The 72,089-nt window shown below is 38.0% G+C and overlaps 4 protein-coding genes across 4 annotated transcripts; 2 read left to right on the top strand and 2 right to left on the bottom strand.

Moving 5' to 3' along the window:
• The first annotated feature begins 31,908 nt into the window (after positions 1–31,908).
• LOC113330026 (protein PHYTOCHROME KINASE SUBSTRATE 4-like) lies at positions 31,909–33,974 on the top strand. Its single transcript, XM_026576879.1, has one exon. The coding sequence runs from the start codon at positions 32,012–32,014 to the stop codon at positions 33,797–33,799; it is 1,788 nt and encodes a 595-aa protein (XP_026432664.1). The 5' UTR covers positions 31,909–32,011; the 3' UTR covers positions 33,800–33,974.
• A 137-nt stretch (positions 33,975–34,111) lies between these two features.
• On the bottom strand, positions 34,112–37,125 carry LOC113330025. Its single transcript, XM_026576878.1, has one exon. It carries the CDS (start codon positions 36,295–36,297, stop codon positions 34,261–34,263), a length of 2,037 nt encoding a protein of 678 aa, XP_026432663.1. The 5' UTR covers positions 36,298–37,125; the 3' UTR covers positions 34,112–34,260.
• A 161-nt stretch (positions 37,126–37,286) lies between these two features.
• On the bottom strand, positions 37,287–41,424 carry LOC113330027 (cationic amino acid transporter 9, chloroplastic-like). The gene is made up of 8 exons (XM_026576880.1): positions 41,158–41,424; positions 40,070–40,482; positions 39,685–39,861; positions 39,323–39,547; positions 39,062–39,238; positions 38,625–38,861; positions 37,754–37,843; positions 37,287–37,597 (listed from the first exon to the last, which is right to left on the bottom strand). The coding sequence occupies exons 1-8, from the start codon at positions 41,399–41,401 to the stop codon at positions 37,457–37,459; spliced, it is 1,704 nt and encodes a 567-aa protein (XP_026432665.1). The 5' UTR covers positions 41,402–41,424; the 3' UTR covers positions 37,287–37,456.
• A 3,605-nt stretch (positions 41,425–45,029) lies between these two features.
• LOC113329646 (zinc finger CCCH domain-containing protein 13-like) lies at positions 45,030–58,343 on the top strand. Its single transcript, XM_026576499.1, has 2 exons — positions 45,030–45,284; positions 57,852–58,343. Exons 1-2 carry the CDS (start codon positions 45,030–45,032, stop codon positions 58,341–58,343), a joined length of 747 nt encoding a protein of 248 aa, XP_026432284.1.
• The last annotated feature ends 13,746 nt before the right edge of the window (positions 58,344–72,089 follow it).

Below are 72,089 nucleotides of genomic sequence, written 5' to 3'. Positions count from 1 at the left end.
CATAAAAGATGGAAGAGTAACTTCAATCATGCTCTACACTGTGCTGCATATTATTTAAATCCTTCCATATTCTACAAGATCACTGCTCATTTAATTGATAATGATCCAAAGTACATAGAAATCAAAAGGGGACTTCAGACAGCAATGCAAAGGCTTATTCCCAATGAAGATTAACTTGAAAAAGCTACAATTGAATTGAGAGTCTATAGTGATGCTTACGGGCTTTTGGGAACTCCGACTTGCAAAAAAATAAGAGATAAAGATCAACCTCGTAAGTTTGTTTGTTATGTAAGTTGAAGGTTTGATTACGTTTGTGTTAACTTTTCATTTGTATAACTATTTTGTCCGTGTTTATGACAGATGATTGGTGGATTACATATGGAGGAATCCATGCCCCAAACCTACAAAAATTTGCAATCAGGGTATTGAGTCTTACTTGTTCTGCTTCCCTGTTTGAGCGAAACTGGAGCACATTTCAGAATGTAATTATTCTAATCTTGTTGAGTCTTACTTGCACTGATTAGTAATATTTTTGTTGAACAAGGAACATGAGATGCCTGTAAACCTCTGTTTTCTTATCACAACAAGAAGCAAAGCATGAAACAGTTAGTTTACCTATTTATCTTTCGTGATTCATTGCATATTTACCTATTATTCTTTCGTCTTTCAGTTGCACTCGAAGAAGTGAAATCGCATAAAACAACAGAAATTGAATGATAGTGTCTTTATCCAATATAACAAGAAATTGGAGCATCGATACAAAGAAATCAGTGAATATAATGATGATCCGAAAGCTCGTGATCCTATTTTTCTGGATGAGCGTGATGACGATGATGAATGGTTGGCTTTAAAGAATTTGGATGACTTGGCTATAGAAGGCGATAATGTTATTTTGGATAATTTTCAGGATATTGTTGGTGAAGAAAGTAAGCCAATTGTTAGTAAAGGTGCTTGTACCTCTCGACGCGAATCTACTTATCCAACTGATTCTGAATATGATGGATATAATACCGATGACTTGATGTGCGACTTTAATTATGGACTACTTGGTGGAGATGATGGAGCTACTGAAGATTGTGATATCTATGATGGATCAAATGATTTTGATTAAAATTGTAATGTCCCTGTTTAATTATCATTCTAGATAGTGAACTTTAAAGTCGTCAAGTTGCTCCCCTTTTTCCAATTTGAACTTCATATGGCGGATCTTATGTTTTGAATGAACTTGTTTTGTTTTTCTAACATTGATGCATTTTTATCTTGTCTAATTTTGTGTGAAAAACTATAAATTATTAGAACCGATATTGCACCGATATTTGAAACCGAAATCTCCCCGATACAATGTTGTACCAGTGTACCTGTCCTCGGCTGAGACAAACCGGTATCCGATATTAACTACATTGAACCGAAATGATGTTCGGTTAGGAATTATTTTTGCAAAATAGCCAAACTGTTCTTCATGTTCATCATTTCCATTAGGTTCGGTTAGTTCGAAAAAGTTTTTCACATAATTCCTAGCCGAACTGCTCTCTGCAACTTCCATTTTCAACTCATTTTGATGGTTAATACTCATTTTTCAATCGAACGAGGAACATCAAGGAAAGAGAGAATAATTTATTTTTTTTCAAAACTAAAAAATTTCGATTCCCCCTTGTTTTTGTTTTTGTTTTTGATTTTGGTTAATAGATTCATTTGAATTAGATATATATGATTAGATTTATATAGTTATTAGGTTAGTTTTAATTTAAATTAAAGGAAAAGGTAAATGTGTATTTACCTAACTTTAGGACACCTCTTATAAATATAGGGAGGTTGGCCTAATAAGACCATAGTCCCCAAAAAAACCATGGTACTTAAAAAATGGTTCCTTCTTTTTGAGACTTCAAATTTTATTGAATAGTAGACTGTGTTTTATCTTAATGGGTTGTTTTGAAACTAGATGGAGTGGAACGTATCTTCTATTGGTTTGTTATGTACGTAAAGATAGTATTGTGGTTCTAGCTTCTGCACAGCAGCTATCATGCCAATGTCTAGATATTGCATCTACTGATACACCACAAGTTTTGGTGACATGAAAAATTGACCAATATCGAGTTAAATCTCCACAGAAAATGCCTATTTGGTTTAGAGTGTTCTTGAGGATCCCATAAGTTGATTTGAGGTACTTCCATATATTCCTTGGTGGGATTACGGTGAGCAAAGCTCATTCGAATCGCTGGGAGAGTGAACTATTGCAATTATCAGTAACCGATCACCAAAGAATATAAGGAAATAGCCAAATCATAATTCTTCTTCACCAATATTTTTCCGCTGCTGCCTCTTTTTTCTTCTTTTTCTGCAATCAGTAATGATACACACACAGAAGGTATGTACCAAAAATATCCAAGAATCGTTAGGGCAGTCCTAGGAGAGATTTGAAGGAGTGGGACCAAAAATAGGGTCCACCACCAAATATCCTCTCACACCAAAATCTCGATGCATACCACGGTGTAAGCTTTCGGTACACCAAATATTTCCGCTATACAAAAGCTCCCGTAAATCTACCTCAATCTTATCCTATTTATAGGGTGCAGGCTACTGAGATTAGGGTTCCGTGGATGTGATTTTCTTTTTACTTTTTTTGTTAGTTTTATTCTTTTTCCAAAAATAAATGAAAAGAGAAAAGGTTTGCGGTCCTGAATTTTCTGATACGTTTGAGTGGCGTTTCCAATAGATGCTCCTTGTCTTCCACGAACAACTACTAGAGAAAGAGTCAAAACTCAAAAGCTAAACCGGTACAGGTTGTTTGGACGATTGCTTGCCTCTTGTTTAAACAATTAGGCCCGGTTTTGGTTCGTTTGGCACATCTGGAGCGCTGGTCCAGATTTTTGGATCACAATACTAGTGAGCTGAGGATTGTACATATTTGGGTTAAAAAAAATTATTTTAATTTACAGAGTAAATTTTTTATCTAATAATATAATAACATTATAAAAAAATTACAGAATAAACTTCGGATCAAAGTACAGTTTTAAAATCAGAATATATATTATCAAGAAGATTTTCAACGAGACAATTGTTAGTATAGTTACATTTGGGGCAAGTGTGGAAGATTTTGAGTTGCGAACTTGCGACACGAACTTTTTGAACCCTAAAACTAGGGGTGTGGAGAATAACCGAAACCGCTGTTTTCACACGCAACCGCCCGTAAAATTGCGGGTGAAACCAATCCGCAAGAGTTTATGGATCGGACGTGGTTGAGTTTTCAAATCCGCAAGGTTTAGCGGTTTGGTTGCGATTGGACTTTGAAATCCGCGGATTCACCCGCACCCGCAAAAATTGAGTTTTAAATTTTAGATTAGATTAGATATCTCTAATTTAATTTACTAGGATTAAGAAGTTCGTCCTCTTCAGAGAACATTTCAAGATCTGCATAATCTTCTTGAAGAAACTGAAGGTTTTGAAGCTTCTCGATGCTTGCATGTGATCCACTCCGTGCGTTGTGAGATCTACTGGAAAAAGAAGTTGTGCCCTCCTCTTGATACTGAATATAAACACAAAACAAGGTAGCAGTTAATTATCCGTCAAAGGTGGTCTAATGTAGACAAGAATCCTGCTAAAGCACTAATCCAGGAAATTTATCCCGCTGTTTGTCAATTCATAAAGGAAATTAAATTCGTTTTCAAAATCAAGGTGCTACATCAAATGATTAAAGATCACTACACTTATCAGTTGCAGTGTTAATTAAGATTACTACCTAATAAGTATATATTGTACTCATAATGTTGTGCACCAAAATTTTGGCATTTTCTTCATTGTTATTAATTTATTATCATGGGAGTGAGACAATGAGTTAACATAAATACAGAGATCAATTACCCATACGAAGGGATTTTCACAGATAGACAGACTTTTTTTTTTTAAATTCTAAATCCGCGGTTAATCCGCATCCGGTCCGCATCACCCGCTAATCCGTGGATGTCAAATCCACGGGTGATTGGACCGATTACGATTCAATTTTCCAAATCCGTAACTTTGACGGTTTGGTTGCGAATGACACGTAATCCGCAACCGTCCGTCCGTTGCACACCCCTACCCAAAGCTCACTTTGGACTTGAGGCCCATTTTAGGTTAATAAGCAAATTTTGGTTGACATGACCATGTCCAACTACAATCGATATCTGAATCAGTTGATGTAATTTATTTAAGGGTGAGCAAAACATCCAAATCCGCGAATTCCCCAATTAAATTTGTGTTTTGGCGGGTGGATACCCAATATGCTTCTTCGTAAATTGAACGCAGGTAAATTTTAAAACCTGTTGTTTTTATGGATTGAACATGGGTGGAACATCACCTATCTGTTGGACATCCGACCTCAAAACAATGTCAGTACAATACATATATGAAGGTTATTATAGAAAATTGGTAGATAATATATATATAGTTAACTATGGAAAAGAATTGAAGATCCTTTGTAATATTCCAAAAGTATCAACTTTGGATTGATTCAAGTCTTCGTATCAATAAATACTATAATTTTGGTTGCTGGAAAAGAATTGTGTTACTTTTGTTATGTTAATTATAGTAAAAACTCCATATATTGATAATCCCGGGACTTCATAAAATTATTAATATATAGAATAGAGTTTATTAATATAGGGAGGTATATCAAAAATCGAATATTTTTTTTACTAATTCGAAGTATGTAAATGACATTGGATAATGTATGTACATATTTGTAATTCCAATACACAACTACATGTATCTTTTTATGAACTTAAAATACCATTAATAACCTTTTAATGTTTTTATATCCAATTCAATGTAGGTAAAGGATATTGGATAATGCAGACACATATTTATTGTTACAATGCAAAAATACTTGCATCGAAGACAAGTATTTTATTTCATCTTAATTTTTGATGTAACAAGATCCATAAATTTTTGATAGTGTCAATTATATTAATATATGGAGGTAAATTCCTTATGGCGGACTAGAAAAATCTATTAATATTAAAATATGGAGGTTATCACTATTTATAACTGGCCCATGTTGGGACTGTGATTTTTTATTAGTATATAGAGTTTATTAATATATGGAGTATCAATATATTTTTACTGTACTTATACCTTAGTTACTCCCTCCATCCCAAATTAATTGAGCTAATTGGTTTTACATTTTGTCTCATAAATAATTGAGTTATCTCACTAATCCAGAGGGTATTTCTGATACGACCCTTTTAATTGTTTATTATTACTATAAGAAATACATATAATTTGATAGTCATGTTTATATTCATTAAGTAGCTGTTTTACAATGCTTTTCAACGGTATAAAGTTTATGAAAAACCGTGGTACAGTTTAAGAAATAAATCATTTCTAATTTTTACTAGTTTTTGTCCATAAGGATGTAATTGTAAAAAATACTTAAACATATAATCCCCTTTTCTCCTTACCTTAATTATTGTGCAAACTACAAATAGCTCAATTAATTTGGGACGAAGGGAGTATTCAAGTTTTAAAACTAAGTAATATTACTCATGTTCAACATTTATCCATTTACGTTTATAATTCTTTTAGATCTGCAAATCCATCCGCTCATCCGCGCACCCCGCGGATGACACTTCCGACGTGACATGGATTAGCTGTGGGTAAAAATTTCAAATCCACCAGTTGAATGAATTGGACGCGGGTGATACCAAATCTGCATCCCCCATCTGTTCCTCACCCTTACAATTGATATACTTTATATGTTGAAGTAAATATTCCTTCACAAGATCCATTTCAATCATGTGACAAGATTTATGCCTCGGAAGTATCTTAAATAGTAAGATTATTTTTACATCGACAGGAAAATAACACTACGAGGCAAATCGGGTCTCAAATATGGACAAAAGTTCACATGTTGGGCCTCGCCCAGATTCAACCTCAACGTAGAAGATTTTGAAACCTGTTTTGAGGCATACTCAATTTTTTGGAGGCATACTCATTCATTATACCATCTAGGGTGGGTTTATAAGGGGTGTCTAATGGTAGTGCAATTACCTATATATCCTTAAACAATTTAAATTACTAGAGTGCCCTTATCCTCAAAAACCTAAAATCAAAAATCAAAATAAACTTTAAACTTAAACATCTTGGACTCCAATTCAATCAAGAAATTGATCAAGAAAAGCAAACACGAATTGAAGTGAGCGATCTTGGAATGCGAAATCCAAATCTCAATTGCTCTTAGATGTATTTTAGAATGTATGTGTAACAAACCAATCTTGTTTTTGATTGATTTTGTTTTGTTTGATCGATAGAATATGATTTCAAAAATGTAATTAGGGTTTTCAGAAGATCAGTTCGGCAGATCTTGGAGTATCAATTTTGTGCTGAACCTAGTGTATGATTTAGAGAAACACTATGTTCGGCTAATGCGACTTTGCTAGATTTTGTTCAAATTAGCCGAACCTAAATTCTTCAGTTACAGAGTGAAGTTCGGCTGATAACTTGTCAACCGAACCTAGGTAAATTTTCAAAAAACTAAGGTTTGGCTGAAAAGTTATCATCCGAACTGTTCATCTGGTCAGTAGATCTGGGTTTTAAAACTTCAATTTTTTGACAGATTCAACTTATAAAACGAAATTAAACCTCGTATAGAAGTCTACCTCTGATTTTAATCACACATTTTGGTCACTTCTAATCACTAAAACCTCAAAATTCAAAATCCAAGTTTTTTTTCACTTCTTCTTCTTCTTCCTCTCAAAAATCCCAACTCTCTCACATAAATTTGATTTTCTACTAATTCACCACTAATAATTTAATTTTTAATTAATCCTTAAAATTTCTAGCTAATCAAATCTAATCATAATCATTAAAACTAATTATGTAAGGATAGTTATGCCATTATCAAAAAGAATGGATAAGGGGTGATGTTGTTTTTTATTTAGTGACCCTATTTTGGCATTATTTAGTATGCCTCAAAATAGGTTTCAAGATTTTGGTTCACGAAGAAAATATTGGATCGTAACCACGACACGTATTTCAATTCATAAGGTAGGTTTTGTGATGTATTCACCCTTGATTGATGTTGGGCTACGAGGCCCATTTTAAGTGGACAAGGCCCATACTAGGTCATCAGAGCATAAGTTGGGATATCAAGCAATTTTGGGATGTCAATAGCAAAGTTTTGGTTGCGATGCTTATTTGGGGTCGTGATAAGCCCTTCAACCGAATATTTGATATACGTCAGAGTCTGTTGTGAATATTTAGGATATTATACGAAGCTTTGGATAACTGATATCGGATATAGATATTTTATCGAATATACATACTCTAATGAAACGGATACGGAAAATGCATTATCATTCATACTCTAACGAAACGGATACGGAAAAGACATTATCATTCATACACTAACGAAATGGTTATGGAAAAGACTTATCCTATATGATAATATCTGATATCCGTTAAGATTGCATATGCAAAAATAATATATTTTGGTTTTTAACTTGGTGGTCTATGAAGACGCTGAAATAAAAATATAACCAGTTTTTGTTGCTTGTGAGAAGGCTAAGAATTTTTCAATTCTGGTAAGAAAGATTTGGGTTTTCTTTAAAAATTAATGTAATAATTTATAAAGTAAACTTTTCGCATCTGATCAAGTTATTTGGTTTTATTTAGTTGAATTTTTTTCGTATTTCTTTATTTGTTTCTAATTTATGAAATGTACGAGAAAAGAAAACTTTAAAGAAATATTATCAAATATTATAGGGTATTACCGGGTATTATCGGATATCCGGAATTATTATTGGGATGTATACGCAAACAATTTTTTAATACGGAAAATGGATCATTTGTCCAAATATATTTAAAACATGGTTCAAATGGAAGAGTAAAAATTATTATGGGTGAAATGGACACAAAAAAATAGCAAGGATGAAACTGGATTCATCCTGACTTAAACTTAAAAAATAGTAAGGATGAAACTGGATGCATCCTGATGTAAATTAAAAATAACAAAATGTATTTAAAAATGGGTAGGATGAAACTGTTTACATCCTGGCTATTTTTACATTTTTGTCCATTTAAACAGTATTAACATCTAAATGTCCTTTTCACCCAGAAATTATTGATTTTGATCGTTTTAACCAATTTTATGTTTTTAATATCCGTTGGATAGTACCAAATAACGAATACTCGATAATTCTTATCGAATTCAGATAAGGTAGAGGTCATATCCATTTCAATTAATTTTGTTCACATGTCTCATGCGACATATACTGTGTGGTGCAGATATACGGCCAGTGCGATGATTTTAGGTCATCAAGAGCATAATTTTTTATTCTAGTGGCATATTTGAGATTTTTAGGTCATGCATAGTGTAGTTAATATCGTGTATTTAACTCATCGTTTGCACCCTAATATTTTGCACAAAAAATGGGATTACTGGGTCCTATGAGCACCGCATATACTGGCCCAAGTACGGAGACCTACACAAAATAGCAAAGCATGACTATCAAAAGCATTCCGCCACGTCAGCATGCCATGTCAGCAGAAGTGGCCACCACGTCAACAAGTTAGTCCAATCAGTAGGTGACGTGGCGACATATGTTGTTATTGGGGAAGAATAATCCGTTACAGTTATAACGTCGCCAGCATATTCGCTACACCATCTATATATTCTGTTCCCGTCATAACGCCGTCAGCATACTTTGTTTCTGTTATAACGTCGTCAGCATATTCCTGAAGTCGTCATCAAACTGCACGAAAGGTCGTTTCTGCTAGCAATCCTCGGCACTCAGGTATTGAACAGGATGAGGTCAAGTCAGGACCCGCAGTGCCTATTGGAAATAGACGAGATCGAGATAATTTTCGTGACAGAACCCCAGATCCATAGAGTCGGATAAGAAGAAAACTACCGTTGATTGAAAATGAAGAAATGGTTGTTGATTCCATAACTGATGGAGAAAATCCGCCAGTTCGAGTAAACAGATAACTGGTATTCTCCATCCCACCAAGGAGGAATGATAATTGACATGAACTGCGAGAGGGACAAACCGCGACTCCCAGTACGGAGGTGGTAGGCTTCTAAAAGGTCCTAAAAATGATCCCCGGCCAAAAACTTGGTGGGCCCGGAGATATGTATAAAATTAAGCGCAATAAAAACGGGGGCCTACAGTAATACCGCAAGTGCACGGTCGTCAGTTGTAGCTCGTGCAAGTACGGGTCGATCCACAGAGATCGGGAGTGTTTTGAGTTTTCTAGCTAATTGGGTTCTAAATTTGCTTTGGGCTTAGTGGGTTTGATAACAATAGGCTTTTGATTAAGCCTTTGCTTTCAAAGTAAAAGTAAGATGGGCTTGACCTTTGGCCTTTGGAATGAACTGAGCCTTGTGCTCAGTTGGTCTTAAAATGAATTGAACTGGGCCTTAATAATGAATTTGGGCTTGGAGCCTTAATGAACTGGGCTTTGATTAAGCCCACAGTTGACTGAATTGGGCTTCAGTTTGAAGTGAGCTTTGGGCTCAGTTGGCTTTTGGATTTGGTTCAAACCTGGGCTTGGTCTTGAACTGAGAACTGAGCTTGGGTTTTTTGGATTGCTGTGAGCTTTGGAGCAGCACCAGAAGGGTTGCAGCAGCAGCTGCAGCAGAAGCAACACAGAGAAGGCACCAGCAGCAACACAAGCAATGAATGCAGCAACAGCAGGGAAGCAACAGCAGGGCAAAACAAGGCAAGAGGAAGAAAACAGAGAAGCAACAGAGTTGCAGGGCAGTGGAAGCAAAGATGGCAGTGAAGCAAAGACAATGCAATAAGAAGCAAAGACAATGAAGAAAATTTAACAAGACAATGACTCAACAAGCAAAACAAGGCAATATAGCAAAGGGAAAGAACACAGCAACTACAAGCAGAAAACAGTGCAAGATGAACCAAGGCCTAAGCCAAGGGCAGGGATGATAGTGAAACTGAAATGGAGCAAAACTAAGGCATTCTTCTAGAGTGGGAAGAGAACTAGCTTGCTCATTGTCACTAGTGAGCACTAGTTTCTCCCCACTACTCAATCAGCTCAATGCAACCTAAGCATACACAAATAGAATGGCAAGATAATCAGCTTGCTATGAGCACTGATTTCTTCCATTGCACAATCAGTTCAATGCTTCAAAGGTATCTAGCCTAGCATTCCATCAAACTAACAGCAGTGAACTAAACATTAACATTACACAAACATCAACAGGAACATAACAAATTAACAGGATATGAAACCAAGCACATTAACAGTGAACAACATTAACCTAACATGATAAACTAACACTAACAGGGACTCACAAAACAGAATGTAACATAAAATTGAAAATGAAATTAACATGAAATTAAAACTAACATAAACCTAGAATTGGACTATAACAGCATGGATTAATCAAAACAACAAACATTAAACATGACATGAAATTAAAGAAAACAGCAAATTTAAACATTAACATTAACTTTAAACTGAATGAGAAATTAGAACATCAAATTATAAGAAACCCTAAAATTAAACAGTTGAAATTGAAATTAAAATTAAACCTAAACTAACCCAATTTTGGGGGAATCTCGGCTAGCCCAAGAACACCCTTCACACGTTCTACACCATGAGCTATTTATACTACAAAAGCCCCAATAATTTCCAAACCCTAAAATTAAAATTAGGTATTTAAATTCCGAAATTGCTCACCAAATCCGCTGAATTGGTGGTGACCCATGCCTCTTTTCTTCTCTCTCGGTCCTTCTCTGCCTCCAATTGCGTCAATTTCTCCCTAATTCGAGATGTTTTATCAACCCTCACCTAGGTCAGTTGGTGAGAGGAGTTAAAGCAACTCGGCTAGGGGGATGGTGTGGTGTCGGGTGATGATGGTGAAGAAGTGATGGCGCTGCAGAGGTGAGGTGGTAGAGATGGTGGAGCAGGTGGTACGGTGGAGCAGTTGTGGAGTTGGTGGTGGAGCAGTTGCAGAGGAGAAGGAAGGAAGAAGTCGATGGAAAGAAGGAGGGGAGTGTTTGGCGATGGGTATAGGGTTAGGTTGCTCGGGTGTGAGGCGGGTTCAGCGATTTTTGATGTTTAGCGAGACTAAGCCGTGAGATGTGGAGCTGGTAGGTAGATCGGACGGTGATGCGGAGGCAAGCGAGGAGAGACCGTCGGATGAATGGATACAACGAAACGAACGGTACTTGATGGAGTTAGGTACTGTAGTGTAAGGCGGAGATATCAAACTTCGATGAACAGCAAGGGAGCACCGTTGGATTCAACTACCATCTAATCTGAAGGCTTGGAATTTCAGCGCTGTGGTGCTTGGCAGAGACTTCAGATTTTGATGCTCTATGAAGGAGCGACCGTCGGATGCTTCTGAGAACTGATCTGATGGCTGAGAACGGAGGCGCTTTTGTGTGTAGAAAATGAGGTTGTGCGCACCATTCTTCGCGGCTTCCTTGCGTGATTTCTCCCGGCTTTTCACTACTTTTCTGCTCTTTTCGCTCCGCGACTCATCCGAACTTTATTTATTACCTAAAAATGCAAAATTAATTAATAAAAATATTTATTCTTGAAAACAATGAAAATACAGAATATGGGATAAAATGTAGAATTAATGCATAAAAGATGAGTTAAATGCCAACAAAAAGGGATAAATATATACAATATTTGGCACTCATCAAATACCCCCAAACCTGAATTTTACTTGTCCTCAAGTAAAACAAAACTAAGGAAATCCTAACTATACCACTGTCGCTGGTCTCTCGAATGCATTTAGCGTATGCACTAAGCCTTTTAAACCACTAAGTGTCCCTAGTGGACGAGTTGAAGTCTCGTGAAGGTTTGCTTAGAACGTACCTACAAAGTTCTAGGTCAAAATATAAGCTCAGATTCCATCAAATGTGACATGTGCAAAACAGTTTAAGCTCACAGCAAAATGGAGATGTCAATCTAGCTATCGAAGGCACAATCCTAGCACTGATAACAAAAAGACATGTGATAAGAGTGTAAAGTGTATCTACACATGTGTAAAGAAAGATCTGAAGTCATGACTACTAATCACCAAGAGATAGTTTCTCAGGCTAAGAACTGAGGTCGAAATCTAGCTAGCTGTCCGGACTTTACGAGAATTGTGAATGAGTTGGAGGTATTTCACAATTACTCGCGTTGTACATCAATGGCATACACCCTCCTTGCTTATTACAAAACAACAAAATGACTATTTACATGACTCTTATTTACATTGACTACTCTCTTTTATTTTTGGAACAAGAGATGATGGAATTGATAAATACTTGATTTTTTGTTTTTCTGATATTTTTTTTTTTTTTTTTTTTTTTTTTTTTTTTTTTTTTTTTTTTTTTGAAGGAAACACTTTTGATACATACAAAAGGAAACAAAAGATTACATGACACTTTGCAAGAGGTAGCCCTTTTTGATGCACCCAGTTAAATTCGATGGTTGTCTTTCTTAATGTAACCTCCACCTTCTATCCCAACCAACCAAAGAACAAGCTAGTCAAGTTTCGTTCAGTATTCTAAAGTGATTGGCAATCGTAACTTCCTATCAAACACCTTGAAGATCGAGGCCAACATGTATTGGTAGATCGTGCGCGTGCAAATTTCTTATCACTATGTGAATTGTGCTAGAATCAGGGTGCCTAAATATCTAGACTAAGACTCCTAATAATTACATATTTGCACAAGAGTCAACATTTCAAGGTAAATGAGCTCCATTTTTATGTTATTTTTTATTTTTTTTAATTTTTGATTTTTAATTTTTTTTTTTCAATTTTTTCAAAGAAGGAGTTCGTTTTCAATTATGGCAAATTATCATGGTCTACTCTATACCCCCAAACCTAAACTAAACATTGTCCTCAATGTTTCAAAATGGAAAGAATTATAAAACAATATATGAAGAGGAACATGCTGAGTAGAGTAAAAGGAGAGAGAATACCCGATTGTACGGTGGAGCTCGATTAAAACTCCGTTATTCAAGGCAAAAATCCATCATATTAGCAGTCACAATGGATGAGCACAAAATATACACAAAAGGAAATTTAACTAACACATTATCTACAAGAAAATTTTGGTTTTTAATGGGATTGGACTTTTTGGAAAAAATTTGGTTTTGTTGGGAAATTTGGTTTTGATGGGAAAACGAAAAATTTTGGTTTTTAGGGAAATTTGGAAAACTTTTTGGTTATTTAGGGAAAGAGTGGACCAGTTTAGTCCACATAGACTGGGTCCTCCAGGTTGGTTGTTTCAATGTCGGGTGGAAATGGCTCAAGGAATGGCTTTAATCTCTGCCCGTTGACTTTGAAAACGTTCTTGTTGGAGACATCCTCCAGCTCTACAGCTCCATGAGGAAAAACTGTGCGTACTAGGTACGGACCCTTCCATCTGGAACGCAGTTTTCCCGGAAAAAGATGTAATCGGGAGTCATACAGCAAGACTTTCTGACCAGGAGTGAAGGATTTGCGCAGAATACGCTTGTCATGAAACATCTTCATCTTCTGCTTGTACAGCTTGGCACTGTCATAAGCCTCATTTCTCAATTCTTCCAACTCGTTGAGTTGAAGTTTCCGTTGAATTCCAGCTTCGTCCAGAGAGAAGTTCAGCTCTTTGATTGCCCAGTAGGCACGATGTTCCAATTCCACAGGTAGATGGCACGGCTTTCCATACACTAGACGATAGGGGGACATGCCAATTGGTGTCTTATAACCTGTTCTATAGGCCCACAAAGCATCATTCAATCTCAATGACCAATCTTTCCTGGACGGGTTGACCGTCTTCTCCAGAATGTGCTTAATTTCCCTATTAGACACTTCCACTTGTCCACTAGTCTGAGGGTGGTACGGAGTAGCAACCTTGTGAGTTATGCCATACTTGCGTACTAAAGACTCAAAGTACTTGTTACGAAAATGTGAACCGCCGTCACTGATGATAGCTCTAGGGGTACCAAAACGTGAAAATATGTTCTCCTTTAGAAATGAAAGTACCACCTTGTGGTCATTTGTTCTGGTTGCTATGGCTTCTACCCACTTAGAAACGTAATCAACTGCAACTAGGATGTATAACTTGCTGTCAGACATGGGAAATGGACCCATGAAGTCTATCCCCCAAACATCAAAAATCTCCACAATCAAAATGGGGTTCAATGGCATCATGTTTCTCCTCGAAATGCTTCCTAGCTTTTGACAGCGTTCACACGCAACACAATAATCATGGCAATCCTTGAACAATGATGGCCAATAGAATCCACACTGCAAGATCTTTGCAGCAGTTTTCTTGGCACTGAAATGGCCTCCACATGCTTGGTCATGACAGAAAGATATCACATCTTTCTGTTCAGTGTTGGGGACACATCTCCTAATGATTTGGTCTGGACAATACTTAAACAAATATGGGTCATCCCAAAGGAAATGTTTGACTTCAGCCAGGAATTTAGAGCGGTCTTGTCTCGACCAACGTGAGGGCATCCTACCTGTAGCGAGGTAGTTAACAATATCAGCAAACCAAGGAAGGTCTGAGATAGACATCAGCTGTTCATCTGGGAATGATTCTCTAATCAGCTCAGATTCATCAATAGACTCTAAAGTTAATCTAGACAAATGATCAGCAACCACATTCTCACAACCTTTCTTATCACGGATTTCGAGATCGAATTCCTGTAATAAGAGTATCCATCGAATAAGGCGAGCTTTAGCATCCTTCTTGGAAAGAAGATACTTCAAAGCCGCATGGTCTGTGTATATGATGATCTTAGACCCTATCAGATAAGATCTAAACTTGTCTAATGCGAAAACGACGGCAAGCAATTCCTTCTCGGTAGTTGAATAATTGAGTTAGGCATCATTAAGGGTTTTGCTAGCATAGTATATCACATATGGTAGTCTATCAACTCGCTGTCCTAAAACAGCACCAACAGCATAATCAGAGGCATCACACATCAGTTCGAACGGAAGCTTCCAATCGGGTGGTCGGACTATAGGATCCCCGGCCAAAAACTTGGTAGGCTTCTAAAAGGTCCTAAAAATGATCCCCGGCCAAAAACTTGGTGGGCCCGGAGATATGTATAAAATTAAGCGCAATAAAAACGGGGGCCTACAGTAATACCGCAAGTGCACGGTCGTCAGTTGTAGCTCGTGCAAGTACGGGTCGATCCACAGAGATCGGGAGTGTTTTGAGTTTTCTAGCTAATTGGGTTCTAAATTTGCTTTGGGCTTAGTGGGTTTGATAACAATAGGCTTTTGATTAAGCCTTTGCTTTCAAAGTAAAAGTAAGATGGGCTTGACCTTTGGCCTTTGGAATGAACTGAGCCTTGTGCTCAGTTGGTCTTAAAATGAATTGAACTGGGCCTTAATAATGAATTTGGGCTTGGAGCCTTAATGAACTGGGCTTTGATTAAGCCCACAGTTGACTGAATTGGGCTTCAGTTTGAAGTGAGCTTTGGGCTCAGTTGGATTTTGGATTTGGTTCAAACCTGGGCTTGGTCTTGAACTGAGAACTGAGCTTGGGTTTTTTGGATTGCTGTGAGCTTTGGAGCAGCACCAGAAGGGTTGCAGCAGCAGCTGCAGCAGAAGCAACACAGAGAAGGCACCAGCAGCAACACAAGCAATGAATGCAGCAACAGCAGGGAAGCAACAGCAGGGCAAAACAAGGCAAGAGGAAGAAAACAGAGAAGCAACAGAGTTGCAGGGCAGTGGAAGCAAAGATGGCAGTGAAGCAAAGACAATGCAATAAGAAGCAAAGACAATGAAGAAAATTTAACAAGACAATGACTCAACAAGCAAAACAAGGCAATATAGCAAAGGGAAAGAACACAGCAACTACAAGCAGAAAACAGTGCAAGATGAACCAAGGCCTAAGCCAAGGGCAGGGATGATAGTGAAACTGAAATGGAGCAAAACTAAGGCATTCTTCTAGAGTGGGAAGAGAACTAGCTTGCTCATTGTCACTAGTGAGCACTAGTTTCTCCCCACTACTCAATCAAATCAGTGCAACCTAAGCATACAAAAGGAATGGCAAGATAATCAGCTTGCTATGAGCACTGATTTCTTCCATTGCACAATCAGTTCAATGCTTCAAAGGTAACTAGCTTAGCATTCCATCAAACTAACAGCAGTGAACTAAACATTAACATTACACAAACATCAACAGGAACATAACAAATTAACAGGATATGAAACCAAGCACATTAACAGTGAACAACATTAACCTAACATGATAAACTAACACTAACAGGGACTCACAAAACAGAATGTAACATAAAATTGAAAATGAAATTAACATGAAATTAAAACTAACATAAACCTAGAATTGGACTATAACAGCATGGATTAATCAAAACAACAAACATTAAACATGACATGAAATTAAAGAAAACAGCAAATTTAAACATTAACATTAACTTTAAACTGAATGAGAAATTAGAACATCAAATTATAAGAAACCCTAAAATTAAACAGTTGAAATTGAAATTAAAATTAAACCTAAACTAACCCAATTTTGGGGGAATCTCGGCTAGCCCAAGAACACCCTTCACACGTTCTACACCATGAGCTATTTATACTACAAAAGCCCCAATAATTTCCAAACCCTAAAATTAAAATTAGGTGTTTAAATTCCGAAATTGCTCACCAAATCCGCTGAATTGGTGGTGACCCATGCCTCTTTTCTTCTCTCTCGGTCCTTCTCTGCCTCCAATTGCGTCAATTTCTCCCTAATTCGAGATGTTTTATCAACCCTCACCTAGGTCAGTTGGTGAGAGGAGTTAAAGCAACTCGGCTAGGGGGATGGTGTGGTGTCGGGTGATGATGGTGAAGAAGTGATGGCGCTGCAGAGGTGAGGTGGTAGAGATGGTGGAGCAGGTGGTACGGTGGAGCAGTTGTGGAGTTGGTGGTGGAGCAGTTGCAGAGGAGAAGGAAGGAAGAAGTCGATGGAAAGAAGGAGGGGAGTGTTTGGCGATGGGTATAGGGTTAGGTTGCTCGGGTGTGAGGCGGGTTCAGCGATTTTTGATGTTTAGCGAGACAAAGCCGTGAGATGTGGAGCTGGTAGGTAGATCGGACGGTGATGCGGAGGCAAGCGAGGAGAGACCGTCGGATGAATTGATACAACGAAACGAACGATACTTGATGGAGTTAGGTACTGTAGTGTAAGGCGGAGATATCAAACTTCGATGAACAGCAAGGGAGCAACCGTTGGATTCAACTACCATCTAATCTGAAGGCTTGGAATTTCAGCGCTGTGGTGCTTGGCAGAGACTTCAGATTTTGATGCTCTATGAAGGAGCGACCGTCGGATGCTTCTGAGAACTGATCTGATGGCTGAGAACGGAGGCGTTTTTGTGTGTAGAAAATGAGGTTGTGCGCACCATTCTTCGCGGCTTCCTTGCGTGATTTCTCCCGGCTTTTCACTACTTTTCTGCTCTTTTCGCTCCGCGACTCATCCGAACTTTATTTATTACCTAAAAATGCAAAATTAATTAATAAAAATATTTATTCTTGAAAACAATGAAAATACAGAATATGGGATAAAATGTAGAATTAATGCATAAAAGATGAGTTAAATGCCAACAAAAAGGGATAAATATATACAATATTTGGCACTCATCAGGAGGCACAACTATTGCGCCCTCAGCTGAATGAGATGGAAAAAGAGAACGCTCTCCTAAGATTAGAACGTGAGAACCAGTCGCGATCAAGGATTGTAAATATGAAAGGCCAAGATTGATCGACGAAATGTTGATGGGAACCAGAGGGTCGGTCTGTGTGGGAGCACCTTGGAAGTCGAGTTAACCCGAAGGGTGCTAACCAACCCAACGAAGTGACCGATATGGATGGACCAGACAAAACTCTGTTAGGACACGATCAGGTGTTTATTGAAGATCTACCTAGGAAAAGGGGTATACGGGCCCGACAAGAAGGCGCCCGAGCACGACCAGCTGCAACTCGATAGAGTACGTCTAGAACCTCCATCGGCTCAAAACGCTACAGGAATGAAGAAGACGTGGTTCGAGATCGCTATGATGAGAGAGAATTTTCGCATGAATATCACGCTCTTTCAGAGAAAAGAAGAATCAAAATCAAATCTACATATCCCCAAAGAAAAATAATAAGAGTTAAAGTTGATACTCCAGAGGATCGGAAGTACGAGTAGGAAGATAGTTCCTCTGACAGTGACGTTAAGGCGATAAATGATGCTCGTCTTCACAAGATGATCAATAAAGTAATATCGAAGAAGCACTCCAAGGATGACAAGATAGACATACTTCATCGAGCTGTAGGAGCCCCCTTCAAATTGAATATCAGAGAATTGTGACCACCAATGAATTTTCAAGTCCCCAAGCTGCCGAAATTCGATGAGACAGATAATCCACATCAGTATGTTTCACATTATGAAGCTTCCATGACTCGGTGGCAATACAACAATGAGTTGATGTGAAAAATGTTTCCGAAGTCACTGACTGGCGGAGCAATTACGTGGTTCAATCAGCTTCGAGCACAGTCGATCGGGACATACCGTAATTTGGTTGAAAAATTATGTTCTCACTATAAATACAATAAACATGATCGGAAGAGATGCCATTCGTTATTCCTTTTGAATATTATCAAAGGGGAAAGCATCATATAGTTTACTCGACGCTTCACGCAAGAGTTGGCTGACGTGGATGGAGCTAACGATCAAGTCATTATCGAGGATTACAAACAAGCATACCAGTATGATAAAAAGGGTATATAAAGCTCCCTAGTCAAGAGACCACCAGAGACTATGGAAGAACTTTATGATTGAGCAGAAGAGTATGCTCGGTTCGAGGATGATTCAAAATCTCGAGAAACTAGAGAAGTTAACAGATCATCCAATTATCTGAATGATGGTAAGCAAGATAAATCAAAGAACCTTTCAAGTGGGAAACACAATGATCGAGGTGACGTACGAGAGAAAACTCATGTAGGATGAATGAAAACCGGGTATCATAAATATCACGATATGAAGATGACACAATTGAACATACGACTAACAGAGATGTATGAAAGAATAAACAAGGACTTGAGTCGTCCTTGACCTTTGCAAGCAGAGACACGTGATAAACATTAAAAAAACAAATTCCAAGATTTTCATATAGACATTGGTCACAAGACCTAGAATTGTTGATATGTGCAGATCGAAGTCCAGTGAATGATATATGCTGGAACGCTGCAAGAGTACGTAAAGAAATATTTTGGGAAAGGATATGGACAACTAGGCACAATACATGTGATTAACTTCAGTCATGCCAGGATCCATTCTATGACCAGGCGGACATCTGAAGATGAGACCAGGAGAAAGCTCAGAAAATTAAATGAGTGGTACGTGACAAATCTCATCGATTTCGCCAGTGGAAAAAGAGCGAAAATTATGGAGATTGGAAGAACAAATATTGAGTTCACGGAAGCTGACATGATATTTTTTACTCTTCCCACAATGATGTTATCGTTATAACATCTTGGATTAGAATGTCTCGAGTACACCGTGTTCTAGTAGATACCGGAAGCTCTGTGAGCGTGCTACTTTCAAGAGCTTATTCAGCTATGAATCTCTCACGCGACTTGATCGAAGAGGACGGAAATCCAATTATTTTCTTCAGTGGAGAAGTAACAAAGGCGATTGGAAAAGTAAATATGCTTATAAAAGTAGCTAACAAGTTTGTTATGGGGAATTTCTTATTACCGTATTGTCGAGATTCCTATAATGCGATCGTAGGACTAGACTGGCTGCATGCGTCCGGTGTAGTCACATCCTCGTATCACCAATACCTGAAGTTCATTACATCTGACGGGTTCGTGAAAGTGAGAAGCGACCAGAAGTGTCACGAGAATGCTAAGGATGAATACCAAAAATCAGAAGTTAGTGGAAACCATATCTGGCGAGCCGATCAGAAATAGAAATTACATAATCATCTCCCACTAGAATTATACGTGGGAGGGGATGAGGTAGGTTCTCCAAAAGTTGAGAAACTTGTTGAGGTCCAGATCTGGAACAAGAAGCACCAAACCACGTTCGTATAAGCAGATCAACCTGCGAATGAACTAGATGGTTTAATTACGCTGTTAAGGGAAAACGTTGATGTTTTCGCATGGATTTTTGCTAAAATGCCAGGAATAGATCCGAGAAGTTCAATCCAGTTCGTCAAAAGTTTCGAAATATGGCACAAATCAAAAAAAGATGGAGTGGTTGCGGAAGTCGAGAAGCTGTTGGAGGCAGACTTTATTTGACCGATCCAGTATCCTCGCTGGTTGTCTAATGTCGTGCATATTCCAAAGAAGAATGACAAAATTCGTGTCAGTATCAATTTTAATGATTTATATAAAGCGTGCCCGAGTGATCCGTACCCACTTATGTGGATAAGAAATTTGGTGGATGCAACCTCGGGGTACGGGACACTGTCATTCATGGACTATTTTTCAGTGTATAACCAAATACCTTTGTTCGAAGAGGATCAAGAGCATACTGTTTATGTGACTGAGAGGGGAGTTTACTGCTATACTGTGATGTCGTTCGGGCTGAAGAATGCAGGAGCAACCTATCAACATTTTTTTATAGACTTGATCGGAAATACAATTGAGGTGTATATAGACGATATGGTAGTTAAATCTGAGCAAAAGGAATCTTATTTGCTCGACCTACAGAAGACATTCGATATTTTGAGGAAATATTGGATGAAGCTCAATCGAGCAAAGTGTTCATTTGGGATATCCTCGGGCAAGTTCCTTGGGTACTTGATGACCCGTAGAGGGATCGAGGAGAATATAGAACAAATCAGAGCCATCAGAGATATGTCTTCGCCGAGAATGAAGAAGGAGGTCTATAAACTGGCAGAGCGATTAGCAGCTTTGAACCGTTTCTTCTCATGCTCGTTGGATCAATTCAAACCCTTCTTTGATGTCTTGAAAAAAAATGGTAAATTTTGGGTGGACGAATGAGTGCTAAGAATATTTCAACGAAATCAAGCAATATTTATTTACTCCCCCCAGTACTGGTGAGTCCAAAAAATGGACAACCCATTGGAGTTTATCTAGATGCGACAGAATGCACAATTTTATTCATTACTGAGCCGCATGAGAAACCTATTTACTTCATCAGTAAATCTCTGACGGCCATTAAACAGAATTTTAGAACGTGCTGATTATTCGAGTTGATTGGCCATTTGGTCAAATTTTCTGGGGACTTATGAGATCAAGTACAAAACCAGAACTAATGAAGCCCTAGATGCACTGTTAGCATATTTTCTTGTGGATGACATAAAAACAATTATCGAAGAAGACAGGATGTTGAACAGACCTACGGAGTAACCCATTAATCATACTGGGGGCGAATTCGCAATGGAGGTTAATGCGCCTAAGCCACTGTGGATGGCATTTACTGACGGGTATCAAATTTTTGTGGATTTGGTGTTGGGTATGTCATCCTTACTCCTGAAGGTTCAAATATTGATAAGACAACGATTTTGGGCTTTCACGCGTCAAATAATGAAGCTGGGTATAAAGCATCAATTGTCGGGTTAAAAGTTGTCCAACTGTTAGAGGCAAAGAACGTCAAACTGATTACTGATTCCATGCTAGTATAATCAGTTTCTGGGCACCTACAGAGCCAAGGTAGTGAGGATGACCTTATATTTATATTGTATCAGACATATGGTAAACGGGTTCGAGCAATTCTCTATTGTGCAGCGACTACGGTTGTCACATCTATCTTCCGCAGTCGATACTGACACCACTCTTTTCGTTGTAGTAGATTTCCAAGAGTTACCTAGCATCTCCGATAGACACATTGTTCTCGCTCTCAAACACGCTAGTGGAGGCCAGAGGGTAATTACAACAACATAGGAAGATATCGGCAACATTGACAACAATATGGATGTTGATAGTCCAGTGATAGATGATTCAGGCGATCCTGCTGAAAACACTTCAGACTGGCGTCAACCTTATATTCGGTATTTGACAACTAGTGTACTCCCAGAAAGATACTAAAGAATACGCGCAGAAGTGTGTGGCTTTCCAAGAGAATGCTCTAATTCCTAAAAGACCCACCAATGAGTTATATCCACTTTTAAGTCCCTGGCCGTTCGTTAAGTTGGGATTAGATGTCGTCGGACCACTTCCCCGAACTCCTGGAGGGGTGAAATATGTAGTGGCTGCTACTGACTATTTTACCAAATGGGTCGAGGAAGTGGCGTTAGTAAATGTTGACAGATGCGATGTAAAAAGGTTCATATGGGAGAACATCATCTGTAGATTTGGAATCCTACACAAGTTGGAGTCAGAAAATGGAAATAAGTTCGATTCCGCAGTGATCAAAGAATTTTTCCAGAACCTGAGCATTCGCCACAACTTCTCTGTCCCGTATTATGCACAAAGCAATGGTAAGGAAAAATTAACCAACCGTGTTATTATGGACAACTTTAAGATTATACCAGAGAAGGTTAAGGGAAAGTGAACAGAGGAGTTCCTAGGAATCTTATGGTCTTATCGAACGACTCTAAAAAAGATCCACTGGATTCTCCCCATTTACATTGGATTACAGAAAAGACGCAGTCAACTCACTAAGGTAGATCTTAACACTACCAAGACTCGTACTGTCGAATCCAGAAACGATGAAATCATACTGGATTTAGATAAACAGATGCTGGAAGAACAAAGATAAAAATCCTTGCAGCAGTTGGTTCGATATCAGCAGGCAATCAATATGAGCTATGATCGAAAGGTCAAGGAACGAGCATTTAAACCAGTGGAGTACGTGTTGAAGAAAACTCGAGTAGCCATAATGGAACCCAATTGCGGAAAGCTCGGAGCAAAATGGAAAGGTCCACACATAGTAGACAGACCCGCATCTGGCGACTCCTACTACTTAAAGAACCTCGATGATACTCAAGATTCAAAATCATGGAAGCCATGGAATTCATTCCACCCGAAGAAGTTCTATCATTAGCTAGATTTGCATAGAATTAGTTTCATTCAGACCCTACTGCGCTGCACTCTTTCCCACTGTAGTAGATCTTGGCCATCTCGGCCGAGATTCCCCCGATATTCTCATTTTCGTATTATGAAGAGACGTTATGATAAATCTCGCCGACACGAGATTTTGTCAAAAATCTCGGTTGTCTCGGCCAAAAAAAACTAAATTCCGAAAAATCGGTCGTCACGCTGTCATTTTTAAAAGAAATATTACGGCATAAATGAGCAAATTAAATCAATGACAACAACAATCTTTCAGAATTAAGGAATTCAGGCTTTGAATCGTTTCCATTTCAAGACATTGGGTTAAAAAATAAACTAGAAAACTTGATTAAAGAACAAAACAGACTCTCGCATCGAATTCGGTAAGAATTCAGAACTTTCAGAAGCATTAGGTTAAATACATGATCTTTTAACAAAACCCTCAAAAATTGCAACATACTGAATCAACCTCCAAGTTCGTATCAGATCTCCCATCAACATGCATATAATTCCGGTTTGCTGTTGTTGGTATTAATAATAAGTAGGTGTCGTTCCGTATGGGAGACGATGAGTATCAATAGATAGTAGTAGCAAAGAAAGACGATGGAGATGTGGTGGCCATGTAGTACAAAAAGAATGACTAACGAGGTGGAGGAGATGTCAAGTTAGATTTTAGTACTTTATTTTGGGGTTTAACATCTGTTCGGTTTGGGTAGGGACAGGTGGTTGGAGATAAACAAAGTATATCAATTAGCTAATTATAGATAAACAATGTATATTAATTAGCTAATTATAAAAGTTTCAAGTAGTGCTTAGTTTCTAATTTTTTAAGATTTTAACCCCTCCCAATGGTATAGAATAAATGGGCAATGTGTGGAAAATGTTTGATATATATTTTTTTTAATTGTAAAATTTGAAAATAAAGTTTGGAGAGCACTCTCAAGATTTCACTGAAAATCTCGTCGAGATAAAATTGTACTAGTGTACCAGTCCTGATCGAGACAAATCGAAAAATCGAGATTGATTACATTAATCTTAACATATGTAAAAAATTATATGTATAAAAATTAGAACCGAAGTTACACCGATATTTGGAAACGAAATCTCCCCGAGACAACATTGTATCAATGTCTTGTTCGGGAACGAGACAAACCGAGTTCCGAAATCAACTACATTGCTCTTTTCCCATTATGATGGTTTTATCCCGCTGAATTTTCCACATAAAGGTTTTAACGAGGCAGCTGTTTTCGGGAAGTAGGTATATATCTTGTTATTCCTATTCAGATATTTAATTCAACATTATTTTGGTACTCTATACTCCGTTAGATATGTTCGTATTTAGTTTTAATCTATTACGGAGGTTTCGAATCCACTGTCAGTCAAAAATGGCAATCCAGTACAAAGTCTCCAACCCATAGAAGATAGGGTAAATGCACAGTTCGAGCATTTTACCATATTCCAAGCGTTTCCCCATCATATAGGACAATAAAAAATGTAACGAACATTTACACCCATCCAGGCATGGGAAAATGTACACATCTCGACTCTACGCGTATCTTGAATGGTAGGATTACCCCCTGCGCGAATTCAAGATAGCACAAAACTCAAATTCTCATTCCATGTGCGAGCGAAATGCAGCAAGGAAGTGCACCCTTGCACGAGCATTGAGCAGCATGAAACAACTACATACTGGGATCGAGTTACGTATCACCTCAATTACGACGAAAGTCACTTGCGGGCGAGAAACATAACACCTCAGCACAAACACACTATTTGCTGAGGGTGATCTGCATAACACTCTAATAACAGGCTTGGGGCGAGTTATGTAGCACTCCAAAATGCAAAGTTCAGTCGTGAACGGATTTAGGGAACCTGAACTACTTAACTGATAACAAGTTATAAATTAAGAGGGGGCGATGTTTGTACCTTAATATTTTGCACCAAAAATGGTCTTACTGGGCCCTTACGAGCACTGCATATACTGGCCCAACTACGGGACCTACAGACAATAGCGAAGCATGACGGGCTGCAAGATTATCCAACGCGTTCCGCCACGTCATCATGACACATCAGCAAAGAGGTCCAATCAACAGGTGACATGTCAGCATATTCTGTTACCGCAGAAAAAGAATATTATACTACAGTTATAACGTTGTCAGCATATTCCACACATTGTCAGCGTATTCTGTTTCCGTTATAACGCGTCAGCATATTCCTTACACCGTCAGCATATTCTGTTTCTGTTAAAATGGCGTATGCATATTCCTTACGCCGTCAGCATGAAATAAGCACTGTGTCATCAACTGCTGGTCATCTCCTCCAACACCAGGCACAGTCTCCAACGTCAATTATCGACGGCCATGTCCAGCGACCAAGTTCGGCGGCTGGACTAGATTCCTTCGGGCAGCAGTGGTTGATGTTCCAGTACTTCGCGACATAACTTATTTCCATGGTCCGTGGATTTTTCCGCCCTGTTGCTTTGTACTGCTGGATATTTGCGACCCAGATGAGCCACCAGGCAGAGCCAGCCACCACGCCAAGCCGGGAAGCCAAGCGAAGCTATGAGCCGGTTCTGTTTCCACCTCGATCTCGTTTGGCTATGGATGTTTCAGCCCCTCTATATGGGCTTGATTACACTGTTCTTTATGGGCTTGGTATTTTGCACTATTTGCTTGGGCTCAACCCTATGCACCCTTTTGCTCGACTAATTCCGTAACCGTAGAGGAATGTTCTGGAAGAGTCTGGAATACTTGGTGGCCAAGTCTAAGAGAAGAAGATATGGAACTTTCTAGAAGACTTGCAGGACAAGTTAGTAGAAGTCATGCTTATCTCGAAATTAGGGTTAAACCCTAATTTCAAATATATAAATACGTGGGTTCACAATACTAAAAGGTACACAAGCTTCTCAATGCGATTTCTTATGAAAAACTCTAGCTAATTTAAGTATCAGAGACTTTTTTTACAGGTACTCCTCACTACTGCTCACGTGGAAAGAAAGGTTGTAGCTCGATCAACAATTAAATTATCATCAAATTTGTGTTTGAGGTAAAAATATTTTACTGTACAAACACTCGTACGGTAATTCGTCACTAACCTAGTAACCTTATAATTCAAGGATTTACGGGCATTCATCACTACATATGTAAAGAGGGATATTCCGGGGTACATTATCCTCTTCCAAAGTCCATCCCGGGGCTGGGATATCAGCTGAAAAACGTGAATTTCACCAAATTGTACTCTAATAATTCATTTTCTCATGCAAATCTGAAAAAATTTAATTTTTAATTTCCAAATTATTCTATTCATGTCAATGGAGCCGTCGACTTTATTACAAATTATTATTATCATAAATTTCATTTAAATCGCAACATTGATTGATTTGGTGTGGGTGGGAAGAATGTAGAGATCAGTACAAATAATAAATAATGTCAATTGTTGTTGCATTTGCCCTCACCACAAATCCTTCATCCTCTCAATCTTTCTCTGATCTGTACGGATCATTCAAAATCGCAGTTATGTATATAGTATATAGTGTCACCACATGTTATGTCGGTAAACATGCATCGTTCATTCCTTTGAGCCCTAAACTTGTTGGCTGTGAGGAGAGTTACTGATCAAGTCATTTGATTTTGTATTGCATACATAACTGCATGACATTTATTGTTGCTCTCCAGTCTTTATTTGCGGATGTTTTTGTTCAGGCACCAAGTCGGCAACTTACCCCAGAAAGAGCCACTTGACTGTTAGCTCAATCAAATAAGCCATATGTACCTCATTTATTGATTTATTTTGGTGATTTTTTTCCTGGGAAAATTACTTGTCACTACTTAGATTGCCGACCAATATTTCTTTTTATGGCCACATAGTACATTACCATAACTACATTTTGTAAATCATTGCAATAGTGGTTAAAGCACAGACAAGAGTCTTCTCAATGATTTGTACTGTTAGCCTTTTAGTGGATAACAAATATGTAGGTGGAAAGCAAACCCAAGAATGCTTATCTTGCAAAATAAGTTCGATAATATAATTCTTTGTCAAAAGAGAGAAAGTAATCTTGTGGCAAGTCTCGCTGTCGTTTTGATAATCTGGGATCTTGTAATTTACGACATTCACAGTTTAGATCATGCTACGTTTTCAAAAAGATTCCAATGGAGAAATTTCATTTTTTTTTTTAAGGCAGGTGCAAAACTATTCAAATAAGCATTGCTTTATGCGTATGGACAGTATGGAAATCCTAGTGTTATTTGCTCAAACTCTTCTGACCATGCAGGAAATTGCAAACGGCCTGCCATTGCAACCAAATTACACTGCAAACATAATGGATAGAAGAAGAGATAAAAGCAGCCTTCCCGTGAGTGATTTGTAGCACAGTGGATTTTGCTAAGGGAACCAAAACAAGAAAGAATGACAAAAAAGAATCCAATGCAAGTAGTAATAACATTGCAAAGAACAGAAAATGAGAAAGCTTTGACTGTTTGAGCACGTGTATTTGTGGGCTAAGCCAGCAGTCAGCACTAGTAACCACCCTAGTCCCTAGCTAGCTATAAGTGAATGAAGTGATCATATGATAAGAAATGAGTGACTACTGACAAGACAACACTGTCAAAACGCATGAGAAAGGTTTGCAATAGACAAAGCAAGTATCATGGCATATTAGGCTCTTTGATCTATCTTCTTTTAGTTCTTGTTGAAACAGCTGTTTGTTATTGTTTGGTTTCTCAAAAGTAATCTATTATGAATTCTATATGCATACGATAATACAGGATTTTGGATGGAAAATGTCTAGCTAAGTTTGAATAATTCGTAGACATAAAGAGCTGCATTATGAACATCAAGATCAAGATCACATCAGGATCCCACACTGATTACTTATATGTGGCTGCTATTCAGTCAGATTATATATATAGTTCTCATTCGAGTATTCTATTTTGTTTTTGCAAGGGTTGTGGCTTTTTACATTCAATGCCCTTATCTTCTCAAATAAAACACTCTGCATTATTCTATTGTGTCGGATGCATGATGCTTCCCCATTTTTATTCTTTTCTTTACCTTTGATTATACGAAGATCATATTTGTGTTGTATCCAAAAAAAATCACTACAAAATTCTATATCAAATCCAAATGCAATAGAACTAATATTAAAGAATATATGGAAAATATAACTGGCCATGCAATCACGCACGCCTGTTGACGTGACTAGTGTTTAATCTTTAGTTTGGCATGCATCCATCCAATCTTGAGAATTAGGGGATCTTGAGAATAAGGGAATTTAGATATTGGTGTCATCCCATGCCCCGATCTATATGGGCAAGCAAGCAAGCCTTGCGCAAGTGATAGCAAAAAAGTAATTTTCAAAACCTACAAGCATGCAAAAGTTTTTTTGTTTCGGAGAAACATGTTTTACTTTTAGGAGTTGTTCTGAAATTTGGTTATGAGACAATAAAATTTCGAGGTTCGTAGAAGTATAATACTACCCGTTTTTTGGAAAGATGTAATATTACTTTTTCATGTTACTCTCTAAATGTTGCTGTCGTCCAGACAAATGATGGTAAAATGATGAATTGTCTGTTTACACCAAAATAAATAAGCGAACTCTATATTTAAAAAAAAAACAGTTCAAATTCAAAATATTAGGTGGCAAGTCATGTGACTTAAAAGATTTGTCCTTAGATTTTCCAAAGATATAGATAGATTTCGTTTGTATAGTGTGGTACAAGATGGTAATCATGTATAAGATCAAGATCAAAATACTTAATGTGCTGTTAAATATCTATCATTGAAAAGATAATGTTTTTGATTGAGGGGACAAGAAGATTGTCACAAGTTACAAAAGTCTAAAATGAATTCAAGAGTATGGTCCGTATGGACATGATACAGAAGGTTGGTCATGAATTGTTTTGATCAGAGAGGTTGGTTTGTCATAAATGACATCAATTTTCATTGGATCTAGAATATGCACCTAGATGTCTGGAACAACTACACTTGTCTATTTTTCTATTATTTTATTTTTCGAAAAAGAGGTGAACCTCATTCAATATATTCATAACACCCATTTTGCGGATCCGAAACATTACAATAGTGACCTTTCAAGTTCATCATACATTCATCACTTTCATCATATCTCATCCAATTCTTGAACAATTCTAACCCTACAAATATAACTACCATTTCAGATTTCCAAGAGGACACGGCCTCAACAAAGGGTCAAATTGATTTTGCTACAAAACCAATTTATGTGACTGCGTTAAGCAGTGACCGGATTAAAACCAACCCAAAGTTCTCAAGATCATGTACAATCAAGCAAACATGATATGTTTTCAAAGTAATAGTATCTCCCCAAGTCTAAGTAACAGTAATTCCCTATGTCTAAGTAACAATAACAGTGTCTAATGTAACAGAGGTCATCTAAATCGGTCTTTAGCGGTCTGAATCGGATCGAATCATATTGAATCGGCTTGAGAGTCTTGGTAACAGTGGTTGTAGTTGATGAAAAATTGATGTCCTTGATCTTTTTTTTTTGTTGTCTTTGTTTCCATAAATTTTTTTGAAGATGATGAGTTTGTTGGTGCTGTATGTAACACTCCATAGAAAAACTTGAACTTACTGAACAGGTCTTCAACCGAATAAAACATATCAAAGCTCAGTAAAAATGTCAGATCTAGTCTATTAGAGACGAAATAGACCCTAACACTTAGAACTTGTTTGTTTGCAGCTGACTCGGCGTCTGAATCTGAGTCAACCCCTGACTCGGACCGAGTCAGCAGTCAGACCGTTTGTTTTCTATTTTGAGTCAGATCTGACTCGACCTCTGACTCAGACATGACCCCTGACTCGGACTCATTTGAGTCAGGTAACAAAATATCCCTGATTCATGGGACCAAACCACTGACTCACTTATTTTCGAGTCAGATGAGTCAGATCTAACTCAAAACAAACATATCGACTCAGATCCAGATGAGTCAGGTGATTTCACTCAGATCCAGATGATTCAGATCCAGACGACTCAGATGAGTCAGGAGTAAACAAACATGGGCTTAGGCAGAAACCAGGAGGAGTTACAGATGGAAGCACCATACACATCTTTAAGCCTAAATCAGCTAATGCAAAATTGAAAAGATAAACAGTAATGGAAATTGATCGACCCGGAGATGTCGGAGCTGCGGTTGTTGTTGTGACTTTGCTGAAACTCATAATTGTAAGTGAAAGAAAGACTTGATCTCCTCTCATCAAAGATGAAGAAACAAATCTGCACAAAACAGCCAAAGAAACTCCTAAAAACCAAATTTGAAAAAGCAACAGAGCAGGCCGATTTTCTCCGATTAACAAACTAAAACTATAGAAAAATTACAGGGATAGATGATAGAAGAAGCAAAGAGGAAACAGTGTGATTTGTTCTGCTCAGGTAATCAAAGAGATTCTCTTCCATTCAGGTAATCAAAGAGATTTTTGCAGTCGCCTTCTACTGAGAAATTTTCCAGTCCTTCTTCAACTGCCCATTGCGCTCCTTGAAGTAATCCTAAGGTTTCCGCTTTTTCAGAGGTAGAGGCTGTGAATGGTCCTGCTCTGCCAATCTTGAAGTCTCCTGCATCATTCCTTACAATTAAAGAGAAACCTGCAGACAAGTTCAAGGAAATCCAAACTGCATCTATATTAATTTTAAGTAGAGCTTTCCTAGGGGGGAGCCAACTTTGTTTCTTAGTTTTATTTAGGGTAGAGAGACTTGTTGAGATATCATCCTTGTGCCAGTAGTCCAGGTATCTTTGTATTTCTAAGCCTATTTGGACACTAGTCTGTTGTTTTTGTTCGAATATTCTATTACATCTTTCCATCCAAATAAACCAAACTTTTGTCAAGATGATTTCTATAGGAAAATTAGGATCTTTTTTTTCCTATCCAAACCTTACAGATGTCTAGGAAGGATGTAGGACTGTATATTAAGACTCACAGGTGATGGTTCTGCAGCCCAAAAAAAATTGGCATAAGGACAAAATATGGACAAATGTTCAATAGATTCTACCGAATTGCAACCAAAAGAGCAATTAGGATGAATATCTTCCATAAAGGAAGATAGTTTCAAATTTGTAGAGAGAGCATCCTGAAGACATTTCCATATCAATATTTTAATTCTTTCTGAAACTCTAAGATCTCATAAGCTTTTCCAAAAGGAATCCGGCTGGCCTAGGTTGTAGTGATTCACTGTTCTTTCAATGAGCTTATTGTACATGGATTTCACTGTAAAAAATCCAGATTTTGTAAGCAACCATCTAAGAGTGTCAGGTTTGTCAATGACTATTCTAATACTTATAATTTTCCTAGCAATATATCAAAGATTAAGGTTAAGTTCCATTTCTTAGTGAGAGGATCCATTAGGTCCTTCACAAGTGTTAAATATGAGTTACTAGAAGTTCTATAGCTACTTAGATTGTGATCTAAATTCATTATCCATTTATCAGTCCAAATATTAGTACTGAGTCCATCTCCAATTTTCCAAATGTTGTATTGTTCAGTAAGGTGTATGCCCTTGATAATACATTTCCAGATCCAAGAGCTTGAAGAAGTAAGTTTGGCTTTGAAAATAGAGGTATTTATACTGCTATATATAAAGCAATATTTTACAGACAAATAGTATGCACATTGCGTGTAGCTTCAATCTGGTTGCAGATAAAGATTATGACAGTTATGTGTTATTTGTTCTGATAGATAAGTCTAAGTGAAGTTACAACTGTCTTGGCGATTCACTTTTTTTTGGTTTTCTGTTCTTGAATTATTTCAGTTAAGTTGTCTCATGATTTATTCAGTTTGGTAGTAGAAGACAAATTGCACACATCTATTACTTATACCCCATTCTTTCTTTTCCTAACTATTTTTAGGTTCCCTTTTCAGTCATTGGTTTCCCATAAAAAAAACTCCATCTCTTTCAACAAGTCTACTGCATATCCATATATTATACCCCGTTATAGACGAGTTTCGATCCCAGGTCGTTAACGTACAAATCTGCACATACATACTATATATATATATACATACATACACAAAAAATCTATAAAAAGCCTAGTGAAAGAAATGGAAAGGTACTCAATAGATGCAATAACCTCAAATGGCAACATGTCTCAAAGAGCCATGTTAAACTCATCAGTAGCTGTCGCAGGCAATAACAAGAATCCTTCGCGGCCGAATTACCCTAGTCCGTATCCGTTGAAACCACAATCAAGAGTTGCATCGTTCTCTACATATCTACCTCCGAAAGATCAAAAACAAGAAAGTAATGTTGCTGATTCCGAACTCAACATATTTGAAGCCGAGAGATACTTCAATGATGTTCAAGATCAGAAAGAACTAAACAGCAATGTTTCGCCAAAGGGTGCGAGTCTTGGTAGAGTTTGTGTCTATAGAAATGATGATACTTCAATGGCGAATCCTAGACTATCTGCAGTTTCTTCTGTTGACGGTTCTTCGACTAACTACGCGAGGAACTTTAGAAGTGGGTCTTTCCATGCAACACCAACAGCTTCATCTGAAGCTAGCTGGAACAGTCAGACAGGTCTACTCTCAAATCCTCCGGGCTCTATTGCTGTTTCTATGAAAAATCTCCGGTTAGACGATAAGAGGAAAATGAACAGGGCTTTGTCAAATTCTTCCTCTTCATCATCTAAATGGTTTTTCGGCCGAAAGTGCCCGTGCACCGGAAGTAAATCACTGCAAGTCCAAGAAGATATCTCTGAACACAACAAAAGTAGTCAAGTGGTGCAACTTAGCAATACTAGTACTGGTACTAGTTTTAAGAAACAAAGCTTTTCTAGTTCCGCCGAGGAAGATGTTTATATAAAAGCTACAATGGAGTTTGAAAAAGAGAGATCACATAATAACCGGGTGAAAATACAAGAAGTAGTTCCTGCCAAGGATTCCGATGATTTCCTACCGGAAAAACGTTGGAACAGATCATTCAGTAATGATACTGGTGGAGGTGGTGTTGGTGGTGCCGGTGCCTTTTCATTTCCTATCTTAAACGCTCCTATTTCAGCCACTAAAGCAAATTTCAATGGTGGAAAGCCTGTATTGATGATCCAGCAGCTCGAGGATCCGCCCCGAGAATCATTAGAAGTTTTTCAGCCGACAGAAGAGCCAATTAGTCTACGCAAGTCTACAGATCTTCAACGCCGAGTACATGACCGCCGGAGTTTCAATTATCCGGGAAGTCCAAAAACCCGACCACATGACGATGATGTAATGAGTGATGCAAGCTCCGACTTGTTTGAGATTGAGAGCTTCTCGACACAATCAACAATGTTCCCGATGTATCGCCGAAGGGACTCCCTGGACGAGACCTCGAGTTACGACGGTAGGCGGTACGACGGAATTGGTGCACATTTTCGACGTAGTCTTGATGAGACGACACCGTCGATAGCACCAACAGAGTGTTACGAACCAAGCGAAGTGAGCATCGACTGGAGCGTGACTACCGCTGAAGGATTTGACAGAGGGTCTGTGTCAAATTTCTCAGTTGCCGCCCCATCAGATTACGAGGATGCTAGGTTCATGAATAACATTGACACGAAAATGAGCACCCAAAGCACAAGCAATCGGAAGGGAACCGGACTATTTAGTTGCCGGTATGAAAAGGCGGTAAATGTAGGACCACATCCAGTGAAGCGCGTTTCGCTGGAGCAACACAATCAAGTTGGTGGGGGCGGGAAGTATGGGATTGAATCCGGTCGGATTAACCCGGCAATGTCGAGGACAATGGACAGGAATTCACTGCAGAAGGGAAATGGTAATAAATTAGGAGTACCATTTGCAAGGTCTCTATCAGCTAGAATGTCTTACAATCAAGCCTTAACGACACGTTCATGAGTACAGAGCTGTGGGTAGTGCCGTTCTTCCGTTTTTTTCTTTGTTATTTTGTGATTTGAACCGATTGTTTGGCTGGTAATTACCTGAGTAAATAATTTGTATGCACATTCCATATTTTTTTTTCATTGATAAACATTGTTGACTTAAAAGATCAATAAACATGTTTTCACCGTAATTTCATTGATTGAACTGAAATTGTTTCCGATGAAAGTGCTGGTAAAATGGAATGGACATCTGCAGCAGTGGGTGCGGCAAGACCTGCATTCTGCTCAGTTGAAAAATCAGAACAAGCGCCGAACAAAGAAACAGCAGTTCATATAAAGACACTTTCATTTCCATATAGATATAATCTGTATTAACACTACGCTGTAAATGAAAAACTTAAGACATCTCCCAAAGTCAGAAACAACATAAGAAAAAGAACATTCGAGTTACATGTAAAAGAAGAAGAAACTTCGATGTTACCGTGTTGAGGTTCTCATAACACTCTTCTTCCCACTGGTTCTCTTAATCGAGTCTATTCTCTGAAGTCTAATCTGCTCTCTAAACTTGGCTATGAATTCATCTGCCTTCTTATCAACCTCATTGGGATTGGGAGGACTAGCTTCACTCACAGAATTGTGCATGATGGATTCTTCAGCGTCAGAGTTCCCTTGACTTGCATTCGTTTCGAAATCAGTTCCTTCTTCGTCAGAGTCTGCGAGTACATGCTCAAAAATCTGTTTCTTCTTTTCTTCCTTTGGATACTTAGAAAATATTGGTGGCTTTGGAGGACTAACTTCTCTTCGAGTTTTTTCATCGTAGAAGGAATTCCTTTCAAATACTTCTGCCTTGCTGCCTCCTCCGTGCACTGGTTCAACATCTCTTGTTCGTTCGTATTCATGTATCTGGTCATTCGATCTAACAGTTCGAACGGATTTTCCCAGCAATGAAGATGACCCGTCGAAACTGTTGTGTCTGGATTTTGCTTCAGGTTTCGCAGAATCCCTCACCGAAGAACTCACATTCATTCGACTTGGTGGTAAACCCTCCCTCTTGCTCCTGCTAAAATCTTTCAATTCATTTTGGAAACTTCTGGCAGAATTATAACCCTCCTCACCAAATGTCATAGTTGATGTAGTCTGATCAGCATTTGACCTATAACTTGGCACCATTGGCGGAGATTTGTGAAGCATTGGCGGAGGAGGCGGTGGAGGTGGAGGAGGAGAAGATTTGTAATAACCCCTCCTCTTGCCCGAATCTTCGGAATTCTTAGCTTGAACCTCTGACGAAAAAGACGGTGCAGGAGAAAGCTTCCTTGGCGAGGGAGATGTTGAATTAGGCCGAGATGACCATGGTATTGTGGACGGACGAACAAAGGAATTAACTCTGTCAACTTCAGATTCTCCAACCGATGGAGGAAGAACAGTATATGAAGGTGGAGTACCGCCACCACCACCGCTGCTGCCGCCGCCTCCACCACCACCCACATCGTCCTTCAACTCGAATCGACCGGACCTTGATCTCCATGGAATCGGAGACGGAAGCACTACATTTTCTTTCAATTTCTCCTCCAAAACAGAAGGATCTAAACCTCCCATTTTCTCACCACTTCTAGTTCTACCAAGACTATTTTGAGAAGGAATTTTTACACCTGAACCCGACCTACTAAGCGACCCGGACGACAATCCACTGGATTGGCGAACTGGTTTAGTTTCATCTACCTTGGGAACTTGAGATCTCAAGCTCCTTACAGGCAATAGCAAAGGTTTATGACTACTTTTTTCATTACTGCTAAAATTACTACTACTAATGGTTCTATTATGTTCATCAAGAAGAGAACCGGTTTCTGCCACTACAACAGTTGAATTACCACGACAATACTGAGAATTCCATGTCTGGATCTTGTTTTCATCAGAGCCAGAAGAAGATGGGTTATCTATTTCATCATCAAAAACAGACGAAACTTGAAGAATTCTAGACATATAAGATTGAGTACTATCGAATTTTGAATTATTTTCTTTCTCATTTTCTACGTTTCTTCGACTAAATAAACCGTAAGACACGGCTATACCAACAAAAAGCAGATGTACAAGCTCCCAACTTCTAGTTAATATGGTCTGGTTTACAAATTCAGGGGCTTGAGATGGAAAAAGTGGTAGTAAAACAAGTAAAATTCCAACTAGAACAGATTTAGATAGAAAATATGAGAAGAACTTACTCGGCGGGTTTGGCTTAGTTTGTGGTTTTGCAGTATCTACATCTGAAACCAACCTCTGATGAGGATGAGGATGGGCATACGGAGATTCTGCATGATCTGCCATTGGAGTTGCAAAAACAAATAGCTGTTTTTTGCAAATTCTACTTGTGCTAGAGAAACGAAAAGCTATATGGAATGAAATGGAAATGGGAAATGAAGAAGAAGAGGAATGAGGGAGACAATGTGAAGACTTGAACACGAAGGAAAATCTAAAAGAAAGTAAAGAAGAGAAAGTTTGTGAAGAAGGGTGAGAGCACATTTCAAGCTTTCTTTTGGTTCTTTCTTTTCCACTTTATTTTTTTTCTGTTAAAATGACTACACTCTCCTTATCTTTTCGTAATATACCTACGATGTTTATTACTTTCAGTTGCACAATCCTTGGCCTAGACTAAAATGGCATAAGCGACACATCTTGATCTACGTGGCGTTTTCTGATCAAACTAAATTCTAGGTGCAAAAATTTAATGATGTTAGGTATCTGTAGTTGTTACAGCTAAGTTTCTGCTTCTTCTGTTTAGTTGTTCATTCATCGGTCGTTAACAAAGTCTGTCACAGGCTGTTAGCTATTAATTTCTAAATGCTTTTCTACAATGCACATTGCCTAAATCAACAAAATATGTGCAACATCAAAAAAAAAAAAAAACTTTTCCGAAAGTAGGACAGAATGGGTATTATGCTGAAAGAAAAGGACAGGAAACCAAATTGGTATAAAGCAAAGAAAATGAAGAGATTCTTCTTTTGTTTATCATCTTGTTTTGTGCAAATTCTGCTTGGAATGAACGCTTTTCTTTTTTTCTAAGGTTTTTGGTTGATTCTTTCAGCAGATGATGTGCTTGAGACCCACGCAGTACCTATGTGGATGGAATTGGACCAGAAAGATCGGATAGAAGAAAGAGAAGCAAAATCTAGACATCCTGTAGTGATGTGTGATTGTGCAGTGACTCAAACTAAGTGGGAGACAAATATATTGTGGGTCCCAGGGACGGCGCACGTCCGCCTGAAAAGCTTACCACTTTCTGCAACTTGACTGCTACATTGTTACATTTTAAGGTTTTATTCTTCATTGTTCAAATTTAACTTGAGCTGGAAGCAGAATTCAATCAGAAGACATCTGGAAAGAAAAAAGAATGACGTAGGACCGAAAGTGTGAAACTGTTTATAGTAGTATGAAAGACTGAAAGGGGGAGTACTGAGTCTAGCTATGATCTTCCTACTGAGAATAAAATCGTTAAAGTGAATTCAAAGTCAGTTTCAAAAAGAATTTTACATTACGGAAATCATACATTTCTGATACAACAACAATTATGATTTATATCCATTTCAGGAAACAATGAAGGGTACGTGTTTATGAGTTTGATGGTACAGTAATGTTACACACATAAATGTTCTATGAAAGAATCGGGAACTATTTCACTGTTTTAAGATTCTTCTGTAGCTGTTCTATGGTAAACTATTGTTTGATTCGAAGTTGGGTCAGCGTGAAATTGTCCATAAAATGCATAAACAAGAACTGCAATGATGCTTATCACAACAAATCTCACCCATGCTTCTTCGTGTAGCTGCAAAAATAACGATTACGGGTTTTAAGTCTGACGAATATTTTCTACTTTTTTCTATTTTAAGTTTGAAGCGTTATTTAGATTCTTTGTTTTTGTCGGATCAAAAGTAAATTGATTGCAATTAGAATTTATTGAGGGGATTGTTGAGAAGCAAACCTGAGCAAACAAGAAAATGTTTACGAAAATACTAGCGGCTGGTAAAATTGGAACTGCAGGGCAAGAAAATCCTGATGGTTCTGTGTACACCTGAAAAAGTTTATATCAATAGATGTGATTAGATTAAAAGCATAAGAAAAGTTAGATGTGGACCGTACTTTCGAAGCAAAAGAGGAGAACCAAATTATATTAAAACGGTTTTGTTATATCCATTCATAAATCAGACTCACTTCGACGTAGACCATACTTTCAAAGCAAAAAGGAGAACGAAATTATATTATAACGGTTTTTTTATCCATTCCTAGGTCAGACTCAAGAGATGACAAATCATGATAGTAAAAGACATAGCTTGTATGCAAAATTGATTCCCAACCGTCTATGTGGGAATCTTTTTTTTACAACGGCGCATTAGTCATAGTGGGTTGGTATTCTTCTTTATGCTTTTAATTTTAGTGGTCAGAAATGCAAATTACAAACAAATCGCCCCACATTCAATGAATTACTATTTAAAAGAGAATCATGGACTTTAAGGCGGGTCCGAACAGACTTATCTCCCTTCTACCAACCCCTCGCTTTCTTTTTGATCTTAGTTTATCTCGTAACCTCTCATTTCTTGCTCACCCCAGCCCGATACCTATCAGTTGGATGGTCAAAAAGGTGAAGATACTGTTTCGTTTTGATTTTTAGGATGCCTGATGTGTATGTAAAGTTAAGGAGCATCTCACATCTTCCTAGATATAGTGCTAAATGATAGAGGCCTAACTTGTGTCATATAAGGTATCCAGATATGTTTATTCTTTATTGTAACTAACAATATGCACTGGGCTTTTATTTATTTAAAGAGGTACAGAGTCAGAAGAGATATACTTACTTGACGAAAATGAAGAGCACAGGCAGAGATTACAGCAACTACTGCAGCTACAATCATGAAAATAAATGATGCATTGAAACGGTAGCAAAGTCCAGCAGTAAACCCACTTAAGGCAACTACACCGAGGCAAATGATCCCTTCTTGTCGGCTTGAGATCCACTTTGTAGAAAATTGGCTTGATGCTTTTTCCTTCCAGCGAAGGGTCACAACACATGCTGAGACAACCGAATAACCCGTCTGTGAAAAAATTCAAACATGTCAATGTGAGCTGTATACAACAAATTTGCTCTCATGACAGTCAAGAACAATAATTTTGCTGATACTCCACTCAGCCTTGACCCAGTTGGCAACCTTTACATGTGACCCAAATACTGATTATGGGTCTTCAGTTACATAATCAAACAACTAAAGGGATTTACTGTTTACAGAAAGCATACCAAGGAGCCTACGGAGAGAATATGTGAGAGCATAGTCACGTTAAATAGCCCTGCCATGATAGCAGCAACAAGACCCACCCAAACCTGAGAATGAATAGGGGTATGGCGGGTTGGGTGCACTTTTGCAAATATTGAAGGTAGTAAGCCATCCCTTCCAAGTCCAAGATATAACCTAGACTGTTCAATAAAACTGACACGCCGTTAAGAAGATAGCATGTTGTAATCACTGAAATCGATCACTTAGCAGTGTCAAAGATTCACCTGAACATATAAACCAACTAGAAGTGTTGTAGTAAGTCCCGCAACAGCACCTATGCTGATTAAAACTGATACAAATTTCAAGCCTTTTGACGTAAAGGCTTCAGCCAATGGAGCATCTTCACCAAGAAGTTGGTAAGGTACCATTCCGGTAATTACTAAGCAGACACCGATATACAAAATTGCACATACAAGAAGGCTTCCAAGGATTCCTATTGGAAGATCCCTCTGAAAATAAGTTAAACACAATATGAAACCAATCAGAATAAATAAGGTGGGTGTATCCATTAAACAACAAGTAAGCCATATATAACTTACGGTGACTTAGATAGTAAGACCAGAAAGCTTCATTCCAGATGATATACCTGTGGTTTTTTGCACTCTTCTGCTGAATTAGCTACAGCGTCAAATCCAACATATGCGAAAAATACAACTGTTGATCCCGTAACAATAGCTTTAAAACCATTTGGAGCAAAAGGGGTCCAGTTAGATACATCAACTTCAAATGCTCCAGCAAAAATAACAATAAGGACAATGACTACCTGCAAGATAGATTGTGTAACATCAGCGTCGAGACAGGACCCAATTTCTCACTTCAGCTAATGAGAGGAGAAAATTGAAGATCAAGTAAATGTCAGTGACTAGGGGTAAAAGAACCAACAGGGTTAATAAGGAGAATCGAGAATGCAAAGATCAGTATCAAAACCAATAGAGAGATAAAAACTTTGAAGCATATCAAGAAGGATTCACCTTGGTAGCAGTCATAAAAGAGTTCACAGCCGAGGATTCTCCAACACCTCGACACAGAATAATTGTTAACAACACAAGGAGAATTGGAGCCAGCAAGTTGATTGATACAACTCCGCCAAAAAATTCTAGCCCCCCACTTCCAATCCAACTCGGAATAACCTCCTTGAAAAAGGGGAAGAGTTCTAGTACTGAAACTAGATAGCCTGCCAAACTTCTTGCTATACTAGCTGCTCCAATATGGTAGTCAAGCATCAACTGTGTAAATACAAGAAACGCAGTAAGCTCATTGAAAGCCACATATGTATACAAATACGCTCCACCCACGACAGCGGGCAATCGTGAAGCCAACTCAGCGTAACACAACGCATTAAGCACACATGCTCCTCCCGCAAATATAAAACTAATCGTAACACCTGCATTTTTAGAGGCAATAGACAGGTCAGAAATTAGTACCCCCAGTGCCTAAAACTTCAGACCGACAATGAAATCCGCAAAAATCCACTAGCAAATGTTACAATCAAACAGAAGTGGTAGAGTAACCCAAACCGCCATCGGGCTAAATACTCAAAACTTCATTTTAGTTGCCACATCAGAGGCAACAACAACTAAGACCAATTTCGTTAGGTTCTTCGAGTACTTTCAGGTTCTCAGACACAAGTTTCGCGGAATGGAGGAGCTAATATAGGCATGGGCAAATGCCCCCACACACTCAAAGGAAGCTGCTCCATTTTAGCTTAGCTGCTACATCAGTTGAGTCATGTTCCTCAAAATTTTAAGCCATAGGGTTTTTGTTGTACTGAAGCCAGCATAGGCAGTGGGGGAATCCCTATTATCTACTGGAACACCATTAATGCTCAATAATTGGTCAACCAACAAGAACAGATACACAGTAAAACCATATCTCAGATTCTCAGCCATTACACAAAACCCATGATTCAAATTGAAAAAAATTGAGATAAAATTCAATAAAGATTCAATCTTTTCAACAAATGGAACCCCAATTTTGACCAAAATTTCACAAAATTAATACATAAAAGAAGGAACCCTATTTGAGTAATAAGAAGAAGTAGAAGTAGTAACTAGCTTACCAGGTCCAGCATCACGAGCAACAGTACCAGTAACAACAAAGATACCAGCACCAATTGAAGCACCAATTCCAAGAAGTATAAGATCAAATAGACCAAGACGACGAATTAGACCTTCATTTGATGATGAAGAAGAAGAACCAGATGGAGGGAACCCATTAAGGGTTTTCACTCTTAGAGCAGAAGAAGAGAAATTTGAGAACCATGATTGGGATGATGATCCAGACTGGGTCCTTTGCCCTCCCATTTCTGAAAACACAGAGAATTGAATTTCAACAACCAAAACAGAAAAGAAGGACATATAAATTCGAATTGGGTCCCTACAGATCTTTTATTTTTCACAATATGTCATTTGACTGACGGTAGACTGACGTTAACCTGTTTGATCTGTTAGTTTGATATTGTTTTCTCTACATTTTTGATGTAACATCTTTTGATCTACCATCATCACAATTCGTTGTTTTCAGATACGAGTAGCACACAATCAAAGTCTTTTCGGTTTTCTCTTCACACCGTGATCTTTTTCGAATTTAATTTTGTCATAGGACTTCTTCGAAGAAACTGCTTGTTGGTGATGGTGAGATTCATGTAAGACGAGTTATTTTAATGATCAGTCGACTGGCAAATTCACTTGTAAAACAAGAATCAGGGAACACATGACCTCGTAAATTGGAAATAATACAAAGATTTTCTTTCTTTACGAATACAATGTACCAAGCACCTTCAGCTCATGTGAAAAACGTAACAAAACTTCATTATATGTGAAGCAAGAAACAAAAGGCAATCCACTTTTTTTTTCCGGCTTGCCTCTGGACTGAAGCTGGATTTTTGGCTCACCTTCGATCAAAATTGTTTCTTCTATGACAGGATCCAAAATCTGAGAAAATGTAAGTGCTAAAAATTACATTGAAGGAGGGGAAGCAAAAGGTAGAGAAAATGTAAGTGCAAGAAGTTACAACTTTGGTTTGCTTATGTAGGGGTTAAATATCGCACCCTTAGGTATCATGCGAAGGGATACTATCATAAGGGGGCGAACGTACTCGCACGTATATACTAGGATAGTTACGGCACGGGCTTTGATATGTTCTTGCTACCTGGTTTCACGTATGCATTTTAAATGAATCTAAATTTTGTACGCCCTACTATTCTAGAAAAAAGATACTATCAGTTTGGCTTGTTTTTAGGATAAAATGAAAAGTGATAATATCTCTTTTCAATTTCCAAAAAAAGAGTTACTATCAATTCAGCTTGCTTTTACGATAAAATGAAAAAAAAATGATATTATTTCTTTTTCGTTTCCAGAGATACTATCAGTTTATCTTGCTTTTTTTGGGATAAAATGAAAAGTGATACTATCTCTTTTCGATTTTCCAAAAAACGAAGGGAGTAACTTGTAACTGGTTTCACTTATGCATCTTAGAAGAAAATTTGTTGTTGTATCTTATCTAGCCCAACCAATCAAGGGCCTGTTAACTCTCGGTACCGTGTACATCCTACATGGGATCATAATTTTTTGGGGCAAGTATAATATGGATGTCGGTCTCTATGTCCACTACTCGGTAAAGTATTCCATATATCTTCACTGTTCCTTCCTGCATTTTACTAATGATAAGTTTCTAATGCACATTTTCGTAACAACCTAGCAAAAAACCTTCTAAGCTAATATTATACAATTATCTGCTTTATTTTGAGTATTGATTTTGAAGTCCAGTGGACTAAATTCTCCGCTAGTCCACCGGACGCCTCGAACAATTTTTTTTCATAGTCGTCCTCGACCTCCATCCAAGCCATAATATGTATATATTAAGTGACCGTTAGTGTTATACTTGAAGTCTATAATTCTAATGTGCTAACTGCAATATGGGGTACTTTTAGTTTAGGATTTTCTCTCAACTGATAATGTATTTTCTTGGCATATTAGACTATAGTGATCGGCATCCATGTACTAAACTCCGGAGCAACATATAGCACAGCAAGTGTGGCCGAACTTGTTTTCGAATTTCCATATTCTCACCGGTATACTGTATATTTCAGTCTCCTGCTAGCTAACTTTTTCTTTCTCTAACTCCATAATGTTTCTCCTTTGTGTATTTTTTGCTACATAAACGGATGATGTTTTTGCAACGTAACTTTCGCATAATGTCTCTGCACGGTAAACAGAACTTGTGATCTGATTTGATATTTTTTGAGCTAGAGATATTTAATTTTCTATAAGAATGTTATCCTAGTTTTTATTGATTTCAAATATAGTGTGATTTTCAAATTTCACAACCATTGCAGGTAGAAGAAAGCACACCATGCTTGCAAATCTGAAGTGAAATTTGTTATTTTTAAAATACATTTGGGTGCAAGGGGGAAATCTCAAGTAACATCAGGAGGACGTATAACCCTACAGACATCCCATTTACTCAAATTAGAAGAAAATACATCAACATCGAGTGTGCTTCTCTCCCATTGGCACAGTTTCGCAATTTTTTTTGTTGATGCAGAATGTCCCTGATGTTACTTGAAATTTCTCTCTTACTTGAGTCCGAACCAAACAAAGTGGGATAATCCTAAAGCACGGCTTGAAAAACAATACTTGGTGCCTGAGTAAAAGACGTAGAGCACAACAGTAGGTGTGGTCACCAAAGATAACAGTGGTGTAGTATTGTTCTAGTTTGTGAATGAGAAATATGAGAAACGAATGTGATCAGAAGGGAAACTATCGTAAGTTTTATATAAGCCAAACCTTAGGAGTTAGCTATCAATTATCATAAATGTAAATATTTTAGTAAATCTTGAGAATCTTTAATGGGTATGAATGATTTTTTTCTAGTGAATCTGTAACCGTTCTCATAATACATGGGAATCTGTAACGGTTTTAGCTACCAATTATCATAAATGTAAATATTTTAGTAAATCTTGGGAATCTTTAATGGGTATGAATGATTTTTAGCTATCAATTATCATAAATGTAAATATTTTAGTAAATCTTGGGAATCTTTAACGGGTATGAATGATTTTTGCTAGTGAATTTGTAACCGTTCTCATAATATTTGTAACCGTGCTCATAATACATGTGAATCTGTAACGGTTTTAGCATTAAAGTTGAATATTAACTCCAGAAGAAGAATTTTTTTTTTTAAATTGTGCGATCTCATCGTGGCCGTCCTTTATGTGCCTAAACTGTATATCTCAAAACACACATTAGTTGTTCCATCTTGACCGTCCTTTATGTGTCCAAACTGGTGAGAACCGTCGATACGGGAAAACACCATTGTCCCTTATAATATAGATTCCGGATGACGAGGCTGATGACGTCATAAGGTCACGAGTAAAGTGTGAATTCAGTGCGAAGTTCCACGAGCATGTGCGAGAAAATCCAAATGTAAGCGTGCGAGGACGTCTCTCGACAAACCCGGAAATAGGGGCTTTATTAGCTGTCCTCCACTATGTAAAACTCCTATATATAGGACCAACTACCACTGTGTTGAGAGAGAGAGAGAGATCTTTTTGAGAGTACAGATAGAACTTTAAGAAGGGTTTTACTTTACTTCTTTGTATTGATTTCTAAACTTAATAAAATCCTTCCAAGTGTTCTTCATGATGATTTCCTAGTTTATTGTATAGATTATCTAAGGGGTGTAGTAGTAGGATTTTCTGCTACCACATTTTGGCGCTAGAATACAGCTCGTGATTGGGATTATACCTGTTTGTGAAAGTTTTAAGTTGATTTTTTGAAAAACTTCGTATTGTCCTTTTTTTTGTGAAAGAGTTCGATTATTTTCTCAAAATTTCGACGTTTGGATTCACTCATTTAAAACTCAATTTTCATTTAGGAAGGAAGTTTTGGATTTGCATAAGCTTAGGGTTTGTTATTTCAGGAACACAAAATGGCGAGACGAACATCTGCAGGAGAAAATACAGCATCGATTAGGAGGAGTAGAAGAATTGCATGTAGAATAAGAGGCGAAATTGCAGAGACATCAAGAATGGGAGAGAGGAACAATAGACCTCAACCGATCAGATCTCAGATCCGACATGAACCAAGGGAGAACTACCAAAGAAATCTTGATGAAGTAAGTGTTCACACTACGGATACAGAAACCGCAGAAGAAAATGAAGAGGGAACACAGGAGGAAGGAGCAGTAGGATAAAATGAAGACAACATGAGAACTAAGGCAGGGATTGGCATAGTAAAGAAGAAGAGAAGAGGAACTACGTGCGAACTTGACGCGAAAAAATGATGAGCTTAGAGTGGAAAATCAACAATTATAAGAGTAAAGGTCACAATCACGATTGATGTGTTTTCAAAGTTGTTGTAGTAAAAAAAAATAGAGTTCGTTCAAGACTTGTGAAGGTTGTGCTTTTAGATTTAAATTTTAAAACTAAAGAAAATAAAGCAAATTAAAACTGATTATATTAGAGAGACCGGGGTTCAGGATTTCAGCATTCACCAAAATTCATGTAATTTAATGTTAATTTTTATCATGCAATTCTAGACAATATAACTCCAATCAAAAGAAATTGTGATTCTAATCATTTCCTAAATTAGATTTTCAAAACATCAATTGTTAATCGCAAGAATGAAGTATCAAAAGCCCTAAACTAAGCATACTTCATCAAGATAAAACACAACTAATTAATAAAAATCATTACTCAATTTTCATTCGGTGCAAATAATCATAAAAGAATTGCATAAATAAATTCAAATAAATTTTACCACATAAATTTTGGAAGAATGACTTCCTCCATCGCCCCGGAAGATTGGGTTTAGCTCATCATTGTGAAAACGCGCTCAAAAGTTGATTTCATTGCTCAAAGTGTTTACAAATGATGAATTGGAGAAAAACTATTAAAAATCGGGTGTTTGCAACGTTTTTAATTGTTGCAAAACACTGTTACATAAAACGATAAAAGCCAACTGTCGTTGTTCAGCTTCTACGACCCCCGCCTGTGTGTCGTTATCACTGTTGATAAACGACTGTCTTCGTGAGTCTGTTCTTCGTGTTCTTCAGTTCTGCAGCAGCAGAAATGGTGTTCTCTGCAACTTGATTTTTTCGGCTCTGTGATGCTCTGTAACTCTCCCAAACTCCCCAGCCCCTTTCTCTGATACCTCAAGACCCTTTTTATACTCCACAGCGACAGAAATCTTCGCTCATTACTCCGGAAAATCTTTCCATAGCTCGGCAGTAAATAAAAAATAATCTCGGACAGTTTTCTTTCCTTTCTCGCCTCTTCATGCGTCTGCAGCTGTATGATTCGTGAAAAATATCCTTGCTTAGATGGTGCACGCTTCTTCAGCATGCCAAATCAATCCAGGCACGGAGTAATCCTGTGAACATCTCTTTCCATGCACACGCTTCTCTGTTTCCTTCTCGCCGAGAATCCAGCCAATTTTAATCGATCAAATAACTAATGATAGTTTTGTTGGGACATATCACAACTACCCAACAAATTTCATCCCTTTAATCTACCCAGAACTCCTTCAAACTTCGATCGAAAATCACTCATTTATGTTCTTCATTTTCCCGCCAAAACCAGAATTTGAATGATGAGGATGGTGTCCCCCTAACCAAAACGGGTGCGCAAACAGCAGGAGCCCAACTAAGATGCCCCTTATAAATTGAGGTACCCCTTATCCAAAAGTGATATTCCGAATAACACGTGTCCTCCGGGTGCTTTAGACAACTTTTCGAGCTGATTTTTCCAAAAATATTTATTTCCAAAAAAATACCTACACAAAAAAAAAAAACCATAATAAGTACGAAAACGAGTACTAACAATACGAAATATTTAGGACAAATTAGACACATAATTGCGTCTATCAAATACCCCCAAACTTATTATTTGCTAGTCCTCGAGCAAAACTAATCTAGAAAATAAAAAAGACTACACTTAGCACGTGCAGCAAGCCGTTAAACCACCAGGTGGCCCTAGTGGCAGAGTGTTGTCTCCGGAGGGTTTACCAGAGGTGTACCCCCACAAAACCATTACTCCAGACCCTAGCTATCTACGCATAACCTTGGAAGGCACTAAAGAATCTCCTTGGTTGGCATACTCTCATTGACTATAGGAGGAAGTACCCTGATGCGAAATTCCAATTGTTGTACACGAGTTTGCACTCAGCATACTAAAATTCATATATAAGTGACAGAGCTCTACTCAGATAGTTTCTGTACATCATAACCGGAGTCAACCAATCACATGGAAAGATTAAGAAGATGGATAAATAGATGGTTAAAAGTGAACGGTGTTTTCCATATCTGTCTGAAGGCCTCTGCCAAGGTGAACCTATCCTAATGGACTGAGATATCGGTCTGACTAATATCAACACAACTGGCATATACAAGGGGACTAGTGGTCGATAAACCTAACTCTAGGTCAACACAACTGGCATATACAAGGGCACCAGTGGTCGACTTTATTGAATTTATTCCAGATGGTCTAATAGTCTGGTCTCATTTTTTATTTTATTTTGGTATCTCAATCACTCTATTCCACCCTAGAAAAGGTAACAACTTGAATCATGTGCCCCACCAAATCACTTTAAAAAAATAAAAACAGAAGGATTAGGATTCAGCGAGATATGACGAAACTACCATGTTTTTTTTTAATTCTAACACATGAGCTCTGTGCTTTTATGAATAGACTCTTTAGATGTTTCCATCTAATCAGATTGGTTCCTCAACTCCTACAACCAAGATGTTCCCATCCACTTAGATTGGTTAGTGCCAACCTTAATAAGCATAAATTTCTGGGCTCTGGAGTTTATTTATTGCAACTAAAGGCTAACAAAAAGTTTCTTCCCCACCCCCAAACTTAAATCTAACATTGTCCTCAATGTTTCTAATGAAAGAGCAATACCAAACAGTAAAGTAACATGAGGAATTAGTAAAGAGAGAAGTCGGAAAGATAGTACCTGGGTGAAGAGAGAAATCAAAAACTAATATACAACATACAATCGCCTCGATGGTCAATCAAGGGTAAACAGGGTCCTCCAGAGGGACCTCCTCAATATCACCTGTATGAAAGGGTTCTAAAAAGGGTTTCAATCTCTGACCGTTAACCTTCGAAGAACTACTACCAGCCGGTGTCTCGATTTCAACAGCTCCATGAGGAAAGATAGTGCGAACAATAAAAGGACCCGTCCACCGAGAACGTAACTTCACAGGGAAAAGATGCAAGCGGGTATCATACATAAGAACTTTTTGACCTGGAGAAAACGACTTTCTTAAGATATTTCTATCATGCACAAGTTTCATTTTGTTCTTATACTCCTTAGCACTATCGTAAGCATCTCTACGAATCTCTTCCAACTCATTGAGCTGGAGTTTCCTATGGGCTCCTGTTATAGTTTTGAAAGTGGTAATAAAAGTTCGTTGCTCGGACTTGTAAAGATTTAAAAATGAAAATATATACACAATATTTGTCACAATGGACGAGAGGTACTGGGACTAGGATTCCGCCAATTTCATTTCTTAAGGTTCAAATAATAATTCTTTTATCAATAATAGCTCAAAAAATATATTAAATATATCGACTCTAATTTTTTTGCCAAGATTGATTCTCAAAACATTGATTGTAAGTCCTAAGCATAATGTATCAAAACACTTAAGCCAAGCATACATCATCAAATTAAATAACAACCAATTAATTCAAATCATATTTCAATTTTAAATTAATGCAAAAGTCATAAAAAAGAATTAAATGAAATTACCCCAAGTATGAAGTTTGGCCTCCTCCGTCGTCCCAGTGTTGGGTTTTAGCTCATCATGGTGTAATTCATCTCAAAATATATTATTATTGCTCAAAAAGTTGTTTACAAATGATAAAAATGAGTAAAACAATTGAACAGAAAAATCGCAACAGAAATAACTGTTGCAAAGGCGCTGTTCAGCTGTTACAAAATGAACGATAAATGATAACTGTTGTTGTACGAAGAACTACGACCCACGCGTGTGCGTCTTAGACACTGTTGATAAACGACTGCTTCTGCGAGTCCGTTCTTCGTGTTCTTCATCTTCATCAATGGCAGCAGCAGCAGCAGAGAGAAATCATGGTTCTCGATCTGCAGCGTTCCTTCTCTCCTCCCAACTCTCGACAGCCTCTCTAGTACTCCCAGGGAACATATTTATACACCTACAGCTCGTTGAATCTCCCTCAATTACTCCATATAATTCTCTTTAACTCGGCAGTAAAGAAAAATATTCTTGGGAATATTTTCTTTCCATTCTTGCTCTGGTACGCATAGATTTCCATCCTGGTCACTCTAGAAGTGCTTAAACACGACCCAAAACGTTTCTAGAGCCCTCATGCATGAGAAGAACACGCTCAAATCTTCTCCAATCCCGTGTCCAACCCGTGTTTCCCTGTTTTGCTTCCGTGAATTGTCCAGCTAATTATGGCCAAATTTGATCGAACTAAAAGCCCAAAACGTGTTCCTTAACCTATATCACATCTTCCTACCAAGTTTGAGCCATTGAATCGCACCACAACACCTTCATTTTGTCGATTGAAATTCTGCCAGTTGATGAACCAATTTTCCCGCCAAAAAGTTTATTTGAATTTGAGAAGAAGGTGCCCCTTATCCAGAGTGCTGGGGTGCGAATAGTAATTTGGGTGGAAATAGTAATTTTGGGGTGGAAATGATAATTTTTCTGGGATCCTCCGGTACATTTCTGGGACGTTTCCGGTGCATTTCTGGGGTGCCTTTCAGTGCATTTCTCCGGGGTGTAAAACATTACTTATTGAGCAACTCTTTCTACACAAGGGGTATTTCTCCAAAAACACCTAAACAAACATAAAAACACCACAATAAGCAAAAATGGGTACTAACAAAATACACAAAAGAGATGAAAATAGACACATAAATGCGTCTATCAGCTCCTGCCTTGTCGAGTGAAAAATTTAGCTGTTTAACAGCCCAATAAGCTCTATGTTCTAACTCAACAGGTAAGTGACATGACTTTCCATAAACAAGCCGATAAGGCGACATTCCAATGAGGGTCTTAAACGAAGTACGGTAAGCCCATAAGGCATCAGTAAGCCTATACGACCAGTCTTTCCGATTAGGACTAACTGTTTTCTCTAATATACGTTTTATCTCCCTATTGGAAACTTCTACCTGACCACTAGTCTGTGGATGATACGGGGTAGCTACCTTATGTGTAATACCATATTTCTTCATCAAAAGCCTAAAAGGTCCATTACAAAAGTGCGACCCTCCATCACTAATTATAGCTCGCGGTGTACCAAAACGTGTAAGTATATTATTTTTCAAGAACTCAATCACAACCCTATGGCCATTTGTTTTACACGCAGCCGTCTCAATCCACTTAGATACATAGTCTACAGCGACAAGGATGTATAAGTTACCAAAAGAATTAGGAAACAGACCCATAAAGTCAATACCCCACACATCAAAGACCTCAACAACTAAAATAGGGTTCAAGGGCATCATGTTCCTACGAGATATGTTCCTAATTTCTGGCAACGTTCACAAGTCGCACAGTAACTGTGGGAGTCTTTAAACAACGAAGGCCAATAGAATCCACACTGCAATATCTTAGCAGCAGTTTTCTTAGCACTAAAGTGACCCCCACAAGCATGATCATGACAAAAGGAAATAATACTGGACTGGTCACTCTCAGGTATACATCTCATAATAATCTGGTCTGGACAATACTTAAACAAATAAGGATCATCCCAAAAGAAGTGCTTAGCCTCAGCTAAAAACCTAGAACGATCTTGTTTACCCCACTGTTGGGGCATTCGACCAGTAACAAGATAGTTCACTATATTTGCATACCAAGGTAATCGGGTAACAAAGAACAATTGTTCATCAGGAAAGCTATCACTTTTAGGAAGGGAATCATCAGGGGAACTAACAACTAGCCTAGACAAGTGGTCTGCTACAACATTTTCGGCACCCTTTTTGTCTCTAATGTCTGGAAAAAACTCTTGCAACAAAAGGATCCACCTAATCAATCTAGGTTTTGTATCCTTCTTAGACAAAAGATATTTCAAAGCAGCATGATCAGTATATATGATGATCTTAGAACCTAAGAGATAGGGTCTAAACTTGTCTAAGGCAAACACAATGGCTAACAGTTCCTTCTCAGTAGTGGTATAGTTCAACTGGGCATCATTCAGAGTTTTGCTAGCATAGTAAATCACATGAAGTAATTTTTTTCTCGCTGACCTAGCACAACACCAATAGCATAATCTGAGCATCACACATGATCTCAAAGGGTAGGTTCCAGTTGGGTGCCTGGACTACTATGGGGGGTGGTAATTCTTAAGCTTCTCAAAAGCCTCTAAACAAGCATCATCAAAGACAAACTTAACATCTTTTGCAAGCAAATTGCAAAGAGGTCTAGAAATTAAGCTAAAATCCTTAATGAATCGACGAGATAAAAACCTGCATGCCCTAAGAATGACCTAATATCTCTTACGGTTTTTGGGACCTGTAAAGTAATAAGGTCAACTTTGGCTTTATCTACCTCTATACCCTTAGAAGATACGATATGCCCTAAAACAATTCCTGAACGAACCATGAAGTGACATTTCTCCCAATTAAGCACTAAATTCTTTTCCTTACACCTAGTCAACACTAGTGACAAATGATGCAAGCACTCATCGAAAGACGAACCAAACACTGAAAAATCATCCATAAAGACTCTAAGAACCGTTCTACCATGTCAGAAAATATGCTCATCATGCAACGCTGAAAAGTCGCAGGGGCATTACAAAGCCCGAAAGGCATGCGTCTATACGCAAAGGTACCAAAGGGACAGGTAAAAGTGGTTTTCTCCTGGTCTTCTGGGGCAATAACGATCTGATTATATCCAGATAGCCATCTAAAAAGCAGTAGTGTACATATGTCCTAGTCCAGCTAATCTCTCTAGCATCTGGTCGATGAAGGGAAGGGGAAAGTGGTCCTTCCTAGTGACCTTGTTCAATTTCCTATAGTCAATACAAACACGCCAACCCGTGGTCACTCGGGTCGGGATTAACTCATTGTTATCATTCTGGACTACAGTAATACCGGATTTCTTGGGAACAACCTTAACGGGGCTGACCCACTTACTGTCTTAAATGGGGTAGATAATGCCTGCATCTAACAACTTAAGGACCTCGTTTCGAACTACCTCTTTCATATTAGGGTTTAGTCGACATTGCATCTCCCTAGAAGGTTTGGTATAACTCTCTAAATAGATCTGATGCATACAAATAGTGGGACTTATACCCTTAATGTCAGCTATGGTCCACCCTAAAGCTTCCTTGTTGTTTTGAAGGACGGTTACTAGCCTACTTTCCTGGTTACTATCCAAGACAGAAGAAATAATCACAGGTAAAGTCTTAGACGAGCCTAAAAACCTATATTTCAGGGAATCTGGCAATGGTTTTAGGTCCAACTTAGGAGGCTCTTCTAACGAAGAAACTAGGGTAGACTTAGAAACTGGTAGTGGTTCGAACTTAGGTTTTCATTCATTACTAGTATCTAACAAAGTGGTTGAATCTAACAAATCATTCACCTCATTAATCACATTATCATCATCAAAATCAATCCCAAAGTGAGCTAGGCATTTCTCTAATGGATCTTTTAACAAAGTGTTTGGTAATGACTCCTCGACTAATGTTCCTATCATGTTCACCTCTTCTATGTTCGAGTCATCTAGTTCAGAGGGTAGATTACTAATATTAAAAATGTTCAGCTCAATATTTATATTACCAAAAGACAATTTCATAATACCATTTCGACAGTTAATGATCGCATTGGATGTAGCTAAAAACGGGTGACCTAAAATTACCGGTATCTGGTTCTCTGGGTCAGGGACAGGTTGGGTATCTAGGATAACAAAATCCACTGGATAAATAAACTTGTCAACCTCTATGAGAACATCCTCGATCACACCACGAGGAATTTTAACGGACTTATCAGCTAACTGAAGTGTCATCTGGGTAGGTTTCATCTCACCGAGTCCTAGCTTAAGGTACACATGATATGGCAGTAAGTTCACACTAGCTCCTAAGTCAAGCAACGCTTTCTCAACACGGTATTTACCTATTGTGCAAGAAATGGTAGGGGACCCTGGGTCTTTATACTTAGGAGTAGTGGTATTCTGAATAATAGAACTCACGTGACTAGCTAAAAAGGCTTTCTTCTGGACATTAAGCTTTCGCTTTCGCGTACACATATCCTTGAGAAACTTGGCATAAGAGGGAATCTGCTTAATTGCATCTAGCAGTGGAAGGTTGATAGTTACCTGCTTAAAAACCTCCAATATATCATTAAAATTGGACTCCCTCTTAGTTGGAACTAGAAGCTGTGGGAATGGGGATCTAGGGACAAATCCGGGCTCAATATGACCCTCATTGGTCTATTTAGAGACTCTATCAGTCTCCTCAGTTTCTGGTTCAGAAGGGTGAACTACAACATGTTCACTATCAGTCATGGAAACCTTGTTGTCTATCACTCTACCACTCCTAAGGGTTTTAATAGCATTCACATGATCAGATGGTCTTTCACCTATTTCATTAATTCCTCTAGGGTTGGGTTGAGTCTGACTAGGAAACTTACCTCTTTCTCTTAAAGACTCATTTATCTGACTAACCTGGGTTTTCAACTCGGAAATAGCCTGAGAGTTAGCCTGACCTATTCTCTTATTTTCTTATAAACCTTGAGCAACATATTGCTGAAACTGCACAGTGTTACGAGTTAACAAAGCAAGAGACTCTTCTAAACTCATAATCTTCTTATCTGAAGGGTTCTGAAACTGTGCCAGAGCTGAAGGATTCTTAGTGTAGCCAAAACCTGGGAGAACCTGAGCATTACTAGACTGACCTTGATTCTGTCCCTTGGACCAAGAAAGGTTTGGATGGTTTCTCCAGCCAGGGTTATAGGTTTCTGAATATGGGTCAAACTTCTGTCGGTTATCAAACCTAGTGTTGTTATAAAGAGCATTGGATTTCTCTTCAACAGCATGGCCTTCCCAAAAACACTCATTTCTTCCACTACTACCACTAGAATGACCTCATTCTAAGGCTTCTAACCTTTTGGCTATAGCTGCTATTTTGGCATCTGACTCATGAGATCCTTCTACCCTATTGTTTTCTGGGGTTCCCTATTATTTTCCCATTGTTGGATCTTATCGGCGATTTCATTCAAAAATGTCATCGCTTCATCAACAGTTTTATTCTCAAACCCACCTGTGCATAAGGACTCAACCATGGTTGTTGTTGAATAATCTAAACCCTCGTAGAGGATACGAACTAACCTAACCTTCTCCAAACCATGATGAGGACATTGAGATATCAAGTCATTGAACCTTTCTAAGTACCTATATAAAGATTCTCCCTCTTGTTGGGCAAAAGTACATATTTGTGTACTAATAGACGATGTTTTATGCCTTGGGAAAAAATTATGTATAAAGGTAGAAGTAAGTTGGTCATAGGTTTCAATTGACTCAGAGTCCAAACTATACAGCCAAGATTTGGCTTTATCTTTTAAGGAAAAGGGGAATAACCTAAGTTTCAACGCATCATCACTTAGGTTTTTAATTTTCAGAGTACTACAAACTTCCTCAAATTCCCTAACATGAAAATAGGGGTTCTCATTCTCCTTCCCTAAAAACATTGGGAGCATCTGTAAAGTCCCAGGTTTTAGTTCATAATTTGCCTCGGTTTCATCTAACTTGATACAAGACGGACGAGAGGTCCTAGTTGGGTTTAACAAAGCTTTCAAATTTGCCATTTCTGGCACTACCAAAGGACTAGGGGTACTTTCCTCACGAAGAGACAGATTCTCAAAACTGAAGTTTCCAAAAACGGGGCTCTCAAAAGAAGAGTCTTCGATCTCCCCGCCTTCACAAGAAGAACTACTAGGTTTGTCACTAATCAAACGACCTAGAGTGTTTCTTTTCCAGGTACGTTTAAAAACTTCGGGCATACACTAGAAAAACAAAATCAAAAAGAAAAGTCCTAAAAATGAAGGGATGTTCTATGCAAACAAAAACAAGGATGACTCCACCACAGCAAACCTACTGATTTCTAGCAAACAAAAAGCATGATGGCTCCACTTAGATTGTTTCTAGACCATCTTCTAATCCTTCGAACGGGAATTCGTTACAATTTAAGCAAACCCCTCTAGAATCAATCCGAGTCAAAGTAAGTTGAATAGAGGCGAGGGAAGCTCGGTGGAGCTTTGATACCCAAGGCCTCACCGTATTACAAGGCGGCGCAGTCACGCATTCAACTTATAGAAACCGTCAAGAACTTCGAAGTATCCTTAAAAGAGTAACCAATATTTTTCGAATGAATTTCCTGTTAAGCTCTCTTTATAGTCAAAATTTTAGGCTTAGGTTCGCGTTTAGTGTCGTTTTCCTAAGGCGGGCAAGAAGAGAACGGTGATGAAATTCGAACCCTTATCTTGTATGGCCAGTCCTTTCCCTTTACTAGGAAATTAAAGAAGCCGTTTTCAAGTCCTCAACATATATGCATACGAAGGAAGACAGTAACTCGCTGACAGGGGATTCGCGAGTGTTTTGACAAACTTACCTCCCGTACCAGACGGGGGATGAACCTTTGTAGTCGACTCGGGCCACGACTCCTATGTCATGTACGAACTCGAGGGGCCGAGGTGATATCGTAATCACCGTCCTTCTCTGCAAACAGTTTATATTTGCCCTTCCGTAGGGTTTAAAAATAATGTCCCAAAATTTAAAGTCCAAAGTCCAAAAATATAAAGTGCAAAAGAAAAACAAAGTCTAAAAAAATAAAAATCTACAAAAATAAAAATGTCTTCTTTTTTTTTCTCTCTCTTTTTTTATATAAAAAAAATCTTCTTCTTTCGCTCCTTTCGCCTTTCCTTTTACTCCAGTCTTTAAGTATTCACCAAAAGCTTTGGCAAAATTTTCTTTCAGTCCAAATTCCAAAATCTGAAAGAAAAATACAAAAACCCAAAAACGTAAAGAAGAACAAATAAAATAAAAACCTAACAAAAAAAATCTAAAAACTCTAGCCTAAAAACAAGTCCGCGTCGGCGGCGCCAAAAATTGATGTGTTTTCAAAGTTGTTGCAGTAAAAAAAAAATAGAGTTCGTTCAAGACTTGTGAAGGTTGTGCTTTTAGATTTAAATTTTAAAACTAAAGAAAATAAAGCAAATTAAAACTGATTATATTAGAGAGACCGGGGTTCAGGATTTCACCATTCACCAAAATTCATGTAATTTAATGTTAATTTTTATCATGCAATTCTAGAAAATATAACTCCAATCAAAAGAAATTGTGATTCTAATTATTGCCTAAATTAGATTTTCAAAACATCAATTGTTAATCGCAAGAATGAAGTATCAAAAGCCCTAAACTAAGCATACTTCATCAAGAGAAAACACAACTAATTAATAAAAATCATTACTCAATTTTCATTCGGTGCAAATAATCATAAAAGAATTGCATAAATAAATTCAAATAAATTTTACCACATAACTTTTGGAAGAATGGCTTCCTCCATCGCCCCGGAAGATTGGGTTTAGCTCATCATTGTGAAAACGCGCTCAAAAGTTGATTTCATTGTTCAAAGTGTTTACAAATGATGAATTGGAGAAAAACTATTAAAAATCGGGTGTTTGCAACGTTTTTAATTGTTGCAAAACACTGTTACATAAAACAATAAAAGCCAACTGTCGCTGTTCAGCTTCTACGACCCATCTGTGTGTCGTTATCACTGTTGATAAACGACTGTCTTCGTGAGTCTAATTTTCGTGTTCTTCAGTTCTGCAGCAGCAGAAATGGTGTTCTCTACAACTCGATTTTTTCGGCTTTGTGATGCTATGTAACTCTCCCAAACTTCCCAGCCCCTTTCTCTGCTACCTCAAGACCCTTTTTATACTCCACAGCGACAGAAATCTTCGCTCATTATTCCGGAATATCTTTCCATAGCTCGGCAGTAAATAAAAAATAATCTCGGACAATTTTCTTTCCTTTCTCGCCTCTTCATGCGTCTGCAGCTTTATGATTCGTGAAAAATATCCTTGCTTATATGATGCACGCTTCTTCAGCATGCCAAATCAATCCAGGCACGGAGTAATCCTGTGAACATCTCTTTCCATGCACACGCTTCTCTGTTTCCTTCTCGCCGAGAATCCAGCCAATTTTAATCGATCAAATCACTCATGATAGTTTTGTTGGGACATATTACAACTACTCAACAAATTTCATCCCTTTAATCTACCCAGAACTCCTTCAAACTTCAATCGAAAATCACTCAGTTCTGTTCTTCATTTTCCCGCCAAAACCAGAATTTGAATGATGAGGATGGTGTCCCCCTAACCAAAAAGGGTGTGCAAATAGCAGGAGCCCAACTAAGATGCCCCTTATAAATTGAGGTACCCCTTATCCAAAAGTGAGAGTCCGAATCACGTGTCCTCCGGGTGCTTTAGACAACTTTTCGAGCTGATTTTTCCAAAAATATTTATTTCCAAATAAATACCTACACACGCACAACACACCATAATAAGTACGAAAACGGGTACTAACAATATGAAATATTGAGGACAAATTAGAAACATAAATGCGTCTATCAACGATCCAGAACAACACGTGCGAGCTCGAGATAGAGAACAAGCAGGAATACCACTAGGAGAAGTAGATCTGAGCACGAAGATAATACACAGGGACAATTTATGGAATAGTTTGGATGACAATTTTCAGGTGAATGAAAACTCGCAGGAGGAGCGCGAACGCCGTTGCATAGAAGATCGATATGTACAAGTGGGTGAGAATGAACCCAGGCGAGGACGTCGTAGAGAAGGAAGACCAGAGCGAAATGGAGAATACAACCGCACGAATGATGAATCAGAGCAAGATAATGACGCAGAAAAAGAAAGGATGATACTTTATGGAAGAGAGATGCTGAGACGGCAAAATGAGAGGGATAGAGCTGCACATGAGCACGCAAGAAATAAAAAGGAGAGGAAAAGAGAAAGAAGATCCAATGAAGAACGACAAGAACTAGAAGAAGCCATACGACAAAGCAGGCACGAAAACAGATTGAGGCAAGCCCGGTTGAAAATACCAAGGAAATATCAAGAAGAAGACATATTCCCAAATGGCAAAATTTTAAGAGAAATAGCAAACCTAAGAGAATTGGTAACAAAAGGGAGAGATGGAGGAAGGAGGCAGCTAGAAGAAGCAATAGAATAAGCAGCAAGAAAACCCTTCACGTGGCAAATACAATCAGTAACAATACCAAGAAAGTGCACGCTACCCACGTTTCCTAGCATCTTTGATGGATCTACATGTGCGATCCAACATATTAATACATACATCTTAGCTTTGTTACAATATGAGGATAACGACGCGGTCCTATGCAAGTATTTACCAGTGAGCCTCGCAGGAGAAACCTTGAAGTGGTTCGATGGACTGCCAGTAGGTTCAATAAGGTCATTCGAGCATTGGCAGAGTTTATTCTTGGGAAAATACATCAGCAGCAGTATGCTAAATCCAGGAATTGAAAAAGCATTCAGCCTACGAAGGAGAACGAACGAAAACCTGTGGGATATAACCAATAGATGGAGGAAAATGAACAGCGAAATGGCAGGGCGAGTGGATGAAAGAAATCTCATCTTAGCATTCATCAATGCATTGTTTCCAACTGACTTGTTGTTCACACAGCTGTTCAGAATAAAAGACAAAATGACGATGGCGGAGCTGCGCGAATACCAGGAAGAGTATATCGCTCTTGAAGAAAAGATGAGAGATTTTGAGTCCTACCAGTTGCAGTCGCGAGCGAAAGAATAGGAAATGCAAGTCTATTACCAAGGATGAAGAACACTATTGCGAGAACTTCACAGGGAAGCAAAGAGAAGTTAATCGTAGAAAACCAACAAAAGCAGTTAGCCATGAGTAGCAGAGACCAAGAAATGTATGAGCAAGAATACAGAGAGTTGCAATATAATAATCATGGAGGAAACAACAAAGTCGCAAGATACGACAATCATGGAGACGGATATGGAGGAAATAAGAGGTATTACAATCAGGGCGTGAACTACAGAGCCCATGAGGAGGTCAGGATGCCTCCTCTTAACACAACAGTGGACAAAGTCTGGGAAGCTATTATATTAATTGAGGAGATAACACCACCACCTAATCTAGGGCAAGAACCACCATCTGGAAGAAGAAGTAAAGAATTCTGCGCTTATCATCGTTTTCATGTCCATACAACGAATCACTGCAAGAACATACAATGAATCATATTAAGAATGATTGGACAAGGAAAGCTTAACCACTTCCTAGCTACACCACTACCCTCGCCACCACCATCGCAACCAACAACAGGTGGACAGACGTCAGGAGCGGACAAAGGAAAAAATACCTTTCTGATAGAAGTGGGAGCGAATGCCAAGAATCTACACTGTAACTCAATAATACACTCATTCAAAAGTATAGAAGACTTCCACGACAATGTGTTAAGTCGCGTATTTGAAAGGGATGCTGAAGGGAAGGAAATAATGAACCTAGCGAAGATACCAAAACTCAAAGAATGGCAGAAGCAACCAATCACATTTAGCACGGAAGAAGTATATGGAGGAGGCGAAATACATGAGAGTCCCATGGTGGTTAAGTTAGAGATAATACCAAAAGAAAAGCCGGACAAGGAAGAAGGTTAAGAGGATCTCACATGGGCGATAAATAGGATACCATCTGATTTTGGGAGCTCGGTGGATATTTTTTTTATCATACATATAAGACAACGGGAGGAAAAGACGAAGATTTGATTCCTTCAACTTATAAAATATACGGCTTCAATGGATCCTCCAACAATCCAAAGGGAGAGATTACCATGTGAATCCCTCTTAAGACAATCTCTACAGAAATAACTTTTTGTGTCGTGGACGTCGAATCTCCATATAATGAATTAATTGGAAGACCGTGGTTACATAGCATTCTTGGTGTGGCTTCCACATATCATCATTGTTTCAAGTTTCAGTTACCAAAAGGTGTTGGAATCATCAGATGAGATGTTAATGAAGCGAAAACATGCAATGAAATTGATGTTGAGAAAAGTGAAATGCGTGCGAATAAGAAAAGAAATTGGAAGCGTGACGCAGAAGAAAGTAAGCGGTGCGAAAGATTGATGGTGAATTTCATAGAAAAAGAAAGAGAAGTTGATGACTATCATGAAGGTGGGGAATCTGGAATCTAAAAGGAGAACAAGGAAGGAACTAGTACAAGACAAATTCAGATGAGGACGGTCAAGATAGCAAAAAGGCATGAATACGCGAAGAAATCTGAAAGGGCAGAGTTCCAACCTGGAGGGTTAGTCATGAGAGAAGTACCACCATATCGCAAGCAAGAGAATAAGAAGAAAGGAAAAGTAACATGGACTGGACCTTATGTGGTGAAGAAATATGGTTGTAATGGGATGTACAAGCTAATGGAAAGAGATGGAAGAAATATGGAGAAAATGGAGAATGTGCTTTATAACAAGAAACATCTGAGGAAGTTTTACAGTTAGGACGCACGAAAAAACCAATTCAAGTTCTACCTATATGCGAAGTGGGTGAAGAAGTGAAAAGTGGTGAAGTAGCTAATAGATTATTATAAAGTATTAGTAAAGATATTCATGTTTGTGCGAATAAAGAAGAGAAAGGAAAATCAGAGTTGTACGAGAAAAGATTATTAATAGAAAAATTATATTCCTTCAATAACGAATACTCCTCACATGCAAGCAGAAAAATGAGGCAAAAATAAGACCTCCAAATTAAGACCTCGCTAGGGGGAAACAAAATTTAAAACCTCTAACTAGGGAGGATAGGTATCCAATTGTGGCGTGCACCCTAATTCGCACTTGTGCAATATGAAATATAAATAAGTCCTAACGCGCGTCATAATTGGGGAAAACCTAGTAATGCATGGATCAGGCGAAATCCATATCAACCCGTGAACCTGAGTCATGGATATTGGGGGCGAAATAAAATCCTATCCGGTAGGGACTCCTTAGTCGAAAGACTAAGGTACTAAGTTCTCTATCATGGAGTGTAGAAACTCGATCAGGGCACCACGGTACATGGTTGAGCCAAGGGTGCCGGGGGCATCTGGAGCGTACCTCGCCTCTCTTGGAAAGTCCTGGCTATGATACACTCGGTCCTCAAGATACCCCACTTAGGGTGCGGTCTCGAGAGAGACCGCGAAAACAACTGGTTGTTGCATCACTGGATGAGAGGAGCCCACCCCAACCCGGTAGGGATACGCCTCCTTGAAAGGACAACCAGGGGGAAGATAAGGACGACACCCTCCATTAGGGAGCTGAATTGTGTCAAAAGACGTCAATATCATGGGACTACAACTCAAACAAGAGTATAGACCTATCGTATTGATGCATAAAAAAATATCCTGCAGAGGCAATAATACGAAAGATGATAAGACGAGATCAATGGGTCGCTGCGCGAAAGCTAGAGACATCCTGCGATTACGTCGCACGACCAAAATGAATACCCCGAGGCAAAGATAAATTCTATTAACAGGGGAGGCAAATTAAGATCTCTAATTATGGAGGCTCAATAAGACCTCACGAACACACACAAAAGACCGCACTAACGTTATTTTTGCAGGATGAAATAAAAGCAGAGGCAAAGGTATGATCACACCATAAAGTACGAAGGTATTATTTTAAATTACTGATAGACACATTTTTGTGTCTAATTTGTCCTCAATGTTTTGTATTGTTGGTACTCGATTTCGTACTTATTATGGTATTTTATGTGTTTGTAGGTATTTTTGAGAAATAAACATTTTTGGAAAATTCGGCTCGAAAAGTTTCTCGGATCCCCCCGGAAAAGTACTAAAGGCACCCTCATTTTGGATAAGGGACACATCAAGGCGCTTCTGTTGTTAAAGACGCCCCTACTCTGGATAGGGGGCACCCCCTTCTTCTTCATTTGAAAATCATTTTCGGCGGGAAATATTTCATCACCACTGCACGAGATTTTGGGAAAGATTTCTGGGAGATTTTCATGGATATTATGCTGCGATTATGTTGTCACTTAATCAATAGGTCGCAGGACGTGTTTTTGGAAGGAAAACAAGGAATAAAATCTGCCCATGAATGGTTGTTGCGTTAAACAGGGTAACCAATATTCTCGGATTACGCTTGAGTTATAAGAGCATATTACGTGGGATTTAAGAGGACATATTCTCTAAAAATTTGTATCTATCCAATCCAGAGAGAGTTTGAAAAGTTTCGGACAACTCAGACGTGTATAGTAGAGGAAAGGAGAATAAAATCTCCTGAACTTTAATACGATATTTTCTGGTATTTACTCGATAGATTAATGGTCCTGTGGTGTATTTATAGCTGAGTTTGGAGTCAGATAAAGGAATGGAGAGTTAGGGGACGAAAAAGGGTGAGAAATAGAGTTGCAGAGCTTGTCTCTGCTGCTTCCATTAAAGAAGAGAACGAAGAACATAATACCCTAAAAAATTGTCGTTCATCTACAGTGAAAATGACACAACATTGAGGGTCGTAGTGCTACAGTGACAGTGACAAGTACCATATGTCGTTCTTTGTAACAGTTTGGTTTGTAATAATTATATTTGTTACAAACCCGGTTTTAATCATTTTCTCCCATTTTCATCATTTGTAAACCCTTTTTTTAGCAATAAATTATCCTTTCAGCGTGTCTACAATATGAGGAGCTAAAACCCATCACTGGGACGATGGAGGAAGCTGTTTTTCACCCATCTGGTAATTAAATTAATTCTTTTATAACTATGTGCATAGAATTTAATTTTTTTATGATTTCAATTAATTATTTGTTATTTTGTCTGATGTCGCATGATTAGTTTTGATTACTTTTGATGCGTCATGCTCACAACCTACAACTAATGTTTTATGAAATCTACTTTGGCAAAGAATAGAGTTAATATTTCTTTTTATTTTGAGATATAATTTCCTAGGATTAATTTCTGAACTACTGGAATATGAAAAACAGTGAAATCCCGAGTCCCATAAATTCTTCATCCTGTGACATATTTTGTATATATTTTATTATTTTTAGTATTTTCATATTTAATCCTATAATCAATCTCAACAAAGTCCGAGTGAACGACAACTTTATTTACCACTATCTAAAATCCCATCAATTACAAAGGTAACATGCATAACTGAGGATTTAACAGAGGCAATTGCACTCCTGCGAATAACAGAGGAAAGAATGGGATTATAAACACAATAAGAATATGTTATTCGCACTAGCATAACTTCCTCGTGTCAAACATGATAGAAGTCGTATGTTCTCACACGTGATAAACTCGTGCACATGTATTATTATATTCGTGGACATGATGGACTCACGCACATGTATTACTATATGATAAATTCACGCACATAGGTTATTATATTTGCTTCCATAAGTTACCCTGAAATAACACAAATTATTAGAAAGGAAAGCATTTTTCTTTTGGTAAACAGACAGGAGAAGGAGGGAGAAGCATAAAAAAGGGTGAAATCTATTAAAAGATAGAAGATACTCAGTATATGTACAAATAGGAAGGTATAATACAAATAATATAAAAGAATGAGAGAAGCAGACAACTACTTCTTGCCAGCATTATCTTCATCAAACTCAGAGTCATGATTTTCTTCATCAGGATCCTCATATTCAGCATCACTATCTGAGATTTCGGAAGTTTCTTCATTTTCTGAAGGAGCCTCAAACTCATAATGAGATAGGAAAGGACTGCGATGTTCAGAGCAAATCTCACCTACTTCCTCTTTAATAGCTCCTTCACGTATACGAATAACGTCATTGGATAAATTGGAAACGGTGTCTTTGAGCTTTTTCTTGAGTCGACGACTCTTGGTGTCACGAGCTACAAATTTCGCTTCCAACCTTTCAATTTCAGAAGAAGATTTTGCCTGTAAGCTTTCAATATCTCTCTGATACTTATTCTCCTTTTCAAGAAATTCCTTCTCAGCAGCTGCGAAAAGATAAGAACAAGGGTCAAAATCGCATGCACATAACTCAAGAGATAAAGCAGGGGAAAAATTATTAACAAAGACAATGAGAAACCTTCTTTTTCAGAAATGATGGTTTTAACCAGGGATGCATGGTCAGATTCTAAACTAACATTTGTAGCCAACCCCAACCTAGCATTATCAAGGACTCTAGCAGCCCATTCAAACTCAGTATCATTGTCTATTAGAAGACGAGAGCGAAGTTTATTTTCATGAGCGAGAAGAGCATACCTCTCACTTATGGCACAATCTCTTTCTATCTGAATCTTGAGTTGAGCCTCATGAAATATCTTCAAACCTTCGCACCATTAGCGGTTACCTGATCTTTCTCAGTTATAAGAGTATTCTTTTTGGCTTCTAAAATCCTAATTCTCTCTTTATCCTCACGGGCGCGACGTTGAAAGGTCTTATTAGAAATTAATAATGGTCTATGATCACAAATAAGGGCTTCGTATTTTAGCCTCAATTCCTTCCAGCTAAGATTCTCTAGACCACGCATGGGGAAATTGTCCACCGAGGCGTTAAGAAGATCTAAAAGGGCATCATTATCATCAGGAAGTCTAGCCTCCTCTTCGGTTAAGTTATAAAGCTCTGCAGGTTTAAGTAATTGAAAAAATATGAAGACACAACAAAAGTTCACAAGGTATGAGGGAGCGAAAAGAAACACACCTACTAACTGATTGTTCCTCTGACGAAGAGTATCTGCCTCCTGTGTCTTACTCAAAACACTAGTGGAAAATAGGGTTTTCTTGACCCACATCAAAGACCCTCACTACTGGTCAACGACCTGTTGACCATTAAAGACCGTCTCGGATACAGTAAATTTCCGGAGCACATCCCGGAGCCTTAGAAATGGTCGTTCAATTAACGATGGTATTTATCTCGTTCATGTCGTCCCTCTCTCTCCAATAGTTCATTTGCAGAGAAAAGACCCAGACACCATTAAAATTTCTCCTCGTCTCCCAAAACTCCACCATTAAAACTAATTAAGCCTTTGTATCCCAAAATCTTTACTAAGATTAACCTGTTACAGCTCTCAATTGTGCAACAGTTAGGTTTAATTCTCAAAATCATCAGGTACCGGTAAAGTTAGGGTTTTTGATTGAAGTTTTCTTTTCCTTCTTTTTTTTCTTTTACTGGTCGATTTTCTTCATGGGGAATAACAATAACTATTTTATTGGTGGATTTCAGGTAAATCTCAATAGCGATCTAGTTGTAATTATTCAACATGTACAGTTAGGTTTTGGATTGAAGTTTTCTTCTTTTACTGGTCGATTTTGGTCATGGGGTTTAATAATTATTGTTTTGTTGGTTGATTTCAGGTATATCTCAATAGCTTTGCAGTTCAGATTCTCATTAGGTATAGAAGATTTTATCAATTTGGGTGATAATAATTGATCATGTATTAGAGTTAGTTAAATTATATTTTTGATTGGGTCTGTGTATCATGTTTTAGGTTTTGTGTTGTTGAAAAGAATCATGTTTTATGGCTATTACCCGTAGATTTTTCTTTGTTCTTCCTTTTGGTTTGCAGTTGGTTCCTTATGTTTTATGTGATGGGTTAATAGGATATTCAAGTTTGAGCATCTGTTATCCCTCTTCCTTATGTTCACTATTTGATGACTTGTGAAGGGTGCAACACTAATAGTTAAAGTTTTATGTCATATATTCAAGGCATGACCTTAGTGTATATATGACCATCTAATTGGGAGAACATGCTTTTAGTTGTAGTGAATTAATGCAGACAATGTAATCTCTGGTTTTGATGAAATGGTTTGCTATGCTTAATGACACCATTATTGTGCTTTATGGATGTCATGTGATCGTTGCTGCAACTTAATGTTTGCACTTCGATGGGTTTTACAGTTTATTGCTTAAAGTTCTCTTTCTCTGTGATGGCTCTCTTCAACTTTTACTTATTTGAGTAATAACTTTGTTTGAAGCGAGTTTGTTAATGTTTCAATATGTGATTTTGTTGTAGAAAAATATGGCAACACCTCGTGCTGGAGGTAGCAGCCGATTTCGGTCCGGAAGTACTAAGTATGATAGTACTAGATCACCAAGTATTACTCCTATCTCAAATGAAGCTAACTGGCCAAGGGGTTTGCTCAATTCACAAGGCTCTACGTCAATTGATGGTGCAAACCCAGCTGGAAGTCCAAGTGTAGGGAGTCGACAATTGTCTTCATCAGATGGTGAACATTCTCCAAGACAAGGTACTCATAATCAATCTGAGGAACATGGATGTCATGAGGCCTTTCATCAGAAGGATAATGATCCTGGTGATACCGAGGAAAGCATGAACAACGACGGTATATTATATAACTTTGTTTTTCAGATTAATTTTTATGATTAATTGACATCTAATTTGTCTTGTTTTATATTGGTGACCAACTTCCAGAAATTCCTTTCAATTCCTTGATACAACCATTAGAAGATATTCATATGCTTCCACAATTGGGGTGATATGCAGGAATGTTGTTTCACCACATTATGAGGATTGGAGGATCGTCCCTTTGGAATTGAAAGATGAAATTTGGAGGACCCTTAACAATGAGTACAAGATACCTGAAATCATCAAGGGAAAGATTTTAAGAATGACAAATAAATCATGGAAGAACAAAAAGAACAAACTAAGACTGTGGTGTGATAAGTTTGATACTATTGTTGCGCAAAAGCACAATAGACCAGCAGGTGTGAGGAGAGAGGATTGGGAACGCTTTGTTGATTTGTATTCTTCAGATAAGGATAAGAAACTAAGGCAAATAATGAGGGAATCAAGGAAGCAACTGAAAGCTATCCACACTACTGGAAGGGATGGCAGTGCTTGTCATCATCATTTGATGGAGCAACAAAGTCCAACTGGTAGTGCATCAAGATCTATGGTATACTTGAAAACACATGTTTACCAACAAATCCTTCAAGAACATCTTGAGTTAATGGACCCAAATTGCTATGAAATAAAATGCAGAGAATATGTTGTAAGTTGTTTCTTGGTTTTTGATCGACTTGCATACATTTATCTTTTAGTTTTCTTTGTACTTGGTTTTCCACTTACATATAATCTGATGTCCTTTGTAGGCAAAGATAAGAGAGTTGAACGAAACTGAGCAGTATAGAAATGAAACTAATTTAGACAAAGATGTTATCGCCACGGTGGGTGAACTTGAATTTTTATTGCAGTTTTCAAAAAAGAAACTTGTCAATTGCTAGCTAAATGTTTTGTTTACTTCTTTGTAGGTGCTTGGAACTGATCGTGGGGGCTTTGTTCGAGGAATGGGAGGCGGGTATCAAAGAATGAAGGCGTTCTTCTGCCATTCCTAGGGAGCAGTTACGTCAATAGGTGCTGAAGACTAGAGCTGTGGAAGAACGTGTTTGTAATCTTGAGGTCACTGTTGAGACACTAATGGCTGGTTTAAGCTGCAATGCTAAAACCAGCAATGATAATGCTCAGGTAGCATTTTATAACTAGTTAGTGATTAATTGCATGAATTGCTTTTAGATTGAGTGAATGTTTGTTCCAATTGACATTGAATTAGAATCAATGAAAAGAAAATATTAGATGTTAGAATAGTTGAATCATGATTGAGTCTTTAACCTTTGATTTTGTATGACCTTTCTTAGCGAGCAGTTGAAAAATTTATTATGTTTGCATTGTTCTTCTTATGTGCACCAGTATTTCTTACTGTTGTATCAGATGTGGTTATGATATGCAGGGAATGAATGCTGGTGGTTGTAAACCTAATAGTCAAAGAGTAATTTTGAGAAATATGCGAAAGAGATGTGTTGCCTTGGGCCTTATAGACAGGACTATGCCTCAAATAAACGATGAATGTCGTTTGGTCTAGATTTAAGAAGTTTGTCTAGAATATGAGGGTATTTTTGATGGCAATGGAACTTTTAAGGACCTTAACATAGGCGAGAAGATTTTATGGCCGCAACACTATGTTTTTCCAATTGCCGGTGATGGTTTTTAATGAAGTTGGAGTTCAGGTTTGCAATGGAGGTACTGAATTTTTGGGGACTTTTTTTTTTGGGTATACATGGCTGGGATATACATGTTGGATACATATTTACGTACTGGCCTGGTTTTTCTTTTTTGGTATACATGGTTGGATATACATGTCGGATATATTAACGTACGTACTGGGTTTATATATGTAACTTTTTTGGGAAGCTTAATTTTCAGATGTAAGTATTTTGGGGTTGGGAAGCTTAATTTCAGATGTAAGTATTTTGGGTTTAGTTGATCTTGCAAGTTTGTATGGTTTTGAGTCTCATCTCTTTATTTGTAAAGAAGAATAGGTTCAAAACATGTAAAGAAGTGTCTTGCAACTTCGACATGGATATGTAGCTCTTATCTAATGAAATATATTATAGTAGTTCTATTTATTAACTTTCATATATTTTCAATCCTTTCAGTTTCAGTATTGTAGTATAAGTATCTTGTATATCCTCAAATTTTCAATCTCAACAAGACTGCCTACTTTCTATCTGTATTTCCAGTCTTTTGATAACTTTACAATGGAACTACAATTGTACTTTCAATTCTACTACTTGAGAATCAAAGAAAGAGGGCTAGAAATAGATACTTTTCATCACCAAAATCTTTTACATTCAAATCTCAAGATTACATCAATTCACCCCAATTCAGAAATGTATATGGGATCTTTCTATCTGGGAAAAAAAATCAAAAAAGAAATCTGACTCGATTCACCGATAATTCAGCCCATTCAGCTGAGTTAGTTATCAATCTAACTCTTTTTCCACCACAACTTTCTTATCCTTTCCGAGAATAGAAAAGAGAGAGAGAGAGACAGATTTATTTCTCGTAAACTTATTCTCTCTATATATATTACTTCTGCAAAACATTCTCAGACAAACTTATTTATGATGAGGAAAAACTGATGAGGGTACTAGGAAAAATTGGTGAGGGTTAGAAATTGTTAGGGTTTTAATCATTCGACACATTTATTTCTGGTTAGGTTTAAATCTCGAAGCTTCTGGTTAGGATTTTAATTCTCGATATGTACTCGATCTAATTTATTGAAGAAGAAGGCCCAACAACTCTGATTTGATTTCAAAACTCTGATCTCCAGCTCACCAATTTACTAGGGTATGTACTTATGTCTCAGTTGGAAATTTAAGGGTTTAGCTTAATTGATTTTAGTTTCAGTTGGAAAGTTGTTTTTTAACTGATTAATGTATATTGACTTTGGGGGTTTGTTTAGTTAGGTCAAAATAAGTAGGTATACTTGTCAAATCTGTGTTTGGGACATTTTCAACTTTGGCATAGTATTAGTTGATTTGACATTTTAAACTTTGGTAAATTTGTGGCCTTTAACTGTGAATTTGTGTGACTGTAATTTAACATATTGATTGGTTCTTACTTCCTAATATGGTTATACTACGATAGCTGGTTGAGCAGATTTTGTTAAGCATTTGGAATTTGAGCATGTTTGCACTGCTCATGGTAGGAAAATAGGCATTGAGTAGTTCTTTTGGTAATAAGATTGTAATAAGTATTTTGAGTCTTTATGTGAAGTATTGCCACTTTTATCAGCTACGTACGTATACAGGACATATTTGTTTACATCGGTTTGGACTGTTAAGTTGTTAAGCATTAGTCCATTAAGTTGGTTCTGATATATATATATATATGTAATTCATTTGTTTTGCAGATGTCTCAAAATCTTATAGCTACTCCAAATAAAGAATGGATGACTGCGCGCAAGGTTTCACCTCAATGGATTGCAGGTGTTCAATCTTTCATCCAATTTGCAACAAAGAGTCTTGGTGAAGGTATCAAAGAATTTCGTTGTCCTTGCGTTAATTGTAAGAATTACAACAGCTTACCAAAATGTATAGATGATGTACATGGGGATATTCTTGATTATGGGTTCGACAACCAATACCGAACATGGATCCATCATGGAGAGCGACCTCATGTGAATAATATTCAAGCACATACTTTACCTTCCAATAATGTTCTGAATCAGGGAGATGCATATTTACCGAGGATATTTGACTTATTCAATGAGACACTAGGACATTTAGATGGTCTTGATAATCCTGAAGACCAGCCGGGTACTGTTGTTGAAGTTGGTACTACTGTTGAAGATAGTACTGCTGTTGAAGATGGTACTGTTATTGAAGATCAGGCTACTGTCAATCGTAGGAAGAGGTTGAAGTATACGGTGCAAACCTTATTTCCAGGTTGTGATGCTGAACATACAAAACTTTCAGCAACAGTTGAGTTGCTTAGTATGCAAGCGAGGTATCAATGTTCTGATGTTTTCATGACTGAATTATTTGGATATTTGAAAATTATTTTACCGGAAGGGAACACATTACCACATAATTGTCGTAAAGCAAAGGACATGATTAATCCATTTCAGTTGCCGGTCCATATCATCTATGGTTGCATCAATGACTGTATTCTTTATCGCAAGGAGTATGTTAATGAAGATAAGTGTCCTTAATGTGGTGAAAGTAGATTGCAGAAACCACCAGAAGGAAGTACATCAACTAAAAAGTTTCCAGTGAAGAGACTTAGGTATTTTACAGTCACAGAAAGGTTGCAACGTATGTATGGTACAACATGGATAGCTGAGCTGATGACATAGTATGCTAAGGTTGAAGAAAGTGCTACACACATGAGATATCCGGTGGATTCGTCACAATGGAACTCAATAGACATGAAGTGTCCTGAGTTTGCTGAAGAGAAGCGAAATGTGCATCTGGGACTAGCTACTGATGGTTTTAACCCTTTGGGAATGATGAGTGTGCATAGTACTTGGCCTGTTATGCTTACTTGTTATAACCTGCCGCCATCTGAATGCACGTCAAAAGGTTTTACGATGTTAACACTGCTGATTCCTGGTCCACTTGGTCCCAATCATAACACAGATGTTTATTTTCATCCTTTGATCGACGAGTTAATTTATTTGCGGACAGTCGGTGCAGTAACATACGATGCGCATCCAAAGACTTCCTTTACAATGAAAGCAATGTTATTATGGTGCTTAGATAACTTTCCTGCATATGCTCATATTTCTGGTGTGAGGACTTCTGGAAGATTTGGTTGCCCTATGTGTGGAGAAAATACATAGGCGATGAGGCTAAAATGGGGTTCTAAGTATGCTTATATGGGTCATAGAAGGTTTCTAAGAGATAGGTTTCACCCTTATAGACGGAAATCATCTGAGTTCAACGGATTTGAGGGGACAAGGGGTGCACCAAGACATTTGAGTGGCGTCGAATTATTCAACAAGACAGCAACCGCAGATAAAGAATTTGGGAAGTTGGTCAAGCGACCGGCCGTACGTGAGTCTCCGTGGTCGAAGAGATCGATACTTTTTTGTCTCCCATATTGGAAGGTAAATTGAGGGTATTGACCAATTATACTTTACAGTTACCTTACTTCAATATGTTTGTGTTGTTTAAAATTCCTTTATAACTTAATTAATCTTATCAGTTTCTGCGAATCCGGCACAAAGTGGATGTCATGCATGTAGAAAAGAATTTTGCAGAGAATTTGTTTGGAACTTTTATGAGCCATAAGGACAAGAACAAGGATGGGAAGATGGCGCGCAAAGATTTAAAAGTACTGAACTTGAAGCCTAGCTTGTGGTTGAAGGAGGGGAATGGAAAAGTGGAGATGCCTCGTGCACCTTATTGTATTTCTAAGGCACAAAGGGAAGTCATCTGTAAAACTCTTAGCACAATTAAAGTTCCAATTGGTTACAATGGGAATTGGAAAAACAAAGTATGCCGGAAAGATTTCCAATTGAAGGGTTTGAAGTCTCACGATTATCACATTCTGATGCAGGGGTTAATGCCTATTTTTATAATGCATTGTTTCAAAGATCGTAAGCCTTTGCGTGAGGCAGTTCGACACTTATCATTGTTTTTCAAAGTACTAACTTCCA

This window comes from Papaver somniferum, unplaced genomic scaffold (genome assembly GCF_003573695.1).
Source record: "Papaver somniferum cultivar HN1 unplaced genomic scaffold, ASM357369v1 unplaced-scaffold_117, whole genome shotgun sequence".
Lineage (NCBI taxonomy): Eukaryota > Viridiplantae > Streptophyta > Magnoliopsida > Ranunculales > Papaveraceae > Papaver > Papaver somniferum.
Note: the sequence above shows the minus strand (reverse complement) of the source record. Positions and strands in the feature narration are given on the sequence as shown.

Excerpts from the sequence above, each read along its gene's own strand:
- LOC113330026 (XM_026576879.1), top strand. The coding sequence starts at position 32,012 with ATGGAAAGGTACTCAATAGATGCAATAACCTCAAATGGCAACATGTCT.
- LOC113330025 (XM_026576878.1), bottom strand. The coding sequence starts at position 36,297 with ATGTGCTCTCACCCTTCTTCACAAACTTTCTCTTCTTTACTTTCTTTT.
- LOC113330027 (XM_026576880.1), bottom strand. The coding sequence starts at position 41,401 with ATGGGAGGGCAAAGGACCCAGTCTGGATCATCATCCCAATCATGGTTC. Across the intron at positions 40,483-41,157 it reads TGCTCGTGATGCTGGACCTG|GTGTTACGATTAGTTTTATA; the intron begins GTAAGCTAGTTA and ends CTAAAAATGCAG. Across the intron at positions 37,844-38,624 it reads GTGCTCTTCATTTTCGTCAA|GTGTACACAGAACCATCAGG; the intron begins GTAAGTATATCT and ends AAACTTTTTCAG.
- LOC113329646 (XM_026576499.1), top strand. The coding sequence starts at position 45,030 with ATGGCGAGACGAACATCTGCAGGAGAAAATACAGCATCGATTAGGAGG. Across the intron at positions 45,285-57,851 it reads GAACACAGGAGGAAGGAGCA|GTGAATGAAAACTCGCAGGA; the intron begins GTAGGATAAAAT and ends GACAATTTTCAG.